The sequence below is a fragment of the Solanum stenotomum genome, chromosome 8, assembly GCF_019186545.1.
Source record: "Solanum stenotomum isolate F172 chromosome 8, ASM1918654v1, whole genome shotgun sequence".
Lineage (NCBI taxonomy): Eukaryota > Viridiplantae > Streptophyta > Magnoliopsida > Solanales > Solanaceae > Solanum > Solanum stenotomum.
This window is the reverse complement of record NC_064289.1, coordinates 33,108,710-33,180,798: the sequence shown is the minus strand read 5'-3', so window position 1 is coordinate 33,180,798 and position 72,089 is coordinate 33,108,710. Positions and strand designations below refer to the sequence as shown.

Here is a 72,089-nt window from a genome sequence, read left to right as displayed (position 1 = left end):
TAAGGAAGCAAGTTTCAATGACCAAAAGAAATATGGAATTCCCATAAACTCCAAAGTTTAAACAAATAACTTAACCAAACTAATGCAGAAGTCTTAACCCCTAGAACCTGAAAGTCGGTGTACTGAAACTCTACTAATGACAAGTCTAAGAACAAGGGGTACAACCCCGGGACTAAACAAACACCTTAAACAAATAGTCTAAGTCTGAAAAGAGTGGACTTAAACAAGAAATATCCATGGCAGCCTGAAAAAATTGGCTCACCCTTGAATCCGGTCACGCTCAATAGTCACCTAGCTGAGGTCTATCAATAGCCACCTGAATAAGCCCTGTACAGTGTACTGGAAGGATCACGCGGCTATTCCAATAAGCGAAACACATGCAAGTAACCACAATATTATAAAATAAGCATAAACAGAACATATACAATATTAGTCATCTTTTCAGGATCAATGTAGCATTCCACGTTCTCAATAATATACATTGGTTATCATTTTAGAAGAACAAATAGTCTTTCAACCTCAATCATCATTAGATATGAACGTAATCATCACAAGTAGATACACAACACAATTCAATGGTCCTCTCACAGAACCCAATTAAATGGTACTCGGATGAAACCCATACCCAAACTATAAGTGTACCGGTACGTGGTACCCTATCCAAGTTACTGTGTCAGATCATGATACCCGTTCCAATGTTTATGCCGGTACGTGGAAACTGAATACAACATGAAATCACAACCATCACCTACCTTGAATCCAAACTTGAATCCCCTAAGGCACTTGAATCTTTCTGCTTGTTCTAGGTCTACAAACAATTAATATACGCTAGGATCAATAATCAAAGGTCTAATTATCCGAATTATAACAAACCCAATAACCTTAGACCAAACCCAAGATCCTAATACCCAATTTAGGGGGTTTTCCCCCATTAGTTTCATATCAAAAACCTCCCCCAATAGTAATTAACCAAGAATCCAAGTTCTACGGATAGAAAAATGGATTAGGGGAGTAAAATCGTTACCTTTAGCTCCAAATTTTATGGAAAATTGCCAAGAAATCGCCTGGGGTCGTCTCCTAACTCTTAAGAATGAAATTTGCAGAATAATAACGTTTTTGGGATTTATTTCTGACTTAAGTCGCAACTGGCGCACCACAATGGACCTCATCCTGCTACAGCGGCCCCACCCTGGCTGAAATAATCTCGCCTTGGCGGCTTGCACAGAAACAGTGAGCTAAATTAAGAGTTCCAAACCTTCATTTCACAACACATATTCAACCACGACACTCAGAAATACCAGTTCACGCTAAGATCAGTTTCGAGAGTTCTACTCACCCGAATTCGATTTCGTAAAGTCGTATGGGTTCCTTAACGTCTTAACTATCTACTCATGTGATCAAATTCATAATTAGATCTCCCAATTGTTAACAAATTTCCCTAGACCTTACTGACTCTGATTTCGTCCAAATTTGGACTAGGCTAGGAAATTTCAAGTTTTTACCAATAAGTTTTTCTTGTCCAATTCTTTCCCCGTTGGCTTTTCCCTACCTACGAAATCAAGTCGTTACACTATGCTTTCTCATGTCTTTAGTTTTCGGATTATTGTGCGTGGTGTATGAGTTGCGTCCCAACCACTCTTTTGATGTATAGATTGACTTGTCAAACCTATGATTAGACTTTCGCTTTTATGTCAAACTCTTTTATGATATGAGACCTATTGTTTAATTTTCTCGTACTTTCTATTATGTTGTATTGTATGTATGTCAAGTGGCTTGTGTAGGGCCTCTCAGGGTCTTATATGTCATGTCATGCCTAGCGTGTACTTTAGGTCGTGAAATTCAATTTATTTGAGTGGTGAAAGTATGTATGATGAAAATATCATTCATCATAATTGTCCTCCCAAACACAATGTTACGTATTCACTCAATGTCCGATATCAAAAATTTCTTTCATCAATTTATAAAAGAATGAGTGTAAATAGTATTAATTATAATTTGATTTACGGTCGAAAAATATCCTAATTTATTTTTATCACAAGGGCAAGTAAATTTTGAAGAGTGGATTATCTATAATGACAAATCGTTGATCGATTATTTTATGGATCCAAACGACTACATAGATCAAATCAAGTTAACTATGTTTGAAATCTATGTTAGGAAGGAGCCTACGACTAGTCAACAATGTTCTCCTTTATCGGCTGATATCTATCCTCAATTAGAAAATTGTAATAACCCTGATGGATTATAATCCAATTCAGTAATTTTCCTTGCATGACCCATTACCAAATTATTCTTACTGATCGATGTGATTTTTATTTGAATGAAACTATTAATGAAAGTGACTGGTAATACTCAATAATTGTACTTTGACTATTATTTGTTGATTTTGACAATTATTTGTTAATTTATAGGATTTTTTATTATTATTATTATTATTATTATTATTATTATATATTTTGTAGCGGATTACCTCAACATGAGAAGAATATTGCTTCAAGTTATGGACTAGATAATTATTTTTGATCAATCCTCACACTTGAAATGATTAAAAATATTGCGACATCCTCAAATTCTTATGTCTCACCTACTTTTGATGCAAATGATTATTATCAGTAAGTCCAAACACTTGATTTTTATTAAAGTAAGTTTATCTTATGAGGTAAATAATTATACTTTTTACACATAGGAAAAATATAATGCAAGATGAGCTCATTGATTATGTGAATATCGATGACCGTGACCTTTCAATTTATGGCTCAAATTCAGCCAGTGATTGTGATGATTTGCCTAATGCGAAGCTATCAGGAGATAATGTCTCATTTGAGATATGATCTAGTGATGATGATTATTTTTTACGCCCAATCGGTCACCCAGACCGATGTCCATGAGTCCATTTCATGGAGAAAAATATTTTCCACTTCCGACTCAATAGTTAGTAATTATATCACCCACAAAGAGCATGCTTGAATTTCATTCTCATGAAATTTCATTTCTTAATCATCTTTCAGATGGTCTAGATATCTTTGTCAATACATATGATGAGTATACATCACTATATACGTGGTGTGCACAAAATTTTATGAACAATGTTATTTGATATTGAAAAAGGCATGTTGTTCAATTCAAAGAAACAATTGCAAAACAAGTTAAGCTTTTATATTTAAAGATAGTGAGGGGAGTACTTAGTTAGTTTGAAGGCGTGTTGAACAAGGAGGAAAATTTTGGCTAACTTCTTTTAAGGATAAACATACTAACATGTGAAAAGTTGGAAGATACATTGAAGAACATACATATATATGAGTACATACCACGAAGGACATTTCAACTCGGATGTTGAAATGATTTATTCTGTTCTACGTACTGATATAGTAATAACGCGAATGTACTATTTCATCCTTAGATAATTTTACTTCAATAAGGAAATATTGATTTCTTTATTTGATAATGAATTTTATTTTTACCTATCAAGTTTTCCATCAAAGATTGCGAAGAAGTTGTCCTTAAAGCATATGACATTTTAATAAGTAGAAGAAAGACCTATCTTAGACACAAGCGCACCTTTGAAAAAGTCTATAGTACTGAAAAAAGTTGTTTTGCTGAGTTGCTAAGATTCATGGGAGCCTTGAAACACTTCAATACAGGCATAATAGTCGAACGAAAGATAAGCGACATGATGATGCCATTGAAAATATATTCAACTACGTATTCTGGACTTTCAAGTCGTGCATTGATGGGTTTATTTTTTGTCATCACTTAATATCAGTAGATGAAACACATGTATAGGGAAAATATGATATCAAGTTGTTGATTACGATTGCAATGGACGGTAATGGATCAATATTACCTTTTGCCTTGCAATAGTTGTGAATAAGAGCATTGAGAAATGGACTTTGTTTTTGAATTATTTGAACTTGTACTTTGTCAAAGGTCGTTAAGGCATAACATTGATATCAGATGACATCACAAAATACTTTCATCCATGTATAATTCTCTAAATTAACATGCCTCATTTGGGTACCATCGCTTTTGTTTAAGACATTCAAATAGGGGTGTGAATCAGTCGGTTCGATTTGGTTTTATGTATTATCGATTTCGTTTATCGGTTTTTAGTTTTTAAATATGTTAATCCAATAACTAAACCAATGAGAGATTTTTATCAGTTTTTGATTTATCGGTTTTGGTCCTTAACAGTTCAATTTTTTATTGAACCAATAAGAAAATACTTATAGAATAAATATATGACTTTTCTAATAAATTTAACGCAACAACACAATAATGTATTAAAAAAATTTTACAAGTGTAACATAAAGAGAAATTAAGAGGAATAAGGTTCTTACTTTAGATTTTGACGTTTTGTATAATGTGAAGTTGTGAACTAAAAGTCACTTTGAAGTGTAAATTGAAGGCTAAAGGATAAAGAAAGTAACTAGTAAGGTATTGAGATTAATAGATAATATTTATGTACAAGAAAATATAGTAAATTACTAGACTTAATGGGTTCTCGGTTTAGCCAATAACCCAATATTCACAATCAATACCGAACCGATAGCCCGATAATTTTTTTTAAAAAAATCATTAAAACCCCGTTAATCCAATAACCCAATAACAATAAATCAATAACGCTTTTTTTGTTTTGGTTAATCGGTCAGTTCGGTTTTTGCACACCCTACATTTAAAGACCATTTTAAAACAAATCATTTTAGAAAAATGGAGATGATCAAAGAGATAAACGCATAAGCATATGTGTGGTTAATGAATAATGATCTTGACAAATGGACGTTGCACAAGGAAGAAGAGAGGAGAAGGGATATACCGACAACATGCAGATCTGAGTCATTCAATGGGCTGCTAGTTACTGCAATGGTGAGACTCACTTACAATCAAATTGTGATGTGGTTTGTTACAATATCAAAAGTTTCAATCAGCTATTACAAAAAAAATGAACAATGAATATCTAAATAATTCAAGATATTTAAGGATAATTGTCAAAGTCACTACTTCATACGCTTATAAACTATCGCCAACAAATGAAGAACATATTTTCTTTTTAGGCCAAACCCATCGGTGGCCCCCTAAAGTTGACATCAATTTTCACTTAGACATCTTGACTAAGCTTTGTTCATTTTAGACACCTCATGTATTGTCCCATTATGTCATTTTGACACTTTTTACTGACATGACATAGTGAGTGTAATACACTCAATACCAGCGCGTGAAAGACTTATTTAATCATTTTTATTTTTATTTTTTCATTTTCTTCCTCATTTTTCAGCCACCATCTCTCAAAACTTGAACTCCTTCCATGGAGAAATAGTTTTGATGATGCTATAGACAAAAAAAAACAAATTTCAACAAGAAGATATTTCACAAAAAAATTAATCTCAATCCATTAGAAGAGCCATAATTCATGTTATCGCAAAGAAGAAGGGGAACAGAAAAACTTGAAAAAAAGGATGGGTGGGGTGGGAGAGGGGTGAAGAAGACAATGTGGGTGGGAAAGCGGTTGGGGTTAGGGTGGGCAAAGATGGAGAAGACGCTGGGTGGGTAGGGGAATAGTGGAGAAGACGATCTAGGTGGGTGGGGCGGAGAAGATGACCTTGGTGGGGTTGGTTTTTGTCACGCCTCGAGCCTACACCCTGGGCGGGACTGGCACTCGAAGATCATTGTTGGCCCCAAGCGAACCCTTGGCCTGGCTTACTTAACTCAGCGGAAGACAATATTCATATCTATAATGATCAATGAACTTAACTTAACTGAATAATAAAATAACTAAGAATGTTTTAAAGAATAAACATTCCACTTGGCCAAAAGTGGCAACCCAAGTCTTTATCATAAGAATGATAATGCAAAGACTACTGAACTACTAACTGTCTATGAAGCCTCTAAAACAAAGAAGGATGTCGGGACAGGACCCCCAATCATCCTAACATCTGAAAGACTAGAAAGCAAATAAATGAGTGCTCCAAAATGCAAGGAGGCTCACCAACAGACTCTGAATGGTCAAGCTGGATTAACGACGCGTTGGATAATGATCCTGGTAACCTGCGTTTGCATCATAATAAGATGCAGGCCAACTAGCATTAATACATTAAATGTACGAGTATGTGAGCTGGAATGCTAACAAACATAGGGTCGAAAGAAATTATGGAAGAAACACCTACTTGGATCTTCTCAACTCATGGATACTCAACTCAATATAAAGCAATAAAACACATGTGATATATATATATATATATATATATATATAAAGTTTATAAAACAAATGAAAACAATCTTAGTTCGTTAAACATAAAGAAATAACAAACTTAACTTTACTCATTTAGAAAGTAATATAACTTCTGTGGGAGATTCTCTTACCGACAACCATCACTATAAGCCCAAGTTATGGTACAACATTTTACCTCATGTTGCCAAAGACCGTCCAATACCTTTCCATCGGTATAGAACTTGAATTACTAAGCGGATCCACTACTCTATACTAAAAAGCACTAAGGAATCATCCAAAAAGTATGACCCTTTTTCTGCCCATGATGCCTACATGGTTTACGGGGGATTGAGTTAATATGAACTCGCGTCCCCATATCGGTGCTCAATACTACTTCCAAATTATACTTAGCTCATATATTTTTAAAACAACTTCTTCTCTGGTTTGAGATAATTGCTCAAACTTAGCTTAAAAAACACACTTGGAATCAATGTTCCCTTTTGCTGTTCAAAACCTTTTGGGAAATCTCAGTTTCCTCTCATCTTAAATGTGAAAACATTTACTCTTGAAAATACTTAGTTCCCATTTATCATTTTAAAGAAAATGAACTTTGCTCTTACTATTTACTCAACTTCAAAACTTAAGTCTTAAAACAAAGTTAAAATGTTTGTAAAATACTTATGAAAACTTGAAATGAACTTCTCTTACCTGACTCTTGACTTCTCTTGACTTTGATCTTAACTACTCTTGACTTGACTTTTAACTGATCATTAAATTGAATTATAGATTCAAGGATTATGATTAGTGTTTGGAAATATCTCATGTTGTTTAGGAAAGATTTTAGATAGCTAAATATGAGAAAAGAACGAAAATCAAGATTTGAAGGTGGGTCCGTGACGCGGAGGCATAATTAAATTTTGGTTCCAAAAACGTCTTTTGAGGCAAAACACCTCGTGTCAGCTCCGAGACACGAAGTAGAATTTTTCAATTCTGGGAACAGGTCGCGCGACGCGCTTTCATACTCAAATTTCGTCCGACGAAATTTCTTCTTCGTTTTCCACCCCCAAATCACCCAACCTCGGTTCTTTTTCTCAAATTACCTTTAGATATTGATACCCAGCAAATGTACCTAAGAACCTAACTCGAAACGACTCTATAATACGACGTAACGAACTCAGAAACTTCTAAATTCATCGCAATTCAAGAACAACATTCAAATTCAAGAATTCATGTCAAGAACATCGACTTTTAAACTCTTTTAGAACGAATTTCGCTGAACTAAACATGTTTGGTGTGTGGGTGAATGAACCCAACGCTATGAGAGACTCACATACCTTGCTGGGCCAATTCCTTGGTGAATCTGCAACCAAAATCGATCGTTCTTGGCGAATCTGGCTTTTCCTCTTCTCCTTTCTCTTGCGTTCTTTCTCCAAAATTCCTAACTCTATTTCTCAAAAGTGTAAACTGAACTAACTCAGTTTAGACCCCAACTATTTTATTAAAAACGGATTTAATTAATTGGGTAAGGAAAAGACCAAACTACCCTTCAAAATCCGGATTGGGCATTTCCTTATTCGAACAGCCTAACTTCCAAACAACATAACTCACTCATACGAACTCGGAATCATGCAAACTTGGCGGCGTTGTAAAGATAATTCCAAGAGAGGTCCAACCATATCTGGAACTATACCTAAATCATCATGAGCTAGGAGTTATGGACATTTGAAGTTGACTAAAAACTCACTTTAACTTACTTAAAATTTTCCAGATTTCCCTATACTTTCCAAAAATAACTATTTACATATTTTAAACTTCCTTCTAGTTCTTTCTAGTTGAGAGATGTTACAATATCTCCTCCTTGGAAACATTCGTCCTCGAATGAGATTTACTCTTACTAAGCTAAGGGTGGTAACATCAAGTTCAAATATCCCAACAGCAATTTCAAACAAAGAGCATGATCACTCATAATTTAGATAGTACTAAGAAGAAAATTAGTACCTTGGTCTGCATTTTCTCCGGTTTCAAAGAGATGTGGATATCTCTTCTTCATATCCTCTTCAGCTTCCCAAGTAGTTTCTTCAACAAATTGGTTCCTCCAAAAGACTTTGACTGACGCAAGCTCCTTTGTTCTCAACTTGCGAACTTGGCGATCTAGAATCTGAATCGAAATCTCCTCATAAGATAAGCTATCCTTGATCTCAATATTTTCAGTTGATATGACCATTGAAGGATCCCCCATGCACTTCTTCAACATGGAGATGTGAAACACCGGATGAACCGTTGCTAATTCATGTGGTAGCTCCAACTTATAAGCGACATTGTCAATCCTCTTAGTTATTAGATAAGGTCCAATATACCGGTGATTAAGCTACCCCTTCTTACCAAACCTCATAACACCCTTCATGGGTGAAACTTTTAAATATACCCAATCATCTACCTCGAACTCTAACGCCCTTCTCCTAACATCAGTGTAGGATTTTTGATGACTCTGTGTTGTTTTGTATCTCTCTTGAATTACTTTCACCTTCTTCATAGCTTGATGAACTAAATTCACGATACATCTTTGTGGAACCCGGATGAATGGAATATCTGGAGCTATGAGCTTCCTCCATGATCCTCTCTTGGAGTCCATCCACTATTGGTACACACAACCTACCTTGATATCTCAATACACCATCTCCCCCTTGTTCAAAAGCTAATACTTTTTGCTTATGAACATTTGCCTTCAATTCAAGCAAAATAGGGTATTGGTCTTGCTTGTCTTTTACTTCTGACACTAATGATGATTCATCCCCATTCATCACCATTACTCCTCCTTCCGTGGAATCCATAAGTTTGACTCCCAAGCGTGCCAGTCTATGCACATCCTTTGCTAACTCTCTCTTTCCTTCTTCAACATGGGCGGTGCTACCCATAGACAACCTGCTTAAGGAATCAGCAACAACATTAGCCTTACCTGGGTGGTAAAGAATACTCATGTCATAGTCCTTGAGTAACTCTAACCACCTTTTCTATCTAAGATTACGCTCTTTCTAAGTGAACACATATTGAAGGCTCTTATGATCGATGAACACATCCACATGAACACCATACAAATAATGGCACCATATCTTCAAAGCGAAAACTACAGCAGCCAACTCTAGATCATGGGTTGGATAATTCTTCTCATGAACTTTCAATTGTCTGGAGGCATAAGTTATAACTTTGTCATTCTGCATTAAGACACAACTCAAACCAACTCTAGATGCATCACAATACACCACAAAACCTTGAGTACCTTCTAGTAAGGTCAAAACAGGGGCAGTAGTCAACCTCTTTTTCAATTCCTGAAAGCTTTTCTCACAAGCTACAGACTATTGAAATTTCACTATCTTCTGAGTCAACTTGGTCAAAGGAGACAAAATAGACAAGAACCCCTCTACAAACCTTCTATAATAACCAGCTAAACCCAAGAAACTCCTAATATCTGTTGGAGATATGGGTCTAGGTCAATTCTGCACTGCCTCAATTTTTTGAGTATCAACTTTAATTCCCTCTCCAGACACAATATAGCCTAAGAATGTCACAGACTCAAGCCAAAACTCACACTTAGAGAACTTGTCATACAACTCCTTATCTTTCAAAGTCTGGAGAACTATTCTGAGATGGCTAGCATGATCTTCTTCATTCCTTGAATAGATTAGTATGTCATCAATGAAGACGATAACAAACATATCTAAATAAGGTTTAAAGACTCTATTCATAAGATCCATGAACGTTGCTGGTGCATTGGTCAAACCAAAGGACATGAACAAAAACTCATAATGACCATATCTGTTTCTGAAAGCTGTCTTTGGAATATCACATTCCCTTACTCTTAATTGATGATAGCCTGATCTGAGGTCAATTTTTGAGAAACAGAAAGCACCCTGAAGCTGATCGAAAAGATCATCAATTCTCGAAAGAGGATACTTATTCTTGATAGTAACCTTGTTCAACTGACGGTAATCTATACACATCCTAAGGGAACCATCTTTCTTTCTCACAAACAACACCAGAGCGCCCCAAGGTGAGACACTTAGTCGAATGAAGCCCTTATCTAATAGATCATTTAACTGCTCTTTCAACTCTGTTGGTGCCATTATGTATGGCGGAATAGAGATAGGACGAGTATCTGGAATGATGTCTATACCGAAGTCTATTTCTCTCTTAGGAGGGACTCCGAGTAGGTCATTAGGAAAGGCTTCTGGAAACTCTTTTACTATAGGAACTGATTGAATGGGAGGTACCTCAACACTTGAGTCATTAACTCGGACTAAGTGATAGTTACAACCCTTTGAAACTAACTTTCTCGCCTTAAGGTATGAAATGAAATGACCCTTAGGCACTGCTGAACTACTACTCCACTCTATGACTAGTTCATTAGTAATCTGAAACTTGACAACTCTAATTCTACAATCTATTGATGCATAACAGGCATGAAGTCAGTCCATACCTAAAATGACATTAAAATCTACCATGTCTAACTCAACTAAATCATCTATGGTGTTCTTATGATTGATGGAAATGGAACAATCACAATAGACTTTTTCTGCTAGAATAGACTCCCAAACAGGTGTAGAAACACGGAAGGGTTCATAAAGTTTCTCAGGAATAATTTCAAACTTATTTTCAACATAAGAGGTTACAAAAGATAAACTTGTTTCTGGGTCTAGCAAAGCATAAACATCAAAAGTAAAGACTTTGATCATACTAGTGACAACATCTGGAGAGTTCTCTTGCTCTTGGCGACTAGTGATTTCATAGAGGCGGTTTGCTCCTCTGCCAGTACCGGAAGTAGCTCCTCTAAGTGCAGCCCTGTCTAGTGGAGCAACTGATGAAGACTGGGCTCGATTGCCTGGATTTCCACTACCTTGCTTATTCTTAGAACACTCTTTCATGAAGTGTCCCTCTTGCCCACACTTGAAACAACCTGTCTGGCCATCACGACACTTACCTGAGTGGTTTCTACCACATACATGAGCACAACTACCTCCTTGTGCCACACTACCTTTAAGACTGTGATGGTCTAGCTCTGAAGCACTGTGAATTCTTGCCATTATATTCACATTTGTTCTTAGGTGCAGGTGCACTAAAAGATGATGGTGCAGGCCCCTTTTGCTTCTGAAAGGACGAACGATTCACACTACCCTTCTGCTGCCCAGACTCATTTCATGTCTTTACTTTCTTATTCTTGAACTCCTCTCTATCTTTAAGCTTCTTTTCCTCTACCTGCTGAACATAGACCATCAATCTCGAAATGTCCATGTCCCCAATAAGCATTATTGTCTGGCCCTCTTTTCTTGATAGACGGGCCAACCCAGCAACGAATAAGCTCATTCTACTTCTCATGTCGTTAACCATCTCTGGAGCATAACGGGATAGTTGGGTGAACTTTAACCCATATTTATGAACACTTAGAGATTCCTGCTTAAGTGTGAGGAACTCATGTACCTTGGCCTCTTTCAGTTCCCGGGGAAAGAAATGCCCTAAGAAAGCATCCTCAAAACAGACCCAACTCGCAGGTGGTGCTTCCTCAACCCTACCCCTTTCCACTGATCAAACCAGGTCCTAGCAACATTCTTTATCTGGTATGCAGCTAGCTCAACTCTCTCAGTATCAGCAACATGCATCACGTCGAATACCTTTTTCAGTTCCTCAATGAAGTTTTCTAGATCCTCAGTAGTGCTGGAACCAGTGAAACTTGGAGGATTCATCCTCAAGAACTCACGAATCCTTGAAGTGTCAGCCTCTTCTTGTCGAGCCCCTCTTTGCTGCCCAATCTGGTTAGTCACAACTTGGCTCAACATTCGGATAGCCTCACGGAACTCAGCATTGATGACTTCGCCTTGAGGTTGCACTTCAGGTGCATTGAGTAACTATTGCTCTTCAACATTTCTCCTAGCTAGACGACCTCTGACTGCTCTCCGTGGAGGCATGATTATCTGAAAACACGCACAAGCACGAATTAGAAGAAACATTTTAGAGATCAAACTCTAACGCACGAAAAGAATGTGAAAGAAGTGAGATAATTTCTTAAGTGTTGCACCCTCCTAATTATAGATGTGGCACGCTTCACACCGATAACTAGGAATCTACAGACACGGCTTCATAGAATCCCTAGGACTCTTGAACTATGTGCTCTGATACCAAGTTTGTCATGCCCCGAGCCTACACCCTGGGCGGGACTGGCACTCGAAGACCATTGTTTGCCCCAAGCGAACCCTTGGCCTGGCTTACTTAACTCAGCGGAAGAAAATATTCATATCTATAATGATCAATAAACTTAACTAAACTAAATAATAAAATAACTGAGAATGTTTCAAAGATTAAACATTCAACTTGGGCAAAAGTGGCAACCCAAGTCTTTAACATAAGAATGATAATTCAAAGACTACTGAACTACTAACTGTCTATGAAGCCTCTAAAACAAAGAGGGATTTCGGGACAGGACCCAATCATCCTAACATATGAAAGACTAGAAAGCAAATAAAGGAGTCCTCTGAAATGCAAAGAGGCTCACCAACAGACTCTGAATGCTCAACCTAGATCAACGAGGCGTTCAATGCTGATTCTAGTTACCTGCGTCTGCATCATAATAAGATGCAGGCCAACTGGCATCAGTACAATGAATGTACGAGTATGCGAGTTTGAATGCTAACAAACATAGGCTCGAAAGAGATTATGGAATAAACACCTACCTGGCTCTTCTCAACTCATGGATACTCAACTCAATATAAAGCAATAAAACACATGCGACATATATATAAAACTTATAAAACAACTAAAAACATTCTTAGTTCGTTAAAGATAAAGCAATAACAAACTTAACTTTACTCATTTAGAAAGTAATATAACTTCTGTGGGAGATTCTCTAACCGATAACCATCACTATAAGCCTAAGTTATGGTACAACATTTTACCTCACGTTGCCAAAGACTGTCCAATACCTTTCCATCGGTATAGAACCTGAACTACTAAGTGGATCCACCAGTCTATACTAAAAAGTACCAAGGAATCATCCAAAAAGTATGATCCTTTTTCTGCCCATGATGGCTACATGGTTTATGGGAGATTGAGTTAATATGAACTCGCGTCCCCATATCAGTGCTCAATACTACTCCCAAATTATACTTAGCTCATATATTTTTAAAACAACTTCTTCTCTGGTTTGAGATAATTGCTCAAACTTAGCTTAAAAAACACTCTTGGAGTCAATGTTCCCTTTTGTTGTTCAAAACTCTTTTGGAAATCTCAGTTTCCTCTCATCTTAAATGTGAAAACATTTACTCTTGGAAATACTTAGTTCCCATATATCACTTTAAAGAAAATAAACTTTGCTCTTACTCTTTACTCAACTTCAAAACTTAAGTCTTAAAACAAAGTTAAAACGTTTGTAAAAGACTTCTAAAAACTTGGAATGAACTTCTCTTACTTGACTCTAGCCTTCTCTTGACTTTGATCTTAACTGCTCTTGACTTGACTCTTAACTGATCCTTGAATTGAATTATGGATTCAAGGATTATGATTGGTGTTTGGAAAGATCTCATGTTGTTTAGGAAAGATTTTAGATAGCTAAACATAAGAAAAGACCAAAAATCAAGATTTGAAGGTGCCGCGACGCGGAGGCATAATTAAATTTTGGTTCCAAAAACGTCTTTTTAGGCAAAACACCTCGTGTTAGCTCCATGACGCGGAGCAGAATTTTTCAATTTTGGGAAAAGGTCACGCGACGCGCTCCCATAGAGCCCCAAATCACCCAACCTCGGTTCTTTTTCTCAAATTACCTTTAGATATAGGTACCCATCAAATGTACTTAAGAACCTAAATCAAAACGACTCTATAATGCGACGACGAACTCAGAAACTTCTCAATTCATCCATATTCAAGAACATTCAAATTCAAGAATTCATGTCAAAAACATCAACTTTCAAACTCTTTTAGAACGAATTTCACTGAACTAAACATGTTTGGCGCGTGGGTGAATGAACCCAACGCTATGAGAGACTCACATACCTTGCAGGTCCAATTCCTTGGCAAATCCGCAACCAAAATCGATCGTTCTTGTCGAATCTTGCTTTTCCTCTTCTCCTTTCTCTTGCGTTCTTTCTCCAAAAGCCCTAGCTCTATTTCTCAAAAGTGTAAACTGAACTAACTCAGTTTTGACCCCAACTATTTTATTAAGAACGGATTTAATTAATTGGATAAGGAAAAGACCAAACTACGCTTCAAAAATCTGGATTGGGCATTTCCTTATTCGAACAGTCCAACTTCCAAATGGCATAACTCACTCATACAAACTCAGAATCACGCAAAATTGGAGTTGTTGGAAAGATAATTCTAAGATCTTTCCAACCATATCTGGAACTACACCAAACTCATCTTGAGCTAGGAGTTATGGTCGTTTGAAGTTGACCAAAAACTCACTTTAACTTGCTTAAAATTTTCCAGATTTCCTTATACTTTCCAAAAATAACTATTTCCAGATTTTAAACTTCCTCCTAGTTCTTTCTAGTTGCGAGATGTTACAGTTTTTTTTAAAAAAGATTGTGTAAAAAATTCCACTTGTCATTTGGTCATTGGCTACTTCTTCATTCTACTAAAATATCATTATTTTAAAATTATTTTTAATAAATATGCCATGTGTTTTTATTTAATTTGACATGTCATCGGCGAGTGTGTACGCACACCTTATATATTTGACTGATTGTTAAAAAAAGTGCTAAAATGACACATATGACATGAGGTGTCTAAAATGAACAAAGCTTAGTTAATTTGTCTAAGTGAAAATTGGTGCCAACTTTAGAGGGCCACCGATGGGTTAGTCGTCGAGTTTTTTGTTGTTGCAAGATGTAAGCTATGTATCATGAAAGAAGTTAATAGTGTTATTTTGGTGCTTCTCTTATTAAATTTGTACCTCTTAGCGTATCATGCTTTATGATATACAACATTTATTTCAAATTTCTTTTTCATATCAGCTTGGACAAATGTTGAATTAATTGAATCATTAGATCACGCACATATTGAATAATGTATTCATTTATAAAGGTTAATGTGGCATGCATTTGATCATATTTCATCATGTCAGCCAGGCATTCACATTTCTTATTATACTTGATTATTTTGGATACAATGAAGTATTTTATTCTAATAACACCTACGATCCAACCACAACTCTTTTTCTTGCATCTTAACTCATATTTCTTTAAACATAATCTTTCAACAATGAATATTCTGTTTTTCTAAAAATAAAAATATAAAAAAGAACTTTTACATACTTTGTTTGCTCTCAAATATTTACCCTACTATGCTTTATCAGGTGATGGATCTTTATTAAATAAGTATTGTACAATGCTGGTGATTCATTTCTTTTTCTACTAAATTTTGTAGTAGTTGAAGTTTGATCAACTTGCTTAATTACGGGCGTTTGCAATGAGATCTGTAAATCTTATTCAACCTCAATGTCACTGAATCTTGATTATTCTAACAATAGTGTGTATTGTATTATCAATTGGTGTCGACTTGCATTATTAAGAAACCATTTCACTAGGAGAATTTTTTTTTAAAGCAATGACGTTAGATCCGAGAGAAAATGTTATTTCTGACGGTTCAACAATGAAACGATATCTCTTATAATCTAAATCACTTTTCAACAAATGCATGTTCTGAGTTCATCTCTTTGATTGTGTCCGTCTTAATGTGAAAGAATTCTTTTAGTTGATGTTCTTCCATTTTTGTCAGTTAAATTATTTTTTGTTTATGAAAAAATGAAATGATGTATCTAAAAGAAGCACGAGGAGGTTTTGTATAATGATCTACACAATTGTAGTCCAATGTCTACAATTAAAGTGGATCAGTATCAAGATTAAGATCATACTGGAAAATATAGCAAACCTCATTCTACTATGTCTGAGTTCATTTTAGGTTTTTTATATGTATAACTTATATCAGGATTAGAGAGGATCATATATACAAGACTGATCTACACTTGAAAATATAGCAAATTTTAGTTTATTATGTCTGAGTTTGTCTAGTGTTTTCATCTATATAACTCATTCACGATCAGAGAATGTCAGACATTCAAGACTGAACTCACAATCATATATATATATATATATATATATATATATATATAAAAGAGAACCCTTGGGCCGCCTACGTGGCACCACCACAAATAAGGATTTCCTTTTAATTTATTTATTTCCAAAACTAGCCTTCCCCTTTCATGAAAAGTTGCGACTTTTAAGAAAGGTTGTGACGTTTATGAAAGGTTGTGACATTTCCAAAGCATTGTGACTTTTCTAATGAATTGTGACCTTTTCGATAAGGCACGATAAACATTTGTTCACACTACCCTTTGTTGTCTATAAATAGAGGGATTTCCTCTCATTTTAAACAACGAAAATTTTGAACTTTTTTTTCTTCTTCTGCACAATTAAATATTCATGTACTTTGCTCCTGTTGAGTGGCTTATTGGCACCATTGTTTTTGTATCAATATGTTGGTGAATAAAATCGTTCCATCCTGAGAGAATCTAATTCTTTAAACCTCGGGTATTAAAGGGGAATAGTTTTCTTAAGGGGACATTGTGCATTCAGTGGACTCAATTTTTTCCTTTCTATTCTATTCTATTTTACACATCCTGATATTTTTTTTACATTCATTAATTTATGCTTATGATATTAATTTATTGTTTTTGAGTACATGTTTTAAACTATATTGTTTATGTTTCTGCAAAGTTATTGTCTCCGGTTATATTGAGCATATACACATATAGTAGATTCATTGTGTAGAAAATAATTATTATACTTAGTTCCAATAATTCGTGTTTTGATATTCTATATAAAATTCTATAACTTAAAAGTATAAGGTTACATATTATCTATGTTTACATAGATATGAAGTTTCTCACTTATCAATTGAAGAAATTCATTATGCAAGTTCAAAAGTTATGATTGCTTTCATCTTCAAGCATAATTTATTTTTTGAATCTGTTAACAAATTTTTGATTTTTTTCTTGAGACATATATCACAATTGTATAATCTATGCAACTTAAATGTGTTCTTTTTCTTACGAAATACCTTTGTATATATATTCTTATTTTCCTCTTTATTTTTCTTTTAATGTTGATTAAAGAACCAATGATTTATTATTTCCTGAATAACTCATTCATTAGCAGTTCTTAAGTTATGTGATAATGACAAATAATCAAATTCATGTTGGAATATTGCTACAATAAAACCTCTTTAAATTAATATAGGTGGAATCATGAAATTTTATTATTTTATAGAGATATTATTTAATGGATAAATTAATATTTATTAATTTAAAGAATGGTTTGAGATTTAATGAAGGTTAATTTTGATTATATCAAAATCACTGTATCTTACTAATTTATATATCATATTTATTGATTTCACATAAAAATAGGAAAAAGAATACTATACGTAAAGGACAACGAATACATCAAAATCATTGTATATTACTAATTTATGTATCATATTTATTGAATTGTCACTATCGTGCAAACAAAAGAGCATGATGACAAGTGTGCTTTTTGATGAATATATTTGTTGTTTTGACCACAAAATGCATGGTAGATGAGTTTTGCTTATGGTAGATAATTTTCAGTCCATAATAGAAATATTGAAGGATTATAAAATGTTGAATTGTTTTTCTTGCCACCCAACATGACATCCAAAATTCAACCTTGTGATGCTGGGATAATAAGAGCTTTCAAGATGTATTATCGTAACAGATTTTATCGTAGGATATTAGAAGGCTATGAAATGGGACAAACTGATCCAACAAAGATTAATGTTTTGGATGCTATTAATTTTGCAATTCCTGCTTGGACAACAAATGCTCAGCAAGAGACAATAGCAAATTATTTTCAACACTGTAAAATTCATTCGGGGGCTGCAATCTCAGAGAATTTGAATGAACCCACTTGTAAAAACGTCATTAATGAACTTGAGGTCATCATTAATAATCTTGGTCACCACAGTAAAATGGATGTCAATAACTAGTTGAATTATCTGGGTGAAAGTGATGCATGTTTAGAGGTCCAGAGCTTAGAAGAAATTATGGATACATCGGAAAAAACAATGTTGATGATAAGTTGAAGATGATATTATACATTTGGAACCGGTTACGCGTAAGAAAACACTTATCGCATCTAGAACTCTTCACAATTTTATGGTGCAATTCGAAAAGACAACACCAGAGCTCTTGGATGCAATAAGAAATGTTAGAGATGAGCTTCAACTAGATTTAAATTTTAAGAAAAAACAGAACACAATAGAATCATATTTCACCAAATTGTCTTAGACATATTTGTAGTTTTAAAGAATTATTAATTTATGATATTAATGGGACCATATATTTATATAGGGGTCTTCTGGAAATATATTATCTTATTATCTTATCGAAATTGGTAATATTTTTCATTGGCCCAAGTTGGGACTGGAGAAAAATATTACTTTAGAGAGATTATTAATTTATCGAGTATTAATTTATAGAGGTTTTACTGTAATATTTTTTTAAGAACCTATTTTTTCCATTATTTCTAATGTATGGATATTAGTAAAGGATTATTTGCAACTTCAATGCAATTATTATTTATGACCTCGCGAAGCGCGGGCAAATTACCTAGTTAAAAATATAGTTAATCTTAGTCTATTATGTCTGAGTTTATCCTAGGTCTTTCATCTGTATAACTCATATCATGGTCAGAGAAGATCAGACATAAGGACTGAATTCTCATTTGAAAATATGGAAAATCTAAATCTATTATGTTTGGGTTCGTCCTAGTTTTTAAATATGTATAACTCATATCAGGATCAGAGAAGGTTAGACATACAAAACTTAACTCATTACTGAAAATATAACATATCTCAGCATGTCAAAAATCATCCTAATTTTTTCATATGTACAACTCATTGTATGCGTCTAAAGTTTCAACCCTGAAATACAGCAAACAAGAAAGGAAAATAGCAAGCAAACAACAGTATTTGTATTTGAATTTATGCGAAAGTTACAATCTTTATAAAATCTTTAAGAAAAGATGTGTAATCCCCTTATTATTCTCTTCAATGATGTTCTTGATTTGATGGAATAAATGCAGCTCAACTTTTGGAGCGAAGACTTCTTTGTACTTGCGGCTCAACACTTGGATCGAAGACTTCTTTGCATGCGGAAGACTTGCAGATGACCACTGAAGAGCAAGGACTCTCTATGTATTTCTATGTGTCTTCTTCTTTTTCTTCCTCCTCCTTTTGGTCTTATGAAGACCTCTTTATATAGGCTTGAACTAGCATTTTAGGGGTATGTTTGTCCAAGCAATTCTGGTCCTTGGGCTTGAAGAACATGGGTTGGGCTCGTCTTGTCAACTTAATAGACTGACCCAAATGTGATTTGGACTTTATTTAAGTCATATATTTTGACTTAAATATTAATTTGACTTTATTAACCAGTAAATTGACTTGATCAATATATCATGAATTTATGGATTAATCCAAAATTTAATATGGATTTATCAATAAAATTTCATTGTCTACAAATGCCCCCTGCTTCGAGGCTTGTTGCGGTGTCCAACCTTTAAACATAAGGCTTGAAGCATTCGTGAAATATTTTTTTATGAAGTCTTTCAAAACTTTCCATATTTGATTTATATGGAAATTTTTCATAACTTGAATCCAATGGAATTTTTCATAACTTGATTCCTATAGAAACTTACCATAATTTGGTTCCTAGGAAATTTTACCATACTTTTGTTTTAAATATGGTTTTTCCATAATTTGTAGGAACACAATTTATGTACTTTTGATTTCTGTAAATACACATGCTATTACAATGATTGATTGTCAACTTGAGGCATACCAAACCCAATTTTCGTCACTTTTTTTTCAGCAAAGCACGCCTGCGGTAGAAAGTTCATAACTTGTTGTAGAAACAACAAAATCATGATTCGTTTGACGTTCCAGAAACTAGACTCAAAGGGGCTACGACATATCCAAAATTCAAAAACCAAAACCCTTCTGAATTAGCGGGAATTGATTTTTGAAATTTGCTATCAAATCTGTCTTCTTTTCTTTTATAGCTCTATGTAGGGTGTACAAAATCGAACCGAAAACCGAACCAAACCGCAAATCGAGTCAAACCAAAAAGAAAGCTCGACTAGTGGTTGGTTTGACTTGGTTTGGTGTTGTAAAAAAAAACCCAACTATATTTGGGTTGGTTTTGGTTTTAACTAAAAAAAACCAACCCGACATTACGTATATAATTTTAAAATTTTATTTTATACATAAAAATATTTACTTTGATATAATTTTTAAATATTTCTTATACTTTTTCATAGTTTTTATCTTTTAATATATTATTTCAAGTTTGAAACTTAGAATTTTGAATGGTTCCATAAAGATTATAGTCCATAAATGTTGGTAATTATAATAAAACTTAAATCAAAATCAAATTAATACTAATGCAAAAAGAAAATCAATTTAACACTAAGAATGACAATAATATTGAATATTTGTTCTTTGGTTTTACATTAGTTTAGACAATTAAAGTACATAATCTAATTTTAATTTTCTTTAATATTTAGTCATGTAACTAATACTTATTAAACTTATTTTAGCATGATTTAGTACTTTTAAATTATGATCATTTTCATTATGACTTGTTAATTTGCAATATTTATTTTACATGATTTTATTATTATTATTATTTGGATATTTTAGTGTCATTAATCATATCATTGTTTGTGTTGTATTCTTAAGAAACACCTTAGATAGTTGTATTTTGGTAGGACTGAAGAAATATTTGAAGTACAAGTAAATTATATCCTTGTATGAATACTTTAGCGGAAAAACTCAAAAATATCCGAGGTTGAAAAACCCGACTTTTATTGGTTTGGTTTGGTTTATAGATTTAAAAATCCGACACAAATGGTTTGGTTTGATATTTGAAAAACCCGAACCAATCAGACCATGTACACCCCTAGCTCTATGCAGTCCCACCAAAACGTCTCTATCTTGGTGTAGGAGATTCCGAATGATGAGCAACTTGTTTCTATAGAAAGTAGACATGAAAGTATACATCATATCAAAAAAATCAAGGTAAAATTCTTCATGGATTGATGAGAATAAATTTTTGAATTGTTGGTCTTCAATTCTGTCATTATTGTTTTGCAGATTGTGGAGTCTCACCAAAACGTTTCCATCTTGGTGTAGGAGAGCTCGAATGGAGAGCGACTTGATTCGATAGAAAATAGACTCTTAAGTTTACAACATATCCAAAAATCAAAGTCAAAGTTCTTATGAATTCACCAAAATTGATATTTTTAAAGTTAGCGATCCAATTGACTTTGGACAACATCAATGAGTTCACTTCTCTGCATCTTCGTCGAATAGCCGCATATTGATTGAGAATTTTGTCATCATCTACATAGAGAAAGAACAAGAATCTCCTAAGTCAATACAACCATATTCATCATGACGAGCGCGAGAGCATATGCCACAACTTTTACCATGCCGATTTAAAGCTTCGTGCAATTGGCACCGTGAGACACATCATTTTTCCTTTTTTTTTTGTAGGTTTACGATGGACCGAAGACAGCCTCAATATCACACCATAAAAATGAGGGGTAATCCATAATTGACGAGGAATCACTTGGTGCATCTTTATTTCTAGTTGCGATTTTGACGACGAATCATACTTGGTGTAATATTTTAGCGATTATGGCTTTGGTGGAGATGTACCACACTTAGTGCATCTTCTTTTGTAACTGCGGCTTTGACGACGAACAACACTTGGTACATTTTATTTTTCATTTGCGGTCACACATGATGCATCTACTTTTGTAGTTTCAACTTCGATGACGAGCCACACTTGGTGCCTCCTCTTTTGCAATTGTGGCTTTAGCGACGAGCCACACTTAGTACATCTTCATTTACAACTGTGGCTTTGATAACGAATCATACGTGGATCATCTTCTTTTAGAGTTGTGGCTTTGATGACGAACTACACGTGAAATATCTTTTTTTTGCAGTTGCGACTTCGACGATGATGTCTTTTCTTTTGTAGTTTCAACTTTGATGACAAACCACACTTGGTGCCTCTTCTTTTACAATTGTGGCTTTGGCGAGAACAACACTTAGTGTATCTTCCTCTAAATTGAAGCTTAGCGATGAATCACACTTTGTACCTCTTCATATGTAATTTTGGCTTTGGCGAGAAAGAGATTTTGCCGCAGTTTGTCCTAATTATGGAGAGGAACTACTTGTCACATTATTAACTCATTTAATCAAACTTCAAAATATGCCCCCATGTCAAAGATAGAAGCTCACTTATGACTGCATCGATCCATAAAAATATTTGAAGCAATGATGTTTGATGAAAAGGTGATGCAAACTTGATGAAGACATATAAGAAGAGTTGACAAACCACTTCTTGATGTTTGATTTTTATTTTCTACTTAGACCTTTTGTATGGGATGATATGTCCATTTTCTTTCATCCCTTCCTTATGATGTGTAAAAACTCTTGTAATTTTGAAGCAATAAAATGTATTTACTTTACACTTCAATGCAAAACATGTGAGTTTTTTTTCATCTAATTTTTCTAGGCCACTTATTTCAAGGTTTTTAACCTATTGAATTTTTTGGACCATATAGATTTAAATTCATGAGGGCCAAAATTAACAATTTGAAGATTTAACTCATTTTCATGGAGCTTTTCTGACTTGAAAACTTGGCTCGCATTTGAGAAGCATCATGATTTGAAAACTTAGCTCAAATATGTAGAGCTTCAAAACTTGAGACTTAGCACGAATTTTATGAGCTTCATGACATATATTTTTGGCTTAAGTCATTTGTAGCTCCTTAAAGTTATCCGTATAATTCATTTAGACACCTCAACAAACCTTGTTTCCTATTAGACACTTCAACCTTAAAAAATAAATACCGATTGAACATTTTTCTGACACTTAGTTAAAAGAGAAAGTGCATGTAATACACATGCATATGATGTGGCAAAATAGCAAATCAGATAAAAATATATGTCATTTTAATTTAAAATAATTATAAAAATAAATTTTAAAATTAAAACAAGTCAAAATCTTAAAGGAAAAGACTTTAAACTTGAAAAAAAAAACTAAAAAAAGGAAAGAAATTATACAACCCTCACCCCACCCCACCGCAAGCCTCTCACTTTCTTTTCTTTCTCTAACTGTTCCACCATTGTTAATTCTCGATTTAGAAAAATTAGAGATTTTAACATATATAACATATGAATTTATCTTTTTTATTTCTCTTCATGCCTTCTTTCTTATTTCCATCTAAATTGATAGTGTTTTCTTAAAAGATCCACTCTTCCTTTGTTTATTTTGATTTCAAAATTATTTTTTTGTTTTTGCTGTTTCGACACTGATTTGCGAGGAAGAAGGGGTGTGGGTCAAGGTGGTGTCTGGGGGGAGAGGTGAAGAGGGAGAGAGAAAGTATTTGAATAATGATTTTTCATTTTTTCCAGCAAAGAAGATGTAGATGGTTTCCATTTTTTCTGGCAAAGAAGACATCTCCATTTTTCCGACAAAAAATTGTGGATGGTGATCTCCATCTTTTTCCATAAAAAAGATGATGGAAGTAGACAATAATGAGAAGATTAAAAAAAGAAGAAGAAAGCAGGAAAATTTGTAAAAAAATGGCGATGAATTTGTGAAGAAAAGTGGTTGCAGTAGGTGTATGGTTTTGGAAGAGAAGAAAAATAAAAAGATTGTTATTGTTAAAAAAAATGAGAAAATAAAAGAAAAGATTTAAAAGGAAAAGGAAAAATGTTAAAATATTAATTTCACGCGCTCACTGGGAATTACACTTTTTGTGCCACGTCGGCAAAAAGTGTCTAAATGGTTCAAATTCAAGAGGGTAGAGGTGTTTAATAGGTACCAGTCCTAGTTAAGGTGTCTAAGTGAATTATGCGGACAACTTTAAGGGGTCATAGATGACTTAAGCCAATATTTTTTTACTTGAAGATTTTGCTCGAATTTGATGAGCTTTGAAACTTAAAGATTCAACAGAATTTGATGAACTTTATGACATGCATTTTAGGCTCGTGCGTCAAGTAACATTTTGATTTGAATATTTTTTTCTCAAATTTGATGTGCTTCATGACATATATATATTTTGACTTGTGTGTCAATGAGCATTTTGATTTGAAGATTTTGCTCGAATTTGATGAGCTTTGAAACTTGAAGATTTTGCATAAATTTGTGAAGCCTCGTGACTTGAATACTTAGCTTGAACTCAACGAGCTTCACGACATGGAGATTTAGCTCGAATTTGATAAGCTTTATGTCATGAAGACTTAGCTCGAATTTGATGAGCTAGGAGTATTTTGATTTGAAGACTTAACTCGAATTTGAGGAGCTTTGGAGCTTGAAAATTTAGCTTAAATTTGATGAGTTTCATGACATGCATTTTAGGCTCGTGCGTCGATGAGCATTATGATTTGCAGTTTAGACTCGTACATCAAGGATTATGTCGACTTACATAGACTCTTCAATTTTGGTTTCGGATGAAAACTTGTCATCATCCTCAATGTCAATTATTTTTCTTTTGTAAGTTTCGAAGTTGGACAACTCTTGATCTCCATTTGAAGCCATACTCAGTTCCATATCATGAGCACGCGTTGCTAGTTTTTCAAACGTTTTAGGATTTATGTCTTGCAATATGTAACGAAGACCCTAATGCGTACCTTAGATGCATATTTTGATCCTAAAAGTTTCACTAAGACGATCTTTGCAGTTAGGGCTCAAGCTCCTCCAGCGATTTATGAAATCAATGACTTGTTCATCACTCATTTGACGGGCATTTGCAATCTCTATCATGCTCACAACACGTTTTGTGCTATAAAAACGCTTAAGAAATTGTTGTTCCATCTGCTCCTAACTATCAATGGAACTAGATCTAAGACCTATGTACCATTCGAAAGCAATTCCTATGAGAGATCTAACAAACTGCTTAACAAGATAATCACCATATGTTCCAGCATTATTGAAAGTTTCGACAACGTGTGCTACATGTTGTTTTGGATTTCCATTACCGTCGAATTGCTGTAACTTAGGAGGTTGATAGCCAACATGTATTTTTAGGTTATCAATTCTTTGAGAATACGGCTTTACATATGTGAGAGGAGACTTGGACGTGCACTCAGTTATCTTTGATAGCCTCTTTGATAAAGTCCTTCAATTTGTCAATAGGAATCAAACCTTCGGCAGACACTTGAAACTCATTGATGGCTGTTTTTTGTTTTGCGGAGGACTCTATTTTCTGCTGAGTTTCGTGAAGCCTTGCACATAATTGAGTGGATTCTCTTTCCTCCATATTCTCCATCATGTTTTTCAACTTGGTAAATTGGACGTCTTGACCTTTGATGTACTTTGATAGGCTTTCAACTGCTTTTGTCAAATTTGTAAGTTGTTCTCCTATGGTGAAAGTTTCGATCACCATCGCTTGCATCACCATTGTAGATGATGGAGAATAACGCCGATTTTCCATGACATGAGATGCAAATATGTTATGCTGAGTAGATCCAGTGCTTAAGATATCATTGTCGGCTGAAGTGAATGATTTTTTAGTTGTGGATAGGCTCAATTGGGCAAAAACCCTCTCAACCATTTCGACAATGTCTTTTTTTGCGGCTTTTGCAGACGACTTTACACTTTTTGGAGATGAACCAAAGACAATAGAAGATTCGAACGACACTCGAGAGGTTTGTTGTCCTAGCAATTTGGGTTGGTTCCTTGTGACAAGTCTCATGTTCCCTGCAGTAATATCAATGATGTTTTTCAGAACAATGCAAAATTTGGATCCATCAATTTTTGTGGATGTAGATGCAGATCCAGATGCGGATACAGATGCAGATACGAATTTAGATGCATATGCAGATTTTGAGTTGATCTTCTTGAAAGTCATCTCGACATTTTTGAACTTTGATATTCTTGAAGAGAAGAGATGATAGGTAAAGATTGTCCCACTGGGCGTGCTAATTTGTATGCGTCTAAAGTTTCAATCCTGAAATACATCAAACAAGAAAGGAAAATAGCAAGCAAACAACAGTATTTGTATTTGAATTTATGCAAAGGTTACAATCTTTATAAAATCTTTAAGAAAAGATATGTAATCCCCTGATTATTCTATTCAATGATGTTCTTGATTTGATGGAATATTTGCGGCTCAAATTTTGGAGCGAAGACTTCTTTGTATGCGAAAGACTTGCAGATCACCACTGAAGAGCGAGGATTCTCTATGTATTTCTATGTGTCTTCTTCTTTTTCTTCCTCCTTTTGGTCTTATGAAGACCTCTTTATATAGGCTTGAGCTAAGGTTTTAGGGGTATTTTTGTCCAAGCAATTTTGGTCCTTGGGTTTGGAGAACATGAGTTGGGCTCGTCTTGTCAACTTAATGGACTGACCCAACTGTAATTTGGACTTTATTTAAGTCATATATTTTGACTTAAATATTAATTCGACATTATTAACCAGTAATTTGACTTGGTCGATATATCATGAACTTATGAATTAATCCAAAATTTAATATGGATTTATCAATAAAATTTCACTGGCTACAAATTTCAGGATCAAAGAAGGCTATACATACAAGACTCAACTTAGGATTGAAAAAATAACATATCATAATTTATCAAGTCTAAATTCATCCTTAGTATTTTCATTTGTGTATAAGTCATATTAGGATTAGAGAAAGTCAAGGATACAAGACTAATCTCACACTTGAAAATATAGTAAATCTCAGTTTATTATGTTTGAGTTCATCTTAAGATTTCTCATATGTATAACTCATCTCAGAATTATAGAAGGTTAGACATTAAAGATCAAAACTTAAACTTGATAATTTTGTAAATCTCAATCTACCATATGCATATTCACCTAATTTTTCCATGCATAATTCATATCACAATCATAACTGAGTATCATCTTTGAATTCATCACAATTTTTCATGAATAATTTATATCAAGAGCAGAATTCCTCAGAGTTACACGATTGGACTTGCTCTCAATAATATGGAAAATGCCAGTCTATCATGTTTGAAGTCATACCATACTCTTTCGTGCTCGTATGTTATTTTTCCTCTGACTTCCTCTCTCATTTGCGAAGCGAAGAAAGCAGGCTTTGCCCCAATTACTGCTATCCTTGGAAAATCAAAAGAGCTACCAAAGAAATGGGATGCAATCTCCCCCTTGGCCTTTCTTGAGGAGAGGGTAGAGAAGAAAACGTCATTCGCGCAAGTCTTTTTGCTTCTGCGTTCTTATTAGTAAAAAGGGGCTCGTTTTAAGAGTTGTTCTAGATGGATGCACCACAAGACCTCTCGCGGATGCTTACCTAAGCTACAGAACTCAATTGTTGGGCGCCTTAACTAAAAGAGCTATGAACATTCTATACCAAACAAGTGGAGTAGAAAAACACTTTGTACCATTTTTTTTGTTTTGATAATCAAACAATTCAATCAACGAAAACAACAAAAAAATGATTATGTTGATAACTTGAATAATTTGATCCAAAAAAGAAAGTTATTATTAAATCTCAAATAAACGGAATTACATTGAAGAAACACTCACAACGATCTACATAATGCGATTATCAACATAAGTTCTTGATCTCACAAAATTAAGTTGAAGAAAACACTTGGCCATCCGCCGAAAAGGTGTTGAGCTTCAAATCACACTGTCTTAGCTCTTAGGAGGTACTATCGTCCCGATAACGATTAGAGGTATTGTTGTCCAAATATTCTTAGTCAGCTATTCATGTGAATATAAGATGCGTGGTGAATATTCGTTATATTTCATGAACCTTGTATTAAAATTAGTATTGCATTGCAAGGACGCTAGATGAAGAAGGTTCTGCTATCATTTTAAACATGGAAAAGAGGTAAAGACAGCCATATAATCCTTAAAGATTTCCAATAAAGTACCATATTGAGTAGTTCCACCCAAATCTGATCCTTGTTTGACCAGGTCGACTAGCAGAGCGGTACGTACCAACTGCAAATCTCTATGTTATGACAAATGCACAATGAAGCTTAATTGAACAGTTAAAAGTACTAATTCTCCTCTAGTTTGAATCTCCCAAACACACCAAGGAATACACGGTTGAAGAACCAACTTCTGGCAGCTGTCTCAGGCTCCCTAGCTCTACCAACAACTCGAGAAGGACATGATATTCCCAATGAGGACAAGAACTTTTTGCATTGAAATTCTACAAATTGTATTACACATTGAAGAGTTAACCCAACGAATAAACCATTCGTTCAGAGAGCTCTGCACCAACAGCCCTCATGTATTTGTGCAGTTGAGTCTCCATATACCGCCTTTCACTGGAACCAAAAGCTTGCCTCAAATCCTTATAAAAAAAAGAAAAAACCCAGTTACCAACAGTGGCGGAGCTAGGACAATTATTAAGGGGGTTCAAAATCTGAAGAACTAAACACACGAACACACCGAAGGGGGTTCAACATCTACTATATATACATAAAAAATAATTATAACCATGTATAAATAGTAATTTTTTCCTCCGAAGGGGGTTCGGATGAACCCCCTCCCAGAAGTCTGGCTCTGCCCCTGGTTACCAATAAGCACAAAACAGGTAAAAGCAGCTGGTAAAGAATATTTTTGCATGATTTTCCCTAATAGAATGCTTACTGAAGCAATCCTTTTCGTACTAAGAGTTGCAAATACATGCAAGCAGACTTAAAAAGTACCAGCATATCAACTCTCTCAATCTTTAAGGCCTAATTTTTCAATGGGATAACCATCTTGGAGAACCAACTCAGAACTTGATACTTCTTTGCGTTTCTCTATCTCTCATTTGTGTGTCATTTTTCATTTCAAACCACATAATTTTTAAGAAACACCTTCATTTGTGATCCACATTTTTCGGTTTAAAGCAACTATAATTAGGACTACATAATTTAGCGCAAAGGGAAGTTATTGTGACAGGTCAATTAGCATTACTTTGTATCTCAGACGAACTTCCTTCAACCCAATCAAAATGCTACCAACATCTTTGTCTTCTACTTTGGGCAGATGGATGTTACTGCTCTCAGCAACCAATTCCTCATATGAATCTTCATAATTAAATTCATCCATTTCCTCATCCTCACCAACAAAAATATCATTTGATCCGTGAAAGTGTTGTTGATCATTTCGCTCCTCATAATTTTCAAGGTTACTAGGAGGAAGAGGCTGTCCATTTTGTGCGGCAAAATCAGATAAAACCATGTACGATTTCATGTCGAGCAGTGGCTTGGCAGCATCAAATGGAACCCACCTAATCAGAGGAAAATATCATCAGTTGAAAAAAGAAAATTAGGGCTGGTATGAAAATCCATCTGACCAAAGCTCTGCAATATCAGGTATTGGTGAATGATACTTACTATTCAACAAGAAAAACGATTATCATTTAAAACAACACATTAATTAACAATATAGAAACAGCTGAAGTTCATGCTCCCGCTGGCTAAATAATTAAAGCTACCTACATAAGAAGTGCTGTGTGGCTTGATTTTCCAACAGGATAAACCTCAACATTTTGGGGTTCCAGCAATTACACGCACAAAAAAGGGTTAAAGATAACATGAGCCTTAAATTATCCAAAAAGAGATTTGTCAGTCAGGCTCTTATACTGGCTCAGTTGGTTGAAACTAGTACTAGGGACTGACTAGGTGATAAGATCGGGCAGTCAACGGGCTTGATTTTCCACATGACACAACTACTTGTCAGCTACAACTAGAAAAGTGTTAAACCTTCAACTATACTTTTTTTATATTTCTTATTGATGGCACTTTTATTGCGTAGGACTAGATAGCAATACATATTTAGCACTTTTAAAACTAGTCATGATATTGTAAAAGATTATTATAAAGATTATTCCCATTACTTTTTCTGCTATTGTCCAATACTAAGACAAAGGCCACAACGGAAAATGACATAATGAAGCTTATTAGAATATAAGGTGCATAGAGACTAGGCTCCAAGTCACTCACTGACTCACACTAGATGTCACAATAGATCAGGCCATCTATTTAACAACATACCCAGTGAAATCCCACAAGGGGTTCTGGGCAGGGATAAGTGTACGCAGACCTTACCCTTACCTAGTGGAGTTAGAGAGGCTATTTCCGGAGGACCATCGGCTCGAGTACAACAAATCGAAGTAGGTATGAAAAGGGAAAACGACAGTAAAGAAAACATAGCAACTAATAAGGAAACAGTAACAAGTCAACAACAAAATAGTGCAATTACCAAAATACCATAAACAACAGATGATGACAGAAATCGATGACAGAAATCAAAAGCAAGACACTACAAGAATAGGCTAATACTACGACAGATACCGCTAAGCCTAAACCTGTCGAAAAGCAAGACAACGCTCCACTACCTAATGTGCGACCTTTCCACCCTCCTATCTACAGTCATGTTCTTGGTAAATTGAAGTTGCGCCATCTATTTAACAACTGATTCAAAATAACTAGCCATCAGTTAACCAGCAGGTATCAGTCAATCACATACATGGCAATGCCAAATGCCATCTCTGAACAAAGAGGAATAAATGAAGATCTCAGAACAATTACCCATCATGATTTATACCTAACCTACTCATGCTCATTTTATGTTTTACCCAAAATACCCCTGTTAATTCCCTATCCCTAATTACATTACCGACAAATTGTCATCTTTCTCTTAAGAAGAAAACAAGTTGAAGTACAACTCATCTATCATAGTCCAGAAGCTCACTTCATTATCCAGAGCCCTTTCAGGATGCTCCTTTTTCTCCCACTGCGTAAGCAAGCGAGCTGACACCGACAAGATTGGTTCATTGTTGGATGCAACAAATTAAAAATAATAACAAATTGAGTTTATATCCAAGGCAAGTTAATTAGAATTTTCTGTGACTGCTAATTTTTGACTAATTAAATCTTTGGCCACATAGCTCGAGAACCTCAGCATCTCTTCATCTTGTGCAATATGTTCTTCCCTTCTTCTCTAAAACCATATTCAAGGCAACTCCAACAAACTGTCTTTCCAATTGTACCTATGCATCAGGAACAGAGATATAGCTTAAAAACTAGCACCCAAAACTACACATACTCGGCCAAACTTAACCTTCTGAGCTTCAACTGCTTTCTGATTCTCCAATTCCCCCTCCCTGACAAACCACTCCAAACTCATAAAATATTCTGCATTCATGGCTTTCAAGAGCTCAGTTTATGCCTTCTAGTCGAATAAATTCTCATGCCCCTGCCTTTGAGCCTTCTCAAGGACAAGCTGCAAATTCCTATTTTAATTCCACAAAACAGTGGAAAGGTGGTGTATATGACTTCAAGTTTGTTCTTTCTAGCTCTTATTTTCTACACACTTGTTAGTAAGGGCTTTTGGTGCCTCAATAGGATTGGTAAGGTATATGAGAGCTTGTATGCTTGAAACTTCGTGGTTATACCGGTCATTGGAAAAGCAAGGGAAATGACAGCTTCAAAAGGAAATGAAAGAGAGATAGAGAGAGAGAGAGAGGGAATGACAGGTCTGATTGAAGAAGTGGTGGATAGCTCCGCTTTTGATTAATGACAATAATGTCCCTACTATTAATGGTATTGCAAGGGAATCTGTGTGTGAATGTGTGCATTTGTATATAAACATGCCCCATCAACAGACGGTGCCTATGTTACCCAACACCAATACTCCAATAGTAGCCTGAGGGCATACTTCAAAATCACAATATACTTGAAAAAACTCTCTTTTATGCATTTGACCAAATAGATTTTTGTTGTTGAGAACTCAAAAACCGAAAAGGAATTTCAAAAATTTTCTGCTGTGGAATCATAATCTATATAATTAGAATTATGATTTAAGAGTATCCATTGGAGCATCAAATAGACTTGGAAAATCTCTCTTTTATCCATTTGGCCAAATAGATTGTGTTTACTTACCCCAGTTACATCCCTTTAATATCCAACTAATGACTTCGTATTCCTTTTCTATTTCAATGGGATGAATTAGAAGTTCAGCTTTTTACAGTGCTTAAGATTTGATAACTTAAGTTGTTCTTTAACATAAACTTCAGCCATCATCTATATTTCACTAAATTGCTCCTTACCATAATTATTTACCTTTCCCTAAGTTGCTCGGACTATTCACTTTTGGTGCCACACCCGTGTTGACACGACATGGGTTTGGGTGTGGGTGTGGGATCCCTGTCCGATTTGGTCAACCATTTTTGGGTACTTTGACCAAAATCGATGGGTAAAGCCTAGACAGGTTTAATGATTTCTATAATCAATACAAAAGCTAAGATGAAATTGAAGAAAATGGAATACCTTTTATATAGAAATTTCTATGCCACTCATTTTCCTTTAATCTCCTTCCAGGGTTCTCGTCAAATTCTACACAAAATATCTCATAATTTAGGTTTTATAACTCCATTTTTAGATATTTTAATTATTTTTAGGTGAATCCCCGCACCCATATCCATACATGGATCCATATCCCCGAATCTTAAGAATTAGATCATAAAAGATCCGACATCTAGATCCGCACCCGTTTCGGACACCCGCGCCCGAAGTCCAAGCAACTTAGACCTTTCTTTTGCTTCTTACCTAATAAAAATAATAGAAATCAATTCAAGAAAATGAGGATAATTGAAAATATCCTTGCCCAAGGCACCAGTAAAATGCTAGTTTTTACATAAGCAGAAAGAAGAATGGACCAAATATTCTGCTTAAACAGAACCAGGCCAAAATTATTAACTTATACTGCAACCTCAAGACACTGCACCCTTCTTTCTCTAAAAACAATACTTGCAAATCTAGAACAGGAGAAACACTTGGAATTTACCTAAAACATAGATAGCAGAATAGCAAAGTTTTAAAAGACAAAAGGATATTATCCTTAATCTCAAATTAACAATGTATCTGTTCATAAGCTAAAAAAGAAGAGAAACTTACTGATAACGCAAAGGGCAGAGTAGCTCAGAAGGCCGGTATGCTGCTTTGTATCTCATTTTGTTGCAGGAGTGGATGTAGTAACCCAGATAATAGTACTGGAGACTAGGGCAATGTACTTGATTCTGTGTAACCCACCTTATTTCTTGATGGGCTGAATACTTACCTAATGATAAGAAGGCAAGATCTGGATCCCAGAATAAATATTTACTTGACAAACACTTCGGGAGAATATCTATGACACCAACTGCAACTAACCGTCCATCAATCAGATACTGCTGATGGAAAGAACCAAAGCCACAAGGGGGGACAGTAAGGTCCCCAGATGGGGGAACAAATATTAAGGGTGTATCAACCAAAAATCTCCTGTATGAGCTCTCAGCGACTTCATCAGGAGAATCATTGTGCACTCTAATCTGGTACCTCCTATACAAGGAATATTCTTCGGGATCAAAACTGGACCTTTTAAGACGAACCTCAAACCTCCTCTTTTTGAGCTCGTGGTTTTCATGTGCTGTTGATGAGAAGCTCTCTTTACTACAGCTTCCTGATGAGGATTGCTTCGACTCATTATGGCTGCTAACTATGGCATCTTTATCAACTCGTCTTTCAGACGAATAAAAGTTTATATGTCCGTTGCAAGCTCTAACTAATAATCCCAATGATTCTGCTAGAGAGTTTAGATGGGTAGCTAGTGTTGCAGCAATAACTTTTGGGGTATCAGCGGCTTGCCCTCTTTCCCCAGCCCCCAATTGTGATGATTTTTCATGTTCAACACCTTTTCTTTGTCGCCTTAAAGTAGCTGCAATCTGGAACGAGATGCTGCTGGTAAATAACAGATCCTCTGACCCTTCAGTGGATAACTTTCTTTTCGCAGGTGCAACCTTTTTTACAGAGGCTTTTGGAAATTGAAAATCAGAAGAAAGATCCCCACTTTCAATGCACACATGTACGGCATTATCTATCTGACTTTCCATATGGGGGATCAATGGTTCAGTTTTGTACTTTTCTTCAAGGTTACCTGTCAAGGACTTCGTTGCTGCAAGGCTTCGACTTTGACTAGAGGTAGTGATTTGTGAATCGCCTGAAGTATCTGTTGCATCCATCAACTCATCTGAACTTTTATCTAATGTGCCATCCAGAAACCTAAACAAGTAAACATTCAATTTTATTCAAGCTGAATCATCTATAAAAAAAAATATCTCCAAATTGAATGCCAAAATAGCCAAAGATCATGCCTAAATTTTGATATTTGTTGAGTCACAGATTACACACCAGAATTAATGAACTTGATATTAACAACAATCAAACTCTAAATACGGTTATCTTTAGATTCTTCTAGTTGGCATCTTTAACTTATGATGGACTACAAATACAGTTAATCTTCTCTCTCTCTCTCCCTCACACACACACATTATAACCTAAGAGCATCCAAAAAACCCTGCAACTCAGTTACTGGACCAGCTGTCCAAGCTTGCCTTTATAGTTCGACAATGGCTAAAGCATTGGAGTGTCCAAGTGTATTACACTATTGGCACTTTATGGTCCGTCCGCGTGATATGACGCAGTAATGACAGATCCTAGAAAACAAATCTATAAAACGAAAAGAGCTTCACTGAGGATATTAGGATAATTATGAAAAACATATATAAGCTTCAGAAGCAAGGGAAACATTACCACCTACTTTCAGATGAACCAACAATCAACAACAGTAGTTTTCACAATGACCACTTAATTGCTTAGAGTTAGAACACTTTCTTGTGTTCTCAAATGCATTTTGAACACGCATTTACAGAAAAGACAGTCCCACATGAAGGAGCACGGAAATTTCCAAACAGTGTTAAATTAGTCTTGAAAAATATGTGACCCATATGAATCATTTAAATAAAAGAACATCATGGAGTTAAGATTCCAATTCAGACCCAGACAAAGGTGAAACAATTTAGTGAGACTGCCTTTTATCCATTATCATCATTAGTGGTACCCAAACCATAATGCTTTGAATTGGCACAGTATTAGACATTTCCCGGAGTTAATTAAAGGTTTTTCGCTAACCAATGCTGTTTTATTCGCAAGCACAAAATTTAACTAGAATTAACTTATCAATCATAAAGAACAGGGGAAAGTTTAAGATACCTCTGCATTCGATTCAGTACTCGGCGTTGTTCTTTGGAAGGAACAAAATCATTTGCTTTGAGACGGATGGTGTAAGATGGACAGCATGTCTTTTCCATCTCTGGTTTGTATAAGAAACAGCCAGATCTTCTCCATCCTCTATCTAGAAGAGCTACAAAATGGAAACCAATGCACAACAATATAACAAAATAGATAAGGAAATTCATCAAATGCAAAGCATCTCGGCGACCAGAATCACATGAGAAAGACAGACTGTTGCTTCTATGAAAAAATATACATGGGAGAGTGTGCTTTCTCAATGAGAAGAGATGTTGTGTCTGCATGTGCTACAAAGTCTTTCAGATAGCTTATGGAACTTAAATTACAGCATACAAATTTTAAATTCAATAAGTACTGTAATATGGGTATACATAAAGAAGGCAATGACATAACGCAAAACAGCATATGCCATATGGTGTCATTGTATTCTTTCAGAAAGAAAACAAGTTACCTAATTGCCCAGAACTAAACATCCCACTAGTGTATTAGCTATCAGTGAGGTAAAGGAAAAGGTAAATTAATAATATCAGGTAATAGCATGCCTCAGGCAATTAGAGATAAAGGGTTCAAATAAACAAGAAAAATCTGGGTGCTGCAGTATGAATGGCTGCTAATTTACTAACCTTGATAGTCATCAACTGTCAGACTGCGTGCCCATAATCCTGCAAATCAAGCATATAAATTTAGGAAAAAGCTCCAACTGAAGTTCTGGTATGTTCATGCACTTCAAGTGCAAATGTCCTCTTATGAGTTAATTTAGTGTTCCACTGTACTGTAGTGTTGTAATTTATCTTTAACTGATTCATTTTCTTTTAGTTTCATGAATTAATGCACATTAGGAAAAAAAAAATACATTCATTTTGCTCTATTCATTTCAATACTCAATCATTTGATTTTTCTCTCATATAATGAAGAAATCCCCTGTACAGTTGGGGAACAGGATAGAAATTGTGGAAAGCATCAGCTGCACTCCTACCCTTCTCCCAACTTAAATTCCAGGTGTTTTCTGCATCAGATTTGAGCATGTAAATGCGCCTAAACCACATATCAAGTTTTGTGTCACCACAACCGTGGGGCTAGTCAATCATTAGTCATTCAGGAAAAATCGGGATTTCTCCAAATCTAGTGTTTCTCTAAGTTTCAGACATCCTAACAAAATACTAACGAAACTAATAAAGCTCCTGGCAAAAAAAAAAAAAAAACCTATAGGTGTATGAAAATGGTAGTTGTGATCAAGTTTTCAATGATAAGGCAATGGAATTGGAGATGGAGGAAAGTAAAGAAATAGGATTACCGTGAGAGATACTAGTGGGACCACCAGATTTACAGTAACCACATGGGCTTCTACGTCGACCAACATCAACAACCACAGAATCGTTTCCAGCAGTGATGCTATTACTGTTGCTCCTACTGCTGCTGGCTTCACTTCTCATCTTCTTTTTCTCAGACATCTTTAGATCTTTATTCAATCACCCCGATTTCTAGGGTTTCACATAGCAATTACAAAGCAATCCTGCACTCTAATATAGAATTGATCTGCCAAATTCAGATAAACTTTAGCTGGAATTGCAACTGTACAACAACTCGTAATCCCATCGAGAAGACAACAATTGGTAATGGAATATGCCCTATTTTCGTTTCACATTTATTGCGTGCACTTGTTTCTTTTTATCTTCTCTGTCAAATCCTCCAACCAGTCTCAAGTATTTTTAATCTAACGGTTTGCTGTCTTTAGGTGCATTGTGCCCGTTTGCATTTAGCTTATTTTTATATATACAAGTACTATTTTTTTTTATTTTTAATCATTTTTAGTATATATTGAAGGCTTTTGGAAAGATTAAAAAAAAAAATTTAACCGCTTACTTTTAAGAAAAGATAGTTTAATAATGGGAAAATTGTATATAATAGCAAATTATTAATTCAAATTAAATGCTATAAATATACTTTGATTTAATTGTACCATATAGCAAACTATTGCTATTTTTGCCACTCTCCCTGGTGGAATCTCGCTCGCCATTCTCGTTTGGTGGCAGTCTCGCTCGCCTCTCTCACTTTATACAAAAACGCAAATGTATAAAATGCATTTGTGTTTGTATAAAGCAAGAGAAAATTGTATATATACATATATTTTTGTTCCCCTCTCTCCCCTCTCCCAAATCTCACTCGCCACTCCCAGATCTCGCTCGCTCACTTTATACAAACAGAAACGAAATGTATAAATTACACTTCTGTTTGTATAAAGCGAGAGAAAATTGTATATATACATATATTTTTGTTCCCCTCTCCCAGATCTCGCTCGCCACTCTCCCAGATCTCGCTTGCTTACTCGTCTCTCTCACTTTATACAAACAGAAACGAAATGTATAAATTGCACTTCTGTTTGTATAAAGCGAGAGAAAATTGTATATACACATGCAAATACTTATGTCTTCGTCTTATACACTTATAATTATACAATACAAATATTTTTCTGCCCAATTTTTTTTTGCCTTTCTCTCTTTCTCATTTTATACATACACAGATTATACAATTGATCTTTTGTATACAACTGCTTTCTTTGTATATGTATATCGAATTATACAACTGTTTTTTTTTTGTATATGTATAACGAATTATACATATATATGTTTGCAATGGAGCGCAATTATGTAAACTTTTCTATAACATACAAATATGAATTTTGTGTTTGGTATATGTGAAAGTTGCTCTTTAATAATCGGAAGAGGGCCAAAAATATCCTTGGACTACTCGAAAAGGTTTTAAAATAGGGAAAATTACGCGGTTAAGCGAACTTATACTACTTAATTACTCATCATAGCTATAGTTTGCTATAATTACCACTCACGACTAACATTATACATTAATTATGCGGGCTGACTTCAATTTTGTTTAATTTGCCACATTTGTATATGTATAATTCCCCAGAATATACAAATATATATATGTATAATATACAATTATCTAATCTATATACATATACAATTCACCTCTCTCCTACTCTCTTCCCTCTCTCGCTCGCCTCTCTCCTCCCTCTCCCAATTTCGCTTGCCATATATACAAATGCATATGAATAATATACAATTATCTAACCTATATACATATACAATTCACCTCTCTCCCACTCTCTGCCCTCTCTCGCTCGCCTCTCTCCTCCCTCTCCCAATCTCGTTCGCCTCTCTCCTCCCAATCTCGCTTGCCATATATACAAATACTTATGTATAATATACAATTATCTAACCTATATACATATACAATTCACCTTTCTCCCACTCTTTGCCCCCTCTCTCTCGCCTCCCTCCTCTCTCCCAGTCTCGTTCGCCTCTCTCCTCCATATAACATGTAGCTACGAATTGTAATTATCAAACTATAGCTATGGAGAATAATTAGGCTATTTTTGAGTGGCTATATGTGAAAGTTCCCCTTAAGAATATCCCTCATTCACCTATTGGGTTAAAAATACCCGTTCATCCACCTTTTTGGTCCACAATTACCCTTAAAACTAACAATCTTTTATTTTTTAATTATTATTATTAAAAATAATAGATTTGATCATGTGAATATGGGTCAAATGGGTAGAAAAAATTTGATGGGTTGGAATTTAAATTTATCCAATAGAAAGATGCCACATAATAATTAATAATAATAATAATTAAAAAATAAAAGGTTGTTAGTTTTAAGGGTAATTGTGGACCAAAAAGGTGGATGGAGGGGCATTTTTAACCAATAGGTGAATGAGAGGTATTTTTAAACCTTTTCGAATAGTTTAGAGGTAATTTTGGCCCTTTTCCGTTTAATAAATAGTCAAAATTGTATTTTAGTACGTCCTCTTTGAAGAAAAGTTAGTAATTGGGACCAACTTAATTGTCTATATACATATACATAAAGAAAAGAGTTCTTCTCATTCTAAATTATTATTATTATTATTATTATATAGTTTTATAGCAACTTATACTTTACCACTTGATTTTTTTTTTTTTGAAAAGACTTAAAAAGTATTTTGAAAAAGGCCTAAGCAGTTTTCTTTAGATCTATCTCAATAGCGGATGAGTGTAATGAATTAATTAAACACGGCTACTTCGATTTTTCTACACAAGGTAATTGTAAACATGATGATAATAGTGATTACTGCACTAACATATAAGAATTTTGGTTCTGCAGGATTACATTCTCATGTGTTGAGATTTAGAAGAAGAAAATTTACTTGCTTGTTATGCAATGAATACATCTTTAAATTGTTTACTGCCTTCGAGTATTAGTTGGATTCAACACTTTCAAATGTATTTTTTTGTTATCAATTTAGTAATATGGTAAGATTTCATTTGTTTGCACTTTATGGAGGTTTAAATTTGAATGGTTCAGACATTAGACCATTAAATGTATTTATTTTTAGTAAGATTTAAGCACTCAATGGGTCTGGACATGTTTTAATCATTAAGATCTAGAACAAAGTCTTAATATCATTAAGTGGTATTCTTGTGCACATAGTATTCACCATCACTCTATCCACAATCACCAGCCACCACCACTAAATACCTATGTCACCATAACCACCATTGTCTACCACCAACCACCTCTGTTATCACAACTACCATTATTAGCTACTACTATTAGTTGCTACCACACTTAACTCCTCCAGTATATGATTATATACATTGCCGCCGGCACCCCGTCTATGTAGTTGTTGCCGCTTCCACCACCACTATCAACCACTATCACCACTATACTACCAACAAACTCTATCATCACAACAAGCACTATCGCCAACTACTACCATACATTCGACGGTCACCGCCATCGCCACCACTATTTTGGTCAATCTCTATGTAAAATTTTATAAATTAAATGCTAAGACCTGAACCATTCTTTATAAGCATATAGGCCCATAATGGGTGATTCCTAATTGTGCATAGTTTGAAGGTTAATTAGTTAGTGTGGAAAGAGTTTTGGAAATGAATTAAGTTCATAAGAATCTTCTAACACAAAGTTGAGTTGAAAGTCACCTCATCGATTAAGTTTCAACAAGATTTTACTTGAGTCAACTTCGAATAAGCATATCTCTTTGAATATGAAGAGTTATGTGATCTATTATCCATCGAATTAAAGGTTTTTGAGTCTTCTTTCCAACATTGTTGACCTCTCGTCAATATGAGGTGCAAGTCAAAAGTTATGATCAATTTAGTTTTGACATGCACTTTGTTTTGGATAGGTGTTTTGCCGGCGTTGAACAATTATGAATCAACATTTTGCTGGTCTAGTGCCAGTTGAGGAAAAATTAATAGGCATTCTATTTTGGACATGCATTTCATCTGCATAGAACAATTTTGAGTAGACGTTTTGCGGTGGAAATGCATGTAGGCCGATAGAAAATCATTTAAGTCGATAGTCCGATTGTTCTCATGTTTGACCATTATTTCAAGCCCTAGAAGTGGTTTTCTCTTCTCCTCTCATCCTCCTTCATCAAGTTAAGTTTTATCTATGGATTTCAAGCCTCCCAACTCAAATTCCTTCGTCTATTATTAACTCGTTGATAGAAATCTTAACCCTTGACCATAGAATTTTCAAGAAATGAATCCAAGAACTTCAAGGAAGTGTTTCTTGATCGTTCTTCATCATGTTAGGATTATTCTTCAAGATCTGTGAAATGTCTAAGTTATGTAAGACTATCATAGTGAGGAATTAAGTCCTTCCTCATGCCTTATATCTATAATTTTATTTAGTAAGATAAAAAAATCCATGATTTTTGAATTCTTCTACTTCAAATAAGATATTGTTGATTTTATTATTGAAACCATTATATTTTATGACTGTTAATGATCCTTGATTGATTGAGGATTCATTTTATTCGACCACATGATCCTTCTTAGCCAAAGTTATTTGAAAATCTTATCATAGTATTTATTATGCATTATTTTCATGGGTAAAGTATATTGCAAAATTCTAAACAAACATTTCAACCAGAGTTTCTAGAAAGTATAATTTGCATTCAAGAATGCATATTTTTAGAAAGAAAGAATAAATAGTTCCCTAAAGAAATCCTGATCAAGTTTTTAGAAAAGCAAAGTCAAGTTTTAACGTTCTCTAAAGCAATATTATTGAGAATAGGCTCAAAGTAATAGATTTTCAGTTTTTCTTCCTAAAGTGAGACACTTTTCCGAAAGTTGAATATCTTTTTAGTTATTGAGCATAGTGCATTATTATGAGAGTAGTATTGAACACCAAGTTGGATAAGGGTTCAGATAATTCAAACCCTAGAACGGGACCGCCAACTTAAGATAAGATCGTGTTATGTTGTTAATTTGGGCAACTCCTTAGAAATCCCCTGGTAAGGGCTCAAAGATTGTGTCACACCCCGAGCCTACATTATGGACATGGCAAGCACTCGAGAACCATTGTTGGTCCCCAAGTGAACCCTTGGCCTGATTGACTACTTAGCAGAAGACTTACTCAAGCAAATAGGCAACTTTACATGCATAATTCAACTCAAGTCAATGAATGTCTAGAAATACTTAATAAAGTATAAGTAATAGTTTTAAAGATCTCAAAATAGAAAGGGAAATATTTAGAGACTCATCAACTCTAAAATCTATGAAGCCTCTAATTCTAAGAAAGATGTCAGGACAAGACCCACGACAACTCAACAATAACTGGAAGATAATATGGAATCCTCCGAAAAGCAAGGAGGCTCACAAAAGCTATCTGAAGCGCAAAGTGATCTCAACAAAACTCCTATTGATGATCCTGAACACCACCTATATCTGCATCATAAAAAGATACAGGTCGAAAGACATCAATACATTTGAATGTACGAGTATGTAATATGGCTGAATAAAACAATAATTGAACTAAAGGGCAAAAGCAACTCGATTAAATCAATACATGAATATGAAGTGAAAACCCTTTAAGCTTTATAATGAGATATGCAATAAAAGCAATATGAAAATAATATAATTTACTTGGGGGGAGTTTCTTTCACGGACAACCATTACTATGAGCCTAGTAAGGATACAACATTTTGCCTACATTGCAAGGGTCGTCCTATACTTTGACGAGGTATAGGATGGTACCGCAACAGTGGATCCATCTAATAGGCCTTCTTAGAGGTAGTGAGGAGTCACACGAGAATTAGTGCTATCCTATTCTACTCTAGCTACATAGTTTATTGGGACTTTTGAGTTATAAAAGACTCTTACCTAATTCGGTGCTCGATACTACTCCCAAAATAATAATTAATATCAATTATGCTCAATCCACCCTTACAAAAAAAGGGACTATTACTTTACATGTCACTTACTTTCCTGAAACATTTTTCAATACATCAACTATGCTCTTTCTCAACTGTTAAGCGGTACATATGAAAACATTTGATTCTCCTAAGGATTAGGTTCAAAACTTACACTAAACATATGCTCATGAAATTATGGATCTTAGGCGTATTTATATTCCTATTTACTATTGATTGTCCGCATATGACTTGCGTTTTGAGAAAAATCCTTTAGGTATTAGAGCTGTTTTGTGAAACTTGTAATGAATGTGCATAAGACACGTGATTAGGTTATACAAGAATTTTCAAAGTTAAATGGAGCCTATAGGAGCTACCACCACAACTTAAAGGAGCACACGCCAGATGAAACAAAGGAAATAATCGGGCCAGGGACCCTTGGTGCACTACTGGCGCAGGGCACTAGACCCCGAACTTCAAAAGTTAGGCCACTGCCTCTGGCCTTGAACTATTGAAGGCCACCCTTGGAACTTTCATGGCGTGCCGCCCTAGTCCCCTCCCCAGCATCCCAGATGAACTCAAGTCACAATAGGACCCCAAATTAGTTTGGATTTGGAAAATTTTCCCTAAACTCTACTTATCTTTCTAACCCAAAACCAATACATGAGAAACTTTTGTAAAATTTCTTTTGAAAACATAACTTTACTAAATCAATAGGGATTATGTGATACTAAGCATGAACAACCTTATAAGATTCTCAAAAACAAAGGAAATCAAAACCCCAATTGTCAACGAACTGAATTCAATAGCAAGAACTATGAATGGATCATTTAGATGTGATGATTTCTGACTGAATTGAGATGTGGGGCATGCAGACAAACTAGTCCAACACTATGAATAGCCTTACATACTTGGAAGGATCAAAGGTTCTTGACGAAATCAATGGAAACTTGAAGAACGCTTGAACCCTAACTTTTTCTCCTCTTGGAACCTTTGCTCTAATTCTTCTAAGTGTTAAAGAACGTGAAATAATATTTTAACACCGATTAGACCATTAATTAGGTGAAAAAAGTGGCTTAGGCTTAGAAGGAGTGTGAAAGACCAAAATACCCCTCTCAAAACTGTCGAGGTGCCTTAAAAGGAGGCTTCACTAAAGTGGGCATATCTTTTTCTCCAAACTTGAAATGAAGAAAATATGGTGGCGCCGGAAAGAGGACTGAAAGACCTTTAATTTGATAGGTCATAGGCCACATAATTCTTTATTTGCTGAGAGATATGATTATTTGAAGTTGACCTAAAACATAAAATGATAGGTGACTTGTATGAAGCCCTATTTAGCCCTTTTCGAAGTCCAATGTGTTACAATATTCCCCCAATGGGAACATTCGTCCTCGAATGAGATCAAGCTAAGCATAATAGAGGTAGGAAGTGTCTAACAATCCAACATAAGCACAAAACATGTGATTAGCATAAACTCAATATATCAACTTAAATAGTACTTTAAAAAGAATTAGTACATTGGTCTGGAATTGACTCAGAGGGAAAGAGGTGAGGGTATCCTGTCTTCAGATCCTCCTCAGCTTCTTATGTTGCCTCCTCAACTAACTGTTTTCTCCATAAGACCTTGACTGATGCAATCTTTTTGGTTCTCAACTTCCAAGCCTGACCATAAAGCATCTGAACGATAATCTCCTCATAAGATAGGTTGTCCTTGATACCAATATTCTCAGTAGGCACAATAATTGAAGGATCACCCAAACACTTCTTTAGCATAAAGATGTGAAATACCAGATGGACTGCTGCTAATTCTGACGGTAGCTCCAACTCATAAGCTACATTACCAACTCTCTTGGATATCGTGTAAGGACCAATGAATCGAGGACTGAGTTTTCCCTTCTTACAAGATCCCATAACACCTTCATAGGTGAAACTTTCAAATAGACCTAATCATTAACCTCAAACTCCAAGTCTCTCCTTCTAACATCTGTAGAGGATTTCTGATGACTTTCCACTGTTTTTAACCTTTCCTCAACAGTCTTCACCTTCTCCATGGCTTGATGAACTAAGTCTGGCCCTATCAAACTCAACTTCACCAACCTCAAACCAACCGATAGTAGATCTACATGTTCGCCCATAAAGAGCCTCACAAGGAGCCATCTGAATGTTAGAATGGTAACTATTATTGCACGCAAACTCTATGAGAGGCAAGTGGTCATCCCAATTACCTTTGAAATCCATGACACATGCCCTCAACATATCCTCTAGGGTCTGAATTGTGCACTCTGATTGGCCATCTTTTTGAGGATGAAAAGCAGTACTAAGGTTTACCTTCGAACCCAAACCTTTCTGAAAGGACTTCCAAAGCTGAGCAGTGAATTGCACATCCCTAAATGAAATGATGGACACATTGACTCCATGAAGTCGGACTATCTCTCAAATTTATAATCTAGCATAATATTCTTCTAAATTTGTAGTCACTACCGGCAAGCCAAATCGAATCATGATGCCTATGAGATCGCGGCAAGCCAGTAAATGAAGTCCATATTAATCATCTCCAACTTCCATTCCAGAAAATCTATGTTCTGAGCCACATCATATGGCCTTTGGTGTTCTACCTTGACTTGTTGGCAATTTGGGCACTTAGCAATGAAATTTGTAACGCACCTCTTCATACTATTCCCCCAATTGACTTCTCTCAAGTCATGGTACATATTTGTGGAACCGGGATGGATCGAATATCTGGAACTATGAGCTATTGCCATGATCCTTTCTTGGAGCTCATCCACATTTATAACACACAATCGACCTTGATATCTCAACACACCCTCTCCCCGTTGTTCAAAGGTCATCATCTTTTGCTTATGAACATTTTTATTTAGTTCAAGTAAGAGGGGGTCTTTGTCTTGTTTCTCCTTCACTTCTGACACTAATGATGAGTCATCCCCATTCATCACAATAACTCCACCTTCACTGTAATCAAACAAACGGACTCCCAAACATGCAAGTCTGTGGACTTCCTTAGCCAATTCTTCTTGCCTTCCTCAACATGAGGAGTACACCCCATGAACAACCACTCAGAGCATCAGCAACAACATTAGCCTTACCTGGGTGATAGAGAATACTCATGTCGTAATCCTTGCGCAACTCTAAACGCCTCCTTTGTTTGAGATTAAGCTCCTTGTGACTGAAAAAAATACTAAAGACTCTTGTGGTCGGTGAACATATCCACATGAGCATCATAGAGATAGTGACAACATATTTTGTGAGCAAAAACCACTACTGCCAACTCGAGATCATGAGTCGGGTAGTCATCTCGTGAATCTTAAGCTGTCTGGAGGCATAGGCTATGATCTTACAATTCTGCATCAATACATAACTAAGTCCAACTCTAGACACATCGCAACAAACAATAAAACCCTCCGTACCCTCTGGTAGGTCAACATTAAAGTAGTGGTCAACCGAGATTTCAATTCCTGAAATCTTTTCTCACAAGCTTCAGACCATTGAAACTTAGCTATTTTCTTAGTCAATTTAGTCAATGGGGATGAAATAGATGAAAACCCCTCGACGAACCTTCTGTAGTAACTAACCAACCCCAAGAAACTTCTTATATCAGTTTAGGAGGTGGGTCTAGGCTAATTCTGTACTGCCTCAATCTTATGAGTGTCCACTCAAATTCCTTTGCCAGACACAATGTGGCCTAAGAATGCCACATATTCAAGACAAAACTCACACTTAGAAAACTTGACATATAACTCTCGATCCTTAAGAGTTTGGAGGACTATACTGAGATGACTAGTATGGTCCTCCTCATTCTTTGAATATATCAATATGACATCAATAAATACGATAACAAATATGTCGATATACTGCTTACGCACTTTTTTCATAAGATCCATGAATGTCGCAGGAGCGTTAGTCAAACCAAAGGACATAACAAGGAACTCATAATGACCATAGCGGGTCCTAAATGCTATCTTCAAGATGTCACTTTCTCTATCTTTCAACTGATGATAGCCTGATCTGAGGTCTATCTTAGAGAAAAAAGTGGAACCCTAAAGTTGTTCAAAAAGGTCATCAATTCTCGGAAGGGGATACTTATTATTTATGGTGACCTTTTTCAACCAGCGGTAATCGATACAATCCTAAATGAACAATCTTTATTCCTCACGAATAAGATCGGAGCGCCCTAAGGTGAGAAACTTGGTCGAATGAAACACTTATCAAGAAGATCTCTCAATTGCTCTTTTAACACTTTTAACTCAGCTGGAGCCATTATCCATGGCGGAATAGAAATTTGTTGATTATTGGGAAAAATATCTATTCTGAAGTTTGAAGTTTATTTCTCTCTTAATGAATGAAATGAAACGACCCTTAAGCACTGTTGAACTATTCCTCTTAGCCTTAAGGTATGAAATGAAATGACCATTAGGCACTGCTGAACTAGTCCTCCACTCTAAAATGATATGCTCAAATTACACCTTCCTAAAGAAGCATAAGCGATCGTTATCAAGTAAAGAACCCAACTTGTGGGTTGGGGTCGATCCCACGAGGAAAATAGTTTAGACTTAACTTTAACCAACAATTATATTCGTGTAGTCAAATTACTTCCAGAAACAAGTAATTAAAGGGGGGGGGGGTTTGTGGAACAAATTGTATGAATTCAGTAAGTAGTAGTAAACAAAAGTCAATTTCGTTTGTTATCAAGATGAGAGAATTAACTAGGGTATACGTGTTCCCCACAAGCTCATAACGCAGTAATCCTAGTAATAGCAATCCTTTCCTAGTGTACTACATGCAAAGTGATAAGTTAGGTATCTCTAAATCCTTGGTCCGACATCTAGAGAATTTTAGCCCGCACTTTGGTCCAGCTACTTGTGTATAACTTACTAGCCCTTACCTTTAGCTCATATTAGACATCACATCGATGTTTGGCTTAGTTATTACTTCGCACCAATCGACACTAGCCTATTAGATAATATCACACTAAATCTATGTTGATAATTATTTTCTTGTTGATTACCTCCTTGGTCCGGCAAGTAGCAACAAGGCGAGTTCTAATGCGTGCACTCGTTAAAAAGACTTCTAAATGAAATAATTATCAATGCATGCAACAACACTATTCAAGAATTGCTTAGTTACTATTCATACTTTGTTAATCGCTCATGGTTCCCACAACCCTAGTTGTGGAGTTTAGTTACCCATAATCATATGAACACAATTCATTATTTTAGATGAAAGAATTATGAACTTAGGTAAGAAGAATAATAAACTCAGAAATTCAACTTGAATTGCAACTCCAAAATCTTCAAAACTATCTTAAGAAATCAATAATTGCTAAAGTTGCCAGTTAATCTCCCAAGTCAAAAACTAGAATAAAAGTAATAATCTCCAACCGTAAAAAATGAGGTTTACATGCCCTATTTATAGAAAACAAGTCCTAAATTAAAAGGGAAACAAAATAAGGAAATTTTGTTCAGGCACACATCTTCATTCCATGAGACTGACTCACGGACCGTCAATGGATCTACGGTGGTCCGTGAGTCCCTTCCGTCAGCTAGGACTTAGAAATATTTTCAGCTTCCAAAAATCAGCTTCTCTGAAGCAAACGACGGAGCTGGAATACGGATCGTAGATCGATCTACGGTTCGTCGATCCCTCTCTGTAGCTCAATACTTAGAATCTTCAAAAATCAGGTACTGGAACCCTCTCATTATCAATCTATGGATCAACAGTACGGTCCGTAGTTCAATCTGTGAACCGTCAATGGACACCGTTGTTCCACACTTGGTCAGATTTCCCTGATTTGCCTTCCATGCCTTGCCTGCTGATCTACGACCACCATCTACGGAGCGTCAATGGACCTACGGTCCGTAGATCACCTCTGTAGATTCTCTTTTTCTACATTTCTTTCAGCTGTCTCTTTACTTCTGCGCCTGAACATCTTTCCTGCAAATTATGATAAAAACACAGAAAAACCAATACAAAAAGGCCCTAGACACACACAACTTCTAAGTGAAATGTATTAGAAATACCGTAAACTCACGGTATATCAACACCCTCAACTTAAATTCGTTGATTGTCCTCAAGTGACGCACTAAGACTCTAAACGACACTTGTATAGAAGCAAGCATTTCAAGCACAAGCAATCCGATGGCTCTCTATCCCACTCACTTTCGGGGTGCAAAATTTGTTCTCTTAGACTCGACAAGCTAGTTCATGCGGATCAAACCATAACAACGATCGACCAACCAACGCACAACATACACTATTTCACTATCACCAAAGTACCAACTTTCTGATAATGTAACTAGTGCCCTTACTTTAAACGAAATCCCTTTTCTTTCACACAATGACTATGAGTTTTGAGTATAAGGATTCATTCAACACTCACACTTAGAATAAACTTCAAGTACAGTTAGTGCTCAGTACCATAGGCTTGCCTTTATTTTCACTGCTTAGACTCTCCAAACTAGACTCTAGGATCACTATAGGACTTTCTTGGCTTATAATGTAGGCTCAAGGTTAGGTGTGGTACATTTGGGTACTTCTTAGTGACTTTCTGCCCTCCTTGACATTACACTAGGCTTTCAACCTCTTTTTTGACATCCTACCGTTTTACCTTCTTTTCCTTGATTTTCTTCAACCATGGATGTGACTTTAGACTTTGTAGCTCTTTATATTTTTTTTTCTTTCAACTTTTTCTTGCATTTTATTCTTTTCTTTTAGCTTTCAACAAGTCACATCCTTTCCTCTTTTTTTTTTTCAACATCAAACTCTTTTCATACCCATTTTTCTTTCGGTTTCCTCTTTCATAGCCACCCTCAACTTATGGATTTTCCATTGGTTGAGGTGCACAATACCCGATGTCGGGTCAGGGAAAAGATTGAAGTTACTTTTTACATTAGCCACCCTCAACATAGGCTTTTGGTCTAAGTCGAGGTGCACATGTCCAAGGAGGGACCGGGGAAAACATAATCGATTATGGGAAGGTGAGTTCGGGGTTTAGAAAGAAATGGTCTACTTTTAGGCTTAAATCATTTGGATCAAAGGGAGCATTTATTTCATTTGGTTGGATCCTCCTTTTAGGCAATTTGTGGACTAATCAAAACAAGGGCCTATGATCACTTCCTAGCCTCTAGAGTGAATTGTCTAAGCAGGACTAACTGTGCAAGTCCTAGTTTTGCACAAAAACTGTTTGAAAAATCAACTATTCTCACACACTCTTGGCATATAGTTTCATTATCAGATGATCAGATTACCCCGTTCAAGTTTCAGCTTAAGTCATGCCATCACGTTGATTCATTATCATGTCATGCTCAGAGCCAACATATTCAACTTATCTTAGCCTACAAATTCTAGCACACATCACAAAGTTTGTACGGGTATCACTTTTCATAAACCATCATGCTTCAATCTGTTTCATGCTTCTGCACATACAATCCTAATACATATCGGTTCAACATAAATTAAATAGTCTCTTGAGGAAAAAGAACACAGGCAAGAAAACCCCAAAGAGAGGATTTATGAGTTGGGTTACTCAGACTTTACCCTTTCACTCACAATCCATTTACCCCACCCCAAAAAAAAATAGATGCGATTATCCCCAATGCATACAAAAACAGTAAAAGATAATGTATTGGGTGAAGCAAACCTGAGGCGCATTGCGTCAAAGAATCATCAACAAGCGGGTGGGTAGCTCGCTGGAACCATACTTGGGTCACCCTCAGTAGTGCCCACATCATCCATCATAGCACCTTCAGTAGTGCTCTCGGTCACTCTAACCGCACCATCATTGGTGCTCACAACGTCCCTCAGGACAGGCGGGACCTCTACAACTGAGGCAGAACTCGATGCCCCTGCAATACTCTCACACACCCTCTGTTGGTGCAACTCTTCATCTAAAATTGAAGCCTTCCTAGCCTCCTTATCCTGCCTACGCTGTCTCTTTTGGGATTTTTCCTCCTCAGTGTGACTAGAACGGTGCCTCTTACCTTTGGTATGTGTAGGCTCAGGCCCCTCCTCAGCGGTCCCACTGAATAAAGCATCCAACACCGTATCATCAGCCAACGCAGTAGGTACAACATGAGGGTCAAATGTAGGGGTGGCAAGAATGGCATCAACGTCGGACCGGAGACTGGATAACTCGGACTGAAAAGAGGATAGATCTATGGTCGGGGCTGGTCGCTCGAGGACTCTTTATTCAAATCCATCGAGATGCTTATTAACAGCCTGGATCTTTCGGTCCATCATGCCCTCCATCCTTCGCTCCATTCTGGCCTCAGACTCGGTGATGAGTCCACAAATTGGACTCATTTAGGGCTTTGTTTTAATGGAAATAGTGTCATTGAATGCTTGTTTTACCTCAATACCTGATTAAAATGCTGAAGTTTCAGGTATTTGAAGTTTTAGTGGAAGCATGGACACTTAGGCGCAAAACGAAGCAAATAGGGCTGAAAAGAACAAGAAATGAAATCCTGCGGATCGCCGAGTTTAACTTGGCGAGTCTCCGAAATGACATGAGCCACCCTTCGTTCCAGTACGCGAAGCCTTGAAGGAAGTGGATCAAAAGGTGAGGAAATGAGCAATCGGTGGGTCGCCAATCAGTTCCGCGAAGCAGTACTGTACCCCCCAAATGATCCAGAATGCAAGGATGCTAAAGGAAAGACACTTAAGGCGATGAGCTGACCAAAGGGCGGATCGCTGAGTTCATTGGCAATCTCGACTAATGTTGCCGAACAATCCTCCGCAGCATAATCGGTGAAACTATAAATACTATTTAGAATTGTAGTCTTAAAGGGGATGGGAGTGAGGTACAATTATTATTATTATTTTCACTTTAGAACATACTCTAGCTAATATTTTTCTCTCAAGCTTGGAGAGGGTTTTGTGGAGACTTGGAGAAAGGAGTTCAACTTCCCCAAGTTGGAAGTGGGTCTTCTTTATTCTTCTTCCGTAGCTTAATTCAAGGTTTAGTTGCTTAGACCCAGTTTATTTCTTTATCATGTTTGGTATAATTTCTTATTTCTTGATGTGTGGCTAAAACCCCCCATTCTTGGGGTATGATTTAGCAAATATGGGTTGATATTCTTGTTGGGTCTTGCTTGCTGATAGGTTAGATGTATGTTTATGGTGATTTCACCTAGTGGTTGTGGTTTAGTCTAAAGGGTTTGTAGTTACAAGTACAAAGCCAACCATGTGTTTTCGGCTTGCCCGAGAGGGAGGTCGCGAAACCAAAACCACTAGACTGATGGCCTAAGGAGTGGGTCGACATGAGGTTCAGCCCGAGAGGGTGAGCCCTAGTCCCATATCCTAACACTTAGCTCGAGAGAGTGAGTGGGGTAAGGCGTAGGCTGGTCTTTATGTGGCAGATGGATGTCCGAGAGGAATGCATTTGAAACGGGGTAAGTTTCCTGAGAGGGAACTTATTTCCATTTAAAGCTTAGCCTAGTCACTATTGTCTTGCAAATTTTCTATTGAAAGCATGTACCCAACAATTTATCTCAACTTGTATTGCGGTCATATCCCAAGAACCTTTCCCCATACTTGATTTTCTTGTTTATTTTGTTGTTTTAGTACTTGTTACAAAACACCCATTTGATATTTGACACTTTCGTGTCACCCCCTTTAATTTACTATGTATTTTATCGCAAATGTATTTAGCTACGACTAATTTGAATGAAATTCTAATTGGCTGCTAATTCTCAAAACTGCTCCCTTGGGACACGACCCCAACCCTTGGTTGGGTTACTATATTATCAATGATCGTAGAAACTCATTTCATAGGATAGTGTCATTGGTCGCGATAAGCATCCAAATGGTGCCGCTGCCGGGTAGTGATGTTATGTGAGAATTTTTAGTCTAAAGAATTGTTATTCTTGTTAGCAGTAGTTTACTCACCTAATTTTTAGTTTTGTTTAGTTGGTTGCATGTTGAGGCAGGACAATGAGTATACATGATGGAGAAGGTGAACCAATGGAGCCTCTTCCAGTAGAGGTGATGAGGCTCAGGGATCACATCCTAAATTTCAAGCATATCAAAGGAGAACCCTTTCATGAGTCGTGGATGCGGTTTAAAACACTATTGATACACTGCCCAACTCATGAAATGCCCGATTTAGTCCTAGTAGAATGGTTCTACAGGGGTCTAAGTTCCAAAAATGGAGAAATAATTAACCAACTCATGCCAAGTGGACGTGAGAAATACCTTTATGAGACCGCAGCCAAATTCCTTAACCTTGCAGCTAAAACTAACAAGGATGGAGAGAAGGACCAGCAATTGACCATTTTGTTGGGTTAAATGAATAGCTTGACCCAAAAGGTCGAAGAACTGGAGTTGATGTCCCTAGATAAGAACAAACATCTATCATCTACGGATCAGGGAATATGCATGGACATTGAAAATAGACGTATCAACGATACATTGTTAACCATCTTCCAAAAGCTGAATGAGCAAGACAAAGTACTAGAGGAAATTAGCGAAAATGTCAAAACACTGAATTAGATGAGTGGCTCTCATTCTAGGTCTATTCAGCTAATCGAAACTCTCTTGAATCTTGCACTACCTCAGCTTCATCCATATGAGCAAGCGGGATCACCTAGCTACACTAGGTATAACACCGAAAAGTTGGTTTGAGCATCAACTTACGTCGTGCCCCGACATTAACTAAGGCACTGTTTGAGAGGCAACCCAAAACCTTTACGAGCTTTAGTTTTATTCTAGAAACAATGGTGTATTAATTTTGCAGGAGAATACATGGAGAATGAATAAAAAATGTGGATTGGTAATTGATAGTCCCATTCAGCGACTTCGATCTATATCACCGGCAGACTCAAGATCCAAGCTACAGTTTGTAACAATAGATGGCGAAGGTAATCGCTTGGCGTAATGCTGAATCATTCAGCGGTACAAACTAATATCGCCGAATGAGCAACAACTGGACATTTTTTAAAGACCAATAGTTTCAAAGAAATGGAAAAATGTTAATTTTCCACTCAATTTCCACTGTCGAAAAAACCGCACCTAGTAAGTAATTTTCATTATCTCTACACTCCTGGTATTTTAGTTGTCGATTAGTGCTAACGTGTGGGATTACATTGCTTCCTAGCATTTCAACACAGTTCAAGCAAGATAAAAGGATGGTTTCTCCCAACTCCCAAAACTACTAAAAGTTTGTTCTCTTATTAAATTAAAACTGGTGAGTTCACCCCAGGCTTAGCTTGGCAGGATCATTTTTGACTCCCTTTCTGTGTTTATCTTGTTATGTTTCTATTTCTTTGCATTTGAGGACAACTGCTAGACTAGTTTGGAGGGGTGAGGTATTTCCGTAACTATCTCTTTGTGTTGTTTAGTGGATATTGTTCTTTTTTGTTGGATATGATCTTGTGTTGATATATATTGGTTTTTAGTCCATTATTTTTAAAGTGAATGTGGTTTTGACCCGTTTTAAATATTGCCACCTCTTAATATGTGTAAATGTGGTTGTTCTTTTGTAATTTCAAGTATCTATTGTGATCAATACCGATGACTTGAATACTGCTCTTGATTGAATGACATGTGTGCAAATCTGATGAGGCGAATTGAGTTGCATAAATCATATGTGAACTCGTAGCAACTCATTGTAACTAAGTCGGTTGTTAAGTTGAAATTTTGTTATGAGCATTGTACGCTAGAAAAAATGGTAAAGTCTTGTTTGATGATTGTGTTGAATGCCATGTGTGGTGAGGTTGTCTTGAAATTCATGCTTGATAATACCTAGAACTTGCCTCGTTGGTCCAATTTGCTAGTGTGAGCGAATGATAGATATGATCTTAGGCACAGTTTGTGTAGAGTGAGCCAATATTGTCATTATACCTCTCTGTGACCACCTTGTCATAGTGTGAACCTAGTTTGGCACCATTTGAGCCTATCCTTTTCATTGGATGAATCTTTAACACAATGACCCCTTTCTCTCCCACCTAAAATCTTCATGGATCATTGGTTATTTTGAATAGTTAAGTTAGGACAAAAGAGTAAAATCAAGAAGTTTGATAAATTCACCATTGCAAGATCTTGTTGAAAAAGATGGAACTACTCCATATAAAAAAAAGAGAAATGAAAAGAAGAAAAATATCAAAATAAAAGAAGTATTGAAATAAAGTGTGTGCAATGAGAAAATGAAATAGGGTGTCCAATAAGTCGTGCTTAAAAGAATAGGGTGTGGATTTTGAGAATAAAAAAGTGTGATAAAAAAGGTAAAAGAATGAAATGCAAGCCATGCTTCATGAATGTAGAAGTCACTAAGCCTATATGATCATATCATTACCCTCATCCCCGTTACAAGCCTTGAAAGACATTTGTGATCTTGATTGAGTTTAACATCGTGTTGATTAGAAAATACGGGCAAGCCTATGGGGAAAAATCTTGCATGTGTTCATCCTTGAGAGAGTGAGAGTTGTTTGTGATTCCTATATTCTTAAAATTTGATGATCTTTGTGTGATTAGGGAATCGTTCTTGTTTTGAGGGCATTCGAATACTCTTGTTGGGCTTGAACTTGCATTTGAAGCAAGCATTGTAAGCTTGAGTTCATTTGATAATGGTTAGTCACAGTTTGAAACTTAGAGTGTACAATTGAACGTTGCATGAATAGTTTAAACCTCTTGTGTGCATTTATGTTCAGTCTTGAGTAGCACTATTTGTAGACATCATTGTTGAACTAATTATTGATCTTGTGTTTTACTTGAGGACAAGCAAAAGTTTAAGTTGGGGGTGTTGATGAGTTGTGGATTTCGACTAATTTAAGGCTTTGTTTTCATCGTTTTATTGTCCTAAATGCCTAATTTATGCTCTATACTGATGTTAAAGTGTTGATATGAAGCAATGAAGGCAAAAGAGCAAGGCAAGGACATTAAAAAGCTGAAGAAGTTGAAGAAAGGCAATCCTGGTGATCGCCAAGATCACTCGGCGAACCTCCGAGTGGCTCTTCAGTTCGCCAAAAGTTATAGTGTTCTAGCTTTGAGGAACAAGAAAACTTGGCGATGGAAATGGATAGTCTGCGAAGTGCCAAATGGATCGGCAACTCAGCCCCTGATCGCCTAAAGTTACAGGAGCCTGAGGTTGAAGAGGCAAGCCAAGACAGCGATGGAGAGTGGCACTTGGCGTATCGCCGACCTAGTCAGCGATGCTCGACTTAATCCACCAATCAGTCCACAAGCTGTAAATTTAGAGGAATATAAATGTAAAATTTCGAAAGAGTTTTAAGTGTGGTTGGGAGAGTTCCGAAATTTCCAGTTTCTAAACAAGTGTTCTGAGAGTTTTACCTTGAGTTCTTGATCCCTAACAGTAGTTTTGGATTTTTTTAGTATAGTTTACAAGTGGGTTTTGAATTTTAGTTGATTTGAAGCATTGTAAAGACTTAAAAATCATTACCCAGTTCATGGAAAACATAATTGGTAATCTTTTCTTACTTTTTATAATGTGAGGCTAAAACACCCATTCTTGGGGGTGTGATCATGTGATTACTTGGTCTAATTAGCTTATGGGTATTGTTGTTTACTGATTTAAATGTTGATTTGAAGTAGGTTTGATTGATAGTTGTGTATTAACCAATGAATTGTAGTTGCAAATGCAATTCTAACTTAATATTTTGGGCTTGCTTGAGAAAAAGGTTCTAGAATTAAGACTATCGACTGATGATTGTAGAGATTGGGTTATCGTCGATTTAGCTCGAAAGAGCGATTCTAAACTCGACCCTACCAATCTAGCTCAAGAGAGTTGATTAATTGAGGTATTAGGCTGTGTATATTGATATGTTTGTCGAGGTTCGAGAGAACTCGCTTGAATCGTAATAGTTGTTTGAGAGAAAGCTATTGCATCTATAGTCTAGCCTACCCACTAAGATTCAGTAATTGTTAGTAAATTATAATTATCCATATAGCGAAATTATTCTTTAATCGATCACATCCCCGCGAATCCCTCTCTACATATCTACTTCCCTGTTTTCATAATTGTTTTAGTTGTTAATTGACAAACTAATTCCCCCATCTGACACTTTTTGTTAAATCCCTTTAATTTACTTTGCTTCATTTCGATAATGTTTACTCCTATAATCAATTAGAACACGTTTATAACTTCTTAATTGAATTCCATTTCATATTACTCCCTGTGGGTTCGATCCCAACTCTCTGTTGGGTTTATACTAGAATGCAATCGCCTACACCTAGAATTGGATGAGGTGTAATTGAGCTTTATCAACTCTCTGTTGGGTTTATAGGCAAGAATATGTGTTAGTACAAAACAATGTACCAAGTATGATATATATGCATAAACCATTTAAATAATTACTAAAACAAGACATTTCATAACATGCAATTGAGCAAGCTAAAACATGATATAAAATGAGTTAGAAAACATAATTCATAAGACATGGTCAATTCAAGATAAAGTCTTTAAAACCTTTGAGGTTCTATCCGTTTGAGTTTTGTTTCTCTAGAGAACATGAGAGGCTAAAAATGAAAGTGTTCACAACACATACCGAAAGGGAACTAATTAAGCCGACCATTAATGACTAGTTAAAACACTAGGAGTGGTTTGATCCCCTATTTGATCAGATAACTCTGAGAAAGAGAAAAAGCAAACACTCATAGTTCAGAGCCCAGCTCCAACAACTTCTTCGTAAGTGAGGTGAGGTACTTCTTTTGGTTTGAATAGGGGGTCACCCTTTTTTTGGTTGAAGTAGCCACGACTTTGGTCGTAGTCAGTTTAACCCCATAAACCCAGTGCACAGGCAAGCGAATAGAAAAGTAGTATTTCTCTGCGGCAAGCATATTCAAGTACCAAACAACCCGAGGAGTAGGCTTCCCGATGTTGAACTATATTCCTTAGGTTCAGAGGTTCGTAAAAGGAGCCTTATGTCGTAGGAATTAGTTCATTATTAATGTGGGAAGTAGCCTTAACTGACATAGAGACCATGTGAGCTATAACATGATTCGTCGGTGTCTCCCATACCGAAAAGGGTCTACTTCCCAAAGTAAGGACCATTAACTTCCAGCTTAGGTGGATTCACTAGCTAATGTCTATCGAGACAATCATCCTATGTGTGCACATAGGTAAGGGATAAGGATATATCTTTTAGAAACCTAGACTCTACTGATGTGAGGTCTTCCATCTCAATATCCTCGCGGTGCAAAGCATAAATCCCATGGAATAGTCATTTCTTACTTGTTCTTATTATGCATTGAAGGGCACGTCATCTTGCCAATCCAAGCTAAGTCTTGTTGGGATAGCTCCTAAAATATTTTGTTCATAGTTTAGTTGAGAAAACCTTTCAACACTAAGAATCCTATATGTGAGAAAACCTTTCACAATTATGCGTCAATATGTTTATGAAAAATCCTTTCAACATAACAACAACAATCATCATCATTGATACTTGAATCTCCAAGCATCCTTAAAACATTTATATAATTCTCATAATCTCCTATTTCATGATTCAAAGCCCACATCACATCATCATAATTGGAAAATATGGGATTTACATGGGTTCATGGGGAATCATCATAAAAATCATAGTATTTCATCCATTCATGCATAATAGAACATAATTCAATAATTTAAATCAACTTTAAAGAAAACCCATGGCAATTGAAGAAAACCCCAACTTAAATTAGAAATTTCTACCTTTTGAAATAGGAGAATTTGGGAACTCTATGAATGGAATGAATTCATCGATGAAAACTATCAAAGCCCAAAGAAATTGAAGAATAAAAGCTTGCTCTGGAACCCTAGCTTGAATCTTCTTCTTGTTCTTCAAGTTTCTAGAGAAAAAAATATTGTGGAGAGGAAGAACCCAATTCTTTTGGTGAATTTAAAAGAATGACTTGAATGGGTGAATTTTAGGGTTAAAATCACTTATATAGGGGGTCCTAGGCTTGGGTAAAAAGACCTAGTATTAATTTAAAGAAATACGAAAAAGACCTATAAGCCCCTAAATTTAAAAACTTTCGACTCCCTTCACATGGCACTTCACGAGCCGTTGAGGCTTCCATGAGCCGTGGTGCCAGCCCTGGTCCTTGACCAGTGGCTTGACTTACCACACTTAAGCTGTCACGACCCAAGGCTACCCCTAGATGTGACACGGTGTACAAGGCTTCGAGAAGCCTCATAGCATATCATATCATAGCATAAGAGCATAGGAAAAAGTGCAGAAATTTAAAACTTTTCTTTACAATCGAAGTCTTTTATAAAACAAGAGGGAGTCTATAACACTATGTCTCAAACCATCTATAAAACTTGAATTAAAACTGTTGAATGCAATATTAGGGACATAGCCCTTACAAACATCTAAAACATAAAGAAAGACTTAAAAGGACATAATGGTCAATCCCTCGAATACTATTAGGACGCACCAATCTTCTTCTTCTTGATCTACTATGGTCCTAGCCACAAGGGTAGAAGTCGATATCACCAAACCCTACACTTATAGAAAATGTGGAAATATGGGTTAGCATAAAAATGTACCAAGTATGGAAGCCATGCATAACAATCTTTAAAACATGCAAAAAGGGAAATTTTAGTTGAAATCATGCTATATGCCAATTTTGAACATCATCTTGAAATAGTTGAGGAATGTAGCTCATAAACAAATCATGTACAATTCATCATAGCATCAAGGATATCATCATAATCACAATCATAGTCTCCAACATAAACATAATGCATACCCCAATCATCACAAGACATTGTTCACACACATAGTTAAATACCAAGATCATCTCATCATACTAGAACCGTCACATAAGTAACCCTAGGTTATACTTGTGCAATTCATAGATATGATCCCATAATCCTATCTACACTAAGTATCACTTTTAGGCCACCATGTTCATGCTTATCATGCTTTGATCTCATCCATAGTCAATAATCAAAGACAAGGAAACATTTATGTTCATAGCTTATAACAAGTAAAGTCACTCTTAGCAACAATCCATATCATGCATATATAAATTCATATATCTTCATGGCGTAGGGAAACAACACTATAACCCCTTTCAAAGTCTACTTGTCCAATGTATAAGTGAAGTTCCATACCCCCACTCACACTAAGTAAAGATCTTTAAGAAGTCATAAGTTTAGTTCATGTTCATAATTCACATAAGGCACACCTTAACTCATAATCATTATGTCATAAGAGAAACATACCATGCCCACTCTTAAAGCCTACTTGTACAATGCATGAATGAAGTCCCATACCCCTATTCATACTGAGTAGAACCCCTTAAGAAACCATAGTACATAACTCATGTCCTTGTTCATAGTTCATATCCTTGTCATGTAGGGAAATATAGCCTTAACCAACATAGACCATGTGAGCTACATGGAATCTTGTGTCTTACCCCATACCGAAAAGAGGTGTCCTACTTGCCTAAGGTAGAACTCATATATTAGCTTTTAGGTGGATCCACTAGCTAATGACCTATGTGGGCACATATTTATGGGGTACGGAGATTGCTACAGGAAACCCGAACTACTAACGTGAAGGTTTCCATCTCATGAGATAACTATATTGGGAACATGGACTTCTAGCGTGAAGGAACCCATCTCATACTCATATCCACTTGGTGCTAAGCATAATTCCCTTTAAATTCATATTAAGTCTTTACTTAAGTTCATGTTCACGAAAGAATGCACTAGACACTCAAACCAACATGATATTATAATAGCTCATAGATTCATTAGGTGAGAATGTCCTTTCAACCTTAGAATCATCAATATGTGGGTAAACCTTTCACATCATGTTTATAGTGTGTTCATGAGAATAGTCTTTCAATCAACACAAAACATTATCATATTCATAAACATTTCATGCATTGCCGTGTGTAAGGGTATGTGGAGAATGATCTTCAACAATACCACAATTACGCAATAGTCATAGGATCTTCACTTTCTAAGTGAATCATGAGCTCATACACAATTCTTATCAACATACACAAACCCTCATAATTTGCCCTTCAAGGGCTATCAATCAACTCAACCCAAACATCTTGAGTTACTACACTAGATAAGGGGAATATCATGATTCAATAACTCAATCAACACCTTAGTCACATCATAGTCATGTTCATGCATGGGGTGTGTATGTGTGTGATTGTCCTTTCAATGACACAATGACAACATTATAATCATAGACAATTCACTCTCAAGTATTCATAAAACATGCACATAATATCATAATCATGCATACCCCTCATATCTTGCATTTAAGGATCATGTTAAGTCAACACATCTAGAATTCACCACATGAGACATATATATAGTCATAACTCAAGTACAACATTCATTCCATGTATAAATTCATATACTCATATTATAGGTCAAATGGGTGAAGTTCTTTCACAATAATTCCATATAGAATTCAGCATACATAATAGCTTCCTTCTTTAAGACTTAACATCCTTAACTTATTCATATTAGATTTTACCCTTAAAGCCCTAGAAGTCATCTTCATGCTACAAGCCTTACTCTCAAGAAATGCCTCACAGGATCATCATAAATACCTAATTCTCAAGGTAATCCAACCACATGCTTATTTATTAATAAATTATAGTCACATGGAATCATATAAACTCAATCCATATAAACATAATCTATTGACATACTTCCTTAATCAATCAACCCACATCATGAATTCACAGCATAGTAAATATGGGGGATTCATGGGTTCATGGGGGGTATTTCATCATAAATCAACAATAAAACATCAATTCAATCATAATCCATCTTAAATAAACAATTGGAAACGTTTTGAAAGAGAACCCATGACTTAGATTGAAACCCTAGCTTTTGGGGGAAGTTAGAAGCTTTGAAACCAAGTTTTGAAGGGACTCTATGGGTGGAAACTACCCATAGATGAAAAGCCACCATACCTTGCTTAAGAATATCCAAGTGATTTGAGGAAGAAACCTTGAATTCATCTAACCCTAGCTTCAATTCCACTCTTCTTCTTCTTGGAGATTTAGAGAGAGAAATATTGCGAGGAGGAAGAACATTTTTATTTGATTTTGGTCTTGGGGGTTAATGAACTAAAATGAGGTGGTTTATGACTTAAAATAGTTTATATATATGTATAAAGTCAATAGAAAATGACCCCCACTTGAAACCAATTAAAAAGGAATTTACCAAAAAGACCATCCTAAGGCAGCCCACTCCCAGGCACCACGGCAAGGCTCACGAGCCGTGGTCCTTGGGCTGTGGCTTAATATTGGTTCCTTGGCCTCCACAATGCTAAGGCATGAACATGAGCCTTCCCACGAGCTGTGGTCATGAACACTGGCTGTGAAGTGGCTCGTGGTCCCAAGGCAATAGCTTGGCTTCAAGGTCTTGTCCTCCACAATTCGAAGGGACCTTCACAAGACCCTTCACGAACCATGGTCAATACCACTGGTCGTGAAGGTGGTCGTGGTCTTGAGGTAGTACCTTGCCAAGGTTGGGCAACCTTGGCCTTTGGCTTAGGCTTGCCCCTTTTGCCTTGGCACTTGCCCTTGTGATCCTCAACCAATCCTTAGATGGTCTTCTAACCTACGGGGTCTAACACGTACCTTGACGTTTAACCACTAAGCCCCTTATTCTAAGCATGGGAAGTCTTATCTACGTCCCTATCCCTCAACATCAAACTCTAGAACCCTAACTTATGGCTTTAGTTTAGTCTACTAGATTTCTAGGTGTTACATAAACTCAAATCCCCACACGCCCACCTCCACAAGCCATCAAGTGGCACGTGGGAAGGGGCTGCCTCAACTTGCACACTGCCTAGCCCCTTCACATTCATCATCATGACCTATGGTCCCTACGATGAGGCGTCTTGGTGGTCGTGGGAGGTGAACACAACTTTGCTAGCCACTGTGAGCGACCATGGGTAGCACCACGGGACGTGCTTCCCTTCACGTCCCATATAGGTCCACGTGAAGGTTTCCCATGCTTAATTATTTGGCTCATGGATTGACACTTTACCCTATGCTTAGACTACTAGATTCCGAGGTGTTACCACAACTAACTTCATATGCTCAGCATCAGCAATGTGCATAACCTCAAACACCTTCTGCAGCTCCTCCACAAAGTTCTACGAATCCTCAATGAAATTTGGCCCTGTGAATTTTGGAGGTATCATCCTCAAGAACTCACAGATCCTGGATGTATTAGCCATATCCTATCGAACCCCTCTCTATTGACCATCTTGATTGGCCACAACTTGACTCAACATCGGGATAGCATCCCGAAACTCTGCATTGGTTACCTCCTCTCCGGGTTGCACTTCTTTTGCATTAGGTACCCCTTGATCCTGAGGATCAACATTTCTCCTAGAAAGACATCCTCGAATAGCTCTTTGTGGAAGCATGATATGAAAGGATATGTGTAGTCACAAATTAGAAAAAGACTTTGATAGAGTTGAACTCTATCGCACAAAAAATAGTAAGAAGGATGTGAATTATTTCCTAAATGTTGTAGCCTCCTAATTATAGATGTGGTGCACCTCACACCGATAACCAGGACTGTACAAACACCGCCTCATAGACACCCTAAGACTCTTGAACTCTGGGCTGTGATACAAAGTTTGTCACGCCCCTAGTCTACACCCTAGACATGGCCGACACTCGAGAACCATTGCAGGTCCCAAACAAATTCTAATCCTGGATCAATACTCAGCAGAAGACTTACTCAACAACATGGGAACTAAAAAGTAACTCAACTCATAATGATACTATTAATGAGAAAATTCAACTTATTATAAACTGATATACTCAAGTCTTTAACACATCACAAGGGAAACACGAAAAAGAAGTCCTCATATACTACTGTCTACGAAGCCTCTTATAACTATGATGGAAGTTAGGACAAGACCCATGACATCCTAACAAAACAAAATCGACAATGTAAAGTCCCTCCGGAAAGCAATGAGGGATCACCAAACTAGCTGGAATGTGATGGGATCAACGAAGTGATGGTTGATGATCCTGAATACATGTATCTGAATCATGAAATGATGCAGGCCAGATGGCGTCAGTACATTGAATGTACGAGCATGTAAGGGGAACACTGAAACATAACATACAAGCTTGAACTAGAAGAAAGGAAGACAAAATCATCTTGTCTCAACTCAACTCAATGACAAAGCAATGATAAAGATGCAATATATATCAAGCTTTTAAAATAGTAAATTATAACTTAATTGTATATAAAAATAAAATAATAACTCTTTACTCCTATTTGGGGCATTCTCTAACCGACAATTATCACTATGAGCTACGTGATGATACAGTGTCTCGCCCACGCTGCCAAAACATTCCAATACCTTGCCAGACTATAGGACATCCTTAATTAAGTGGATCCATTAAGCTATGCTTAAAAGCAAAAATGAATCATCTAATAAGTATGACCCTCTACCCATGTTGGCATACATGATTTATGAGGATTTTGAGTTGTTTGAACTCATCCCCATATCAATACTCAATACTTCCCCAAATAATATATATAACTCATGCTCATATTTTTAAAAAGACAACTCATCCTCAACTTGAGATTATTACTCAAAAGGTTCTCTTAAAATAGATGATGCTCAAAAACTCCTCATGAACTCATTTAGAAATCAAGTTTTTTCTAGTTTTGAAATGTGAAAGTATTTAAACTTGGGAATACTTAGTTCCCTTGTATTAATTTTGAAACATGAAACTCAACTCTCCTCATCCTCATACTCAAGTACTCAAGTCTTAAAACAAATTATAAATGATTGCAAAAGACTTCTCAGAAGGACTCCCTTGAACTTTACTCTTAACTCTACCTTGAATTTGAAATGTGAATTCAAGAGTTATGATTTGGATATGTAAGATCTCTCAATGATTAATGAAGTTTTATATAGATGGTACTAAGAAGATAGTGAAGACGTCATTTACCGAACTCAAACAAAATGAAAAATGGAAGAAAGACAGGGGCAGGCAACCCTGTCGCATCTCTATTGCTGGGCGCTAGCCGCTAAACTTCAGAAGCCCCATTTTGGCGCACTACAGGCACGGGGCACCAGCCCCCTTGGCGCCTTAGTGGTGCGGCGCCCCACCCTTTGCTCATAAAGTCCGACGAATATTTCTTGTTCAATTCAAGGCCTAACTTATCTAGAATCGAACGATTTCCTCTAAAACTCATTTGGATCATTAAAACCAGCATAAGTAAAATAATCCACTCAAAACCCACCAAGAAAAACACTTATTCTCAAGACCCTCATCTCAATAACTCAATAAGACTCCATTGATAAACATGAAGCTAAAACCTCAATAATTTCTCAAGAACTCAATTCAATCAACCTCAAGAACAAAATTATGTATACAAATCACATGATTTGCGTGAGGGTGAGCAAACCCAACACTATGAAAACTTTCATACCACGAAAGAACAAAGTTCTTTGGCAATAATCCTCAAAACTTGATGAACACTTCAAGTTTTATCCTTTTTTTCCTCCTGAACTTTTCCCTAACCTTCCGAACATTTTTAGACTTAGTGTGAACTGATTTCAATCAACTTTGACCCCTAATTGGGTGAAATAAAATGCGTAAGGCTAGCGGGGTAGGGAAAAGACCAAAATATCCCTTCTTAAAATAGATGAAATGCCTTAACTAGACAGTTTGCAATCAAACGGGCATATCTCCTTCATTCGAACTCGGAATTTATCAAACTTGGTGGAGTTGGAAAGAGGACTCAGAGATTGTTCATTTGGCACCTCATGGGACACCTAACTCATCCTGTGCTGCAAGTTAGGTTGTTTGAAGTCTACCCAAATCAAATTATGCTGTCTGCGAGACCGCGACAAACTTGTAATGAAATCCATATTGATCCTCTCCCACTTCCATTCTAGAATATCAATATTCTGAGCCATACCACTGTGCCTTTGATGTTCTACCTCGACCTGTTGGCAATTCGGGAACGAACTCTGCGACACACCTCTTCATGCTACTCCACCAATAGACTTCTCTCAAGTCACAATACATTTTTGTGGAATCGGGATGGATTGAATATATGGAACTATGATCTTCGTCCATGATCCTCTCTTAAAGTTCATCGACCTTTGGTAAACACAATCTACCTTGATACCTCAATACACAATCTCCCCCTTGTTCAAAAGCCATCAAATTCTGCTTATGAACATTCACCTTTATTTAAAGCAACGTAGGGTCTTGGTCTTGTTTCTCTTTCACTTTAGACATTAGTGATGACGTAACTCCATTCATCACCACCACTCCAACTTTATTCGAATCTAACAAACGAACTCCTAAACGTGTAAGTTTGTGTACATCTTTGGCCAATTCTCTCTTGCTTTCCTCAACACGGGAAATACTTCCCATAGATAACCTGCTCAAAGCATCAGTAACAATATTAGCCTTACCTGGGTGATAGAGGGTACTCATATCATAATCCTTTAGTAACTCTGAGCACCTCCTTTGCCTGAGATTAAGCTCTTTCTGACTTAAAACATACTGAAGACTCTTATGATTAGTGAACACATATCTACATGAACACCATAGATATAGTGCCGCCATATTTTAAAAGGAAATACTACAACCTCTAACTCGAGATCATGAGTTGGGTAATTCTTCTCATAAATCTTAAGCTGTCTGGAGGCATAAGGTATAAATTTACCGTTCTGCATCAATACACAACCAAGTCCAACTCTGGATACATCACAATACACAACAAACCCTTGTGTACCCTCCGGTAGGGTCAACACTGGGGCATTAGTTAACCAGATTTTCAATTCCTGAAAACTCTTCTCACAAGCTTCAGACCATTGAAACTTTACTATAATCTGAGTTAACTTTGTCAATGGGGACAAAATAGACGAAAACCCCTCGACAAACCTTCTATAATAACCAACCAATCCCAAGAAACTCCTTATATCAGTGGGAGATGTGGGTTTGGGACAGTTCTACACAGCCTCAATCTCTTGAGTGTCAACTCGAACTCCTTCTCAAATAAGATGTGGCCTAAGAACGCCACAGACTCAAGAAAACACTTAGAATTGGAAAATTTAGCATAAAACTCTCTAGTTTTGAAAGTTTGGAGAATTATTCTAAGATGACTAGCATGATCCTCCTCATTACTTGAATAAATCATAATGTCATCAATAAACATGATAAAAAACATGTCAATATATGGCTTAAATATTTTGTTCATAAGATCTATCAATGCCGCAGGAGCATTAGTCAAATAGAAAAACATAACAAAAAACTCTTAATGACCATAACGAGTTCCGAATGTCGTCTACGGAATGTCACTTTCCCTTACTCTCAAATGATGATAGCCAGATCTGAGGTCTATCTTATAAAAACAAGTGGCACCCTAAATTTAATCAAATAGATCATCAGTTCTCAAAATGGGATATTTATTCTTGATAGTGGCCTTGTTCAATTGATGGTAATTAGTACACATCCTAAGTGAACCATCTTACTTCCTCACAAATAGGAACGGAGCGCCCTAAGGTGAGACACTAGGTTGAATAAAGCCTTTATTAAGGAGATTTTTCAACTGCTCTTTTAACTCTTTCAACTCAGCTAGAGCCATTCTATATGGCGGAATAGAGATAGGCCGAGTATCAGGAAGAATGTATATGCTGAAGTCTATTTCTCTCTCAATAAGGACTCTGGGAAGATCATCTAAAAAGACCTCATGGAACTCACTCACAATTGGAACTAAGTAAATGGGTGGTGTGTCAACACTAGAGTCATTAACTCAGACTAAGTGATAGATGCACCCCTTAGAGATTAATTTTTTGCCCTTAAAGTACGAAATGAAATGACCCTTAGGCAATGTTGAACTACTCTTCCACTCTATAACTGGCTCATTAAGAAATTGGACCTTTAGTACTCGATTTCTACAATCAACTAAGGCATAACAAGCATAAAGCCAGTACATTCATAGAATAACATCAAAGTCCACCATGTCTAACTCGACTAAGTCATCCATAGTGTCCTTGTGATTGACAGAGATGACACAATCATGATAAATACTCTTAGATAGAATAGACTCACCAACAGGTGTGGAAACACTTAAGGGTTCAAGAAGTCATTCAGGAAGAATATCAAACCTTATAGCAATATACAAAGTCACAAAAGATAGACTCGCACCTGGATCAAGTAATGTATATACATCAAAAGTAAATACTTTGATCATACCTGTGGCAACATCTAACAAATTCTCCTGCTCTGGATGACTGGTGACAGCATACAAACGGTTTGCTCCTCCGTTGTCCCTGAAGTAGCTCTTTTAGGTGCAGCTCTGTTTGGTGGAGCCGCTAAAGAAGATTAGGCTATATTGCCTTCATTACCATTACCCTACATCTTCTTAGGGCACTCTCTCATGAAGTGACCTATCTAACCACACTTGAAACAGCCAGTGGAGCCATCACAACACGCTCCTGGGTGATTCCTACAACACTTAGCACATATAGGAGTCCAATTGCCCCCTTTGTGCCACATTGTCCTGAGATTGAGTAGGTCGAGCTCTGAAGTTTTGCGAATTATTATTATTGATCTCAACTCTGTTCTTTGGTACTAGCAGAGGATGGATCATGTCCAGTCTTCCTTTGTTGAAAAGATGAACGGTTTGCATTACCGGCCATCTATTGTTCAGACTCATTACATGTTATCTTAGCTTTCTTGCTGCAGAACTCATCCCTATCTCTCAACTTGTCTTCCTAAACTATTGCACATGGATCATAATCCTTGCCATGTCCATGTCCCCTATCAACATAACAGTCTTACCCTCTTTTCTTGACAAGCGGGAGAGTCTAGACACAAATAGACTCATTTTACTCCTTATATTGATTAACGTTTCATGAACACTTCATCCAATTCTAAGTGTCAACGATCGTTAGTTAGTATATAAACCAACCAACTGAGTTGGGGTCGATCCCATAGAGAGTATCTATCTTTTAATTCAACTACGAAAGTATGACAATGACCTTTGCAGCTGAGCAGCACACAATTAAGAGTTTAATAATCAAAACTTCACGATGTCGTTACCATCCAACTTCAAATTATTAACAAGAAACAATCAGATAACTAGAAAACATTTGGGGGATTGACAAACCAACTGTTGAATTCAACTTAATGTGTGTACATCATTACCAATAATGCTAAATCATCACGGGTAGAATGGACTATAAGTAAAATAATTTTCTCTCGAACAATTGTCTTATTTTCTGAGTTCTCTCGAACCTCAACATTATCCATAAGCTAACCTGCCCATGTTCTCATCAAATCCACTATTTTAAGCTAGATACAAAGGCTGAGTCTTGGATTTCACTTTCTCAAGCTAAAACCATCAAGACCCACTACTAAGGATGACAAATTACTATGTTGGTTATGTACTTCTCTCTCGAGCAAGCACAAAACTCATCTATCACACTAAATATGCAATAATAAAGTTAAACCACCATAATAATTTAGACCTGCTTCAGATTAACACCAACAATCACTAATCGATAACACCCATTTGGTAGAATGCAACAATTAGTCACATCGTCAAACCCCCAAGGTTAGGGTTTTAGCCAATCATGGTAAAAATATGAAATTCAATACCTGCCATGTTTTCCATAGCTGGGTATATAAACTCAAAAGTTAAAATTAACTAAAATCTTCTCTTTTACAAAATCCCAATGAAAAACCTTGCTAAAATCACTTGAAATCCATAATGGTAGTGTTTTAGCTCTCAATCCTTTGTTACTCACGTTTCTGAATGCCTTCTCTCTCTTGCAAAAATCAATTTATGCAAGTCTGATGTGTGTTTGTTTGGAACCAATCAGTGAGGTAAGTCGGGCTTCGCGGAGTAGCCAATTTTCCTTTTTCTCGCCTTCACTTTTCACCTCTTCTTAGTCCCACCACTGTAATTTTAGGCAAACCAGATTGGGATTACCAACTCATTCTGCGATGCACCCTTTTCTTTTTCATCTCGCCCATCAGTAATTTTGGCGACCTGGTCAGCCATCGCCGATGCGGTCGACATCATGCCAAGTGGAACTGCTACTCGCCGAAGCTTCTCCTAATCCAACCTCAGCGTTCTATAACTTAAGGTGGTAGATTAGCAACTTAGCGAGTCTGCGAGTGACATCGGCGATCATCAGACTTGTTTTTCCCTTCTCCTTTTCACTCTGTTCTCTCAATTGCCCATTTCTGTCCTAGCTTTGTTCCTCAATCCATATATCTGAAGATCAAGGGTTTTATATCAGTTGTTGGCACAAAATAAGCATTTGAGGACACTAAATCATTATAAATAAAGCCCTAAATGATTCCAAATATCGGAATCATCACATATCAACAACTAATCTCGAGCATAACGAGATAGTTGAGTGTACTTGAGGTGTTACTTATGCACACTCATGGACTCCTGCTTAAGAGTGAGAAATTCTATTACCTTTAACTCTCTCATCTTTCGGGGGAAGAAATGCCCCATGAAGGCACTTTCAAACACAACCTAGCTAACAATTGGTTCCCCTTCATCCCTGCTCTTCTTCCATTAGTCGTACCAAATTCTAGCAACACCCTTCAGTTGGTATGAAGCTAACCTAACACGCTCAGCATCAACAACGTGCATAACCTCAAACACCTTCTCCAGCTCCTACACTAAGTTCTCTATATCCTCAATGACATTTGACCCGGTGAATTCTGGAGGATTCATCCTCAAGAACTCAGAGATCCTGGATGTATCAGCCACATCTTGTCAAACCCTTATTTGTTGACCAGCTTGATTGGTCACAACTTGACTCAATATCCGGATAGCATCTCGAAACTCAACATTGGTGACCTCTCCTTGGGGTTGCACTTCTGGTGCATTAGGTACCCCTTCATCCTGAGGATCAACATTTCTCCTATCAGGAAATTCTCAAACAGCTCTTCGTGGAGGCATGATCTGAAAGGATAGGTGCAAGCACAAAGTAGAGAGAGACTTTTATATAGTTGAACTCTATCGCACGAAAAACAGTAAGAAAGAAGGGAATTATTTCCTAATTGTTGTAGCCTTATAATTATTGATGTTGAGCACTACACACTGATAACCAGGACTCTACAGACACGACTTCATAGACACCCAATGCCTCTTGAACTCTAGGCTCTGATACTAAGTTTGTCATGCCCTGAGTCTACACCCTGGACGTGGCCGGCACTCGAGAACCGATGATGGTCCTCAATTGAAGCCTTGGACTGACTCAATACTCAGCGGAAGACTTACTCCTTAACATGGGAACTCGAAAGCAACTTAACCTTTAAATATAATAATATTAAAAATAGTTCCACTTAGTATAAACTATAACACTCAGTCTTTAACACCTCACAAGGGAAATGGGAAAAAGGACTCTTCATATACTACTTTCTATGAAGCCTCTAATCACTATGATGGAAGTCGGCACAAGACCCACGACATCCGAACAAAACAAAATCTATAATGTGAAGCCCTCTGGAAAGCAAGGGGGGCTCACCAAACTAACTGGAATGTGATGGGATCAATGAAGTGCCGATTGATGATCCTGAATACCTATATCAACATCATGAAATGGTGCAGACCAAATGGCGTCATTACATTGAATGTACAAGCATGTAAGAGGAACACTGAAATATCACATATAAGATTGAACTAGAAGGAAGGAAGACATACTCACCTCGTCTCAACACAGCTAAAGAATAATCAACTCAACTCAATAAGAAAGAAATGATAAAGTTGCAATATATATCAAGATTTTGAAACAGTAAATGATAACACAAATGTATATAAAAATACAATAATAACACTTCACTCTTATTTGGGAGATTCTCTAATCGACAAACATCATTATGAGCAACGTGATGATACAATGTCTCTCCCATACTGCCAGAACTTTCCTATGCCTTGCCGGAGTATAGGACATCCTCAACTAAGTGGATCCACTAAGTTATGCTTAATAGCAATAAGAAATCATCTAATAAGTATTGACCCTTTACCCATATTGGCATACATGATTCATGAGGATTTTGAGTTGTCTGAACTCATCCCCATATCGGTGCTTAATACTAATCCCCATAATATATATAACACATGGTCATATGTTTAAAAAATAGCACTTCCTCAACTTTAGATTATTACTCAAAAGGTTCTCTTAAAAGGGATGATGCTCAAAAACTCCTTATGAACTCGTTAAAAAATCAAGTCTCTTCTCGTTTTTAAATGTATAAGTGTTACATACATGGGAATACTTAGTTCCCTTATATTCATTTTGAAACATGAAATTCAACTCTCCTCATCCTTATACTCAAGTACTCAACTTTTAAAATAAATTATAAATGATTGCAAAAGACTTCTAAAAATTACTCAAAAGGACTCCCTCGAACTTTACTCTTAACTCTACCTTGAATTTGAAATTCGAATTCAAGGGTTATGATTAGTATATGTAGGATCTATCAAGGATTAGTGATGTTTTA

The 72,089-nt window shown here is 36.3% G+C and overlaps 3 protein-coding genes across 3 annotated transcripts; all 3 read right to left on the bottom strand.

The window, feature by feature from the left end:
• Window positions 1-11,395: 11,395 nt before the first annotated feature.
• On the bottom strand, window positions 11,396-12,817 carry LOC125873722 (uncharacterized). Its single transcript, XM_049554590.1, has 4 exons — window positions 12,806-12,817; window positions 12,104-12,168; window positions 11,770-11,911; window positions 11,396-11,650 (listed from the first exon to the last, which is right to left on the bottom strand). The coding sequence occupies exons 1-4, from the start codon at window positions 12,815-12,817 to the stop codon at window positions 11,396-11,398; spliced, it is 474 nt and encodes a 157-aa protein (XP_049410547.1).
• A 15,348-nt stretch (window positions 12,818-28,165) lies between these two features.
• On the bottom strand, window positions 28,166-37,119 carry LOC125874174 (arginyl-tRNA--protein transferase 2-like). Its single transcript, XM_049555018.1, has 6 exons — window positions 36,699-37,119; window positions 36,028-36,066; window positions 35,366-35,516; window positions 33,233-34,375; window positions 29,247-29,562; window positions 28,166-28,635 (listed from the first exon to the last, which is right to left on the bottom strand). The coding sequence occupies exons 1-6, from the start codon at window positions 36,853-36,855 to the stop codon at window positions 28,519-28,521; spliced, it is 1,923 nt and encodes a 640-aa protein (XP_049410975.1). The 5' UTR covers window positions 36,856-37,119; the 3' UTR covers window positions 28,166-28,518.
• A 7,088-nt stretch (window positions 37,120-44,207) lies between these two features.
• LOC125873721 (uncharacterized) lies at window positions 44,208-44,780 on the bottom strand. The gene is made up of 2 exons (XM_049554589.1): window positions 44,666-44,780; window positions 44,208-44,539 (listed from the first exon to the last, which is right to left on the bottom strand). Exons 1-2 carry the CDS (start codon window positions 44,778-44,780, stop codon window positions 44,208-44,210), a joined length of 447 nt encoding a protein of 148 aa, XP_049410546.1.
• Between the last annotated feature and the right edge of the window lie 27,309 nt (window positions 44,781-72,089).

Coding starts and splice junctions, on each gene's coding strand:
- LOC125873722 (XM_049554590.1), bottom strand. Junction 11,912..12,103: donor AGAAATGTTGAAGAGCAATA/GTTACTCAATGC, acceptor CACTGGTTCCAG/CACTACTGAGGATCTAGAAA. Junction 11,651..11,769: donor GGTTTGATCAGTGGAAAGGG/GTAGGGTTGAGG, acceptor ACACTTAAGCAG/GAATCTCTAAGTGTTCATAA.
- LOC125874174 (XM_049555018.1), bottom strand. CDS start 36,855: ATGTCTGAGAAAAAGAAGATGAGAAGTGAAGCCAGCAGCAGTAGGAGC. Junction 35,517..36,027: donor GACAGTTGATGACTATCAAG/GTTAGTAAATTA, acceptor TCCATTTTGTAG/CTCTTCTAGATAGAGGATGG. Junction 28,636..29,246: donor AAGTTCGTCTGAGATACAAA/GTAATGCTAATT, acceptor TTTTTTTATAAG/GATTTGAGGCAAGCTTTTGG.
- LOC125873721 (XM_049554589.1), bottom strand. CDS start 44,780: ATGGCTCCTTGTGAGGCTCTTTATGGGCGAACATGTAGATCTACTATC. Junction 44,540..44,665: donor TTCATCAAGCCATGGAGAAG/GTGAAGACTGTT, acceptor TCACCTATGAAG/GTGTTATGGGATCTTGTAAG.